Below are 72089 nucleotides of genomic sequence, written 5' to 3'. Positions count from 1 at the left end.
CATCAGACATTAGAACTGTTTTCTTTTTTTTTCAAGATGGAGTCTTGCTCTGTCACCCAGGCTGGAGTGCGGTGGTGCAATCTCGGGTCACTGCAACCTCCACCTTCCAAATTCAAGCAATTCTCCTGCCTCAGACTCTTGAGTCGCTGGGATTATAGACACCCACCACCACACCTGGCTAATTTTTGTATTTTTAGCAGAGAAGGGGTTTCACAATGTTGGCCAGGCTGGTCTTGAACTCCTGACCTCACGATCTGCCCGCCTTGGCCTCCCAAAGTGGTGGGATTACAGGCGTGAGCCACTGTGCCTGGGCAGGTATTAGATTCGCGTAAGGAGCATGAAACCTAGATCCCTCATGTGTGCAGTTCACAGTAGGGTTTGTGCTCCTATGAGAATCTAATGCTGCCACTGATCTCACAGGAGGCGGAGCTCAGGTGGCAATATGAGTGATGGGGAGAGGCTGTAAATACAGATGAAGCTTCACTTGCTCACCTGCTGTTCAACTCCTGCTGTGTGGCCTGGTTCCTAATAGGCCACAGACTGGTACTGATCCAAGGCCAGCGGTTTGGGGATCCCCGCTTTGTAGTGTATAAAATACTTTTGTGTTTTTTCTTTCATTCACCAAATATTTATTCAGTATGTACTACACTGTCCTAGGCTTTAAAGTAGACGTTGGAAATGCAAAGATGAATATGGCCCCATACCTCCCCAATTTTTATTTTGATTATTATCATGACTCTGAGAGGTTGCTAAGGCAACAATTTTAATTGTCCCTTTTTTTTTTCTTTTTTTTTTTTTAGGAAAGAGATTGAGGCTCAGGGAAGCTCTTGCAATGTCATCATGTTTAAAAAGTATTAATGCCCGAACTTCAACTCAGGTTTTCTGCCTCTAAATCCCATTTTTTAAACCCAATCTTTTCTTTTCTTTTTTTGAGATGGAGTTTCACTCTTGCCCAGGCTGGCACGCAATGGCGTGATCTGGGCTCACTGCAACCTCCACCTCCCAGGTTCAAGTGATTCTCTTGCCTCAGCCTCCTGAGTAGCTGGGATTACAGTCGCATGCCACCACGCCCAGCTAATTTTCTGTACTTTCAGTAGAGACAGTGTTTCACCATGTTAGCCAGGCTGGTCTCAAACTCCTGACCTCAGGTGCTCCACCCACCTCAGCCTCCCAAAGTGCTGTGATTACAGGCATAAGCCGCTGTGACTGTGCCTGGCCTCTAAACCCAATCTTTAATGCCATAAACAAATACTCAGAGGCAAGCAATTAAAGAAAATAAAAATGTATGCAAATCACAGTCGAATAAAAATGCTAGACCCAGTTCTAAAGAATCTTATAGGGACACAGTTTTCTCAGTACTCATATTAAATCTCTTGTGTTTAAGTGACAAGAACTAAACATGTATTAACTTAGGTAAAATATATTAGTTATGGGCTTATACCTGGTGTGGTTTGTGTACTAGTACTAGGGGAAAAGTAGAGGTGAATTCAACCAAGAATGCAACCAAGAAATCTAATGCCTTTGGAATCCTTCACCATCTCTTATCTTTACTTCTCTTGGCACATCAACTTCACAGTCTGTTATTATGGATTGACCTCTTCTACCTAAAGTGTCTTCTGTTACTACAAAGAGGACTGACTGTTTTTTTCTAGTTATAGTTTAAAAAAAAATTCTAGGGAAGGATTTTGATTGATCGCCTTGGGTTAGATACCATCTCATGAACCAATCAACTCTGACTGGGGAAGTGCAATAGTGGGAAGTCACAGCGGCCACGCAACTTTGGAATGGAGGAAGAGTGGGCCTCATGATGAGACTAAAAGCAGATGTCGACTCTGTCTCCTATACTTAATTCACACAAATGTTTTTTTCATGAAATATCCTATTAAATTTCTGGAGATGAAAGGTTCGCTGAACTCCATTACACTGTTGTGCTGTGTTTAACGGAGGCAGCACAAGGTCAAAGGTAGAAACAGGAAAAAGCCATGTAGAAAATTAAGGAATCCTCATTACTTTTAGTGACAGCCTGCCCAAAAAGTGAAAAAGGAAGGCAGGATTTGCATATGGCCCAAAGCAGTGAAAGCAAAATAGTGAATGTTGGAGAGATGATGACTACGAAGAAGAGCTAGGCATACAGCATCGCAGCAACAAACGACACGAATTTTCAGCCACGGCTGAAGTCATCTTGGAAAAGACAGGAGGAAGAGTACAGAAACTCCTGGAGCTTGAGAGGTTATTAATCTTCTGGTCTACTCCCTTCATTTTTCATGTGAGTAGACAGATCCAGGGAGGAGAAGTAATCTTCCCAAGACTGTCATAAAGCCTTAGTTATTTCATTGGCAAAAATGGGAAAAATAATGAGACCAACCCTTACATATGTCAGGAGGTTTTTCTTCAGAGAGAAATTGGAATAAAGTTACCAGAAGTTGAATAGTGCATCTTCCTCCCACTAGGCAAGGGAGCCGGAATAAATATGCAGATGGCTGAAGAAGGTAAGGCAGTTAACAAAAATAGGAGATGCCAGAGAAGGGGAAAAGGGAGGATCTGCAGTCACATGGGTCTTCAAAGTAGACAATCTGTATCATGCTAGACCCTCGACTGGCTTACCCAGGATACTCCTAATCCTGTGGGTTCTCTCTTAGTTATGTGCCTGGGCTGGTCACCACCTGAGGGTTTTCTCATTTACCTGTCCCTTCTTTCAGATATCTTAAATTGGTGAAGCGACTTTCCCAACATCCATTCTATCCCATAAGCAGCAGCCATGTGGTTTGGGAAACTGGTCTCAATTTAAGGGATAGGCCTGATCAGCCAAAATGATATCTTATCCTCTTTGCCAGTATTGGTTCAAAAGTAAGCATGTGACCTAATTCTGGCCAAAGAGATAAGAGGAGAGGTTTGCTGGCTTCTGGGAAAGTTACTTTCTCTTAAGAGCATTCCAGGAGAATTTATTCTATTCTCTTCACCTGAGTTGAAGGAGGAGGGTCTTCCCCTGGCAGTCATTCTACAACCACAAATGGAACTAGATTTAGGATGAAACTTACACAATGCAGAACAGAGTAAAGGGAAGGAAAACACTCAATGCTAAATGGTTGAATTGGAAATAAATGACTCTGAAGGCTGATCTATCTTTGGATTTCCTCATAGGTTAACCATATTAGTTATCTATTGTTGTGCAACAAACTTTTCCCAAACAGTGGCTCAAAACAACAGCATTTTATCGTTATTTAGTTTATGAATCCGCAATGTGGGCAGGGCTGAGTGGGAAAGGCTTGGATCTACTCGACAAGGGGTGAGGTGGCGCAGCTTAGCCAGGACCAGGGGGAATCCACTTCCAAGACGGCTCCCTCACAAACTGGAAAGTCAATGCTGGCTCAGTCAGATGTGAAGGTCATGGGCCTCATTCCTTTCTACGTGGCCCTCTTCATGTGGGTCTCCACAAACTGCGCGGGCTTCCTCACAGCATGGTGACTGAATTCCAAGAGTAAGCACACAAAGATAACTATGTAGAAACTGCATCACCTTTTATGACCTAGCGTCAGCCATCATATAGTATCATTTTCACTGTACTTTGCTGGTTGATCAGTCACTATGGTTAGCCTAGATGCAGTTCAGAGGACACAGTTTCCAGCTTTTGTTGAAAGGAGTTTCAAAGAATTGTGGACAATTTAAACCATTACAGAAACTAAAACATTTCCTTTTTTTTTTTTTTTTTTTTGAGATGGAGTCTTGCTCTGTTGCCTAGGCTGGAGTGCAGTAGCATGATCTCGGCTCACTGCAACCTCCGCCTCCCGGGTTCAAGCAATTCTCTGGCCTCAGCCTCCTGAGTAGCTGGGATTACAGGTGCCCACCCCCATGCCCGGATAATTTTCATATTTTTTAGTAGAGATGGGGTTTCACCATGTTGCCAGGCTGGTCTTGAACTCCTGATCTCAGGTGATCCACCTGCCTTGGCCTCCCAAAGAGTTGGGGTTATAGGCCTGAGCCACCACACCCAGCCTCCTTTTTTTTAGACGGAGTCTTGCTCTGTCACCCAGGCTGGAGTGCAGTGGCATGATCTTGGCTCACTGCAAGCTCTGCCTCCTGGGTTCACGCCATTCTCTTGCCTCAGCCTCCCGAGTAGCTGGGACTACAGGCGCCTGCCACCATGCCCGGCTAATTTTTTGTATTTTTGTAGAGATGGAGTTTCACCGTGTTAGCCAGGATGGTCTCGATCTCCTGACGTCATGATCCACCCACCTCGGCCTCCCAAAGTGCTGGGATTACAGGCATGGGTCGCCACGCCCAGCCTTCCTTGTGTTTATGAACATTGGAATTGGATTTTCTGTTATTTGGGGCTGAAAGCATCCTTTTTGAATTGGGTTTTCTGTTTATTTGGGGCTGAAAACATCCTTATTGATACAGTTAGTGTCACCTCAGCTGCGGGCAGCAGAATATCCTTAACTAACAGCTCTCAGTCACAATGCCAATTGTAACAAAGTTACCGGTAATTTGTTACCAGTAATTTAACACAAAGGTTTTGCAATTGTTCATTTTTTGTTCTTTTCTAATCACAGCAGAATCAAGCTTACCACAATAATAGCAGAAGAGTCATTTACTTAAATTCAAATAGAATTCTCTGAATGGGAGTAAAGGGATGGAATCAAAGCGAGGATGCTCCACCTGGCACGTGGGAGCTTTACTCCAGGTTGAGAGCTGTTGGGCTGGATGCCTCTTTTGGTAAGAGAGCTGGAAACAACTTTAGGGTTTCGTTGCTCTGGCTCAAATTCTTTTTCTTCTCCACATAAGCTCTTGTGAAGCCAGTGCAGCTGAAGACTTGTCACCAGGCATTTGATATTCTCTCTCTAGTTTTGATGATCTTTTGGTGGACAAGGGAAGATATCTAAAAATATATATATATATATAGATCTTCTGTCTTGGTCCTCTCCACGATGAACTCTACCTAAATACAATAAATCATTTTTTTAGGGTCCACTGTGTTTTTAGCACTCTGATAAGGCATTGCAGATAGAACCACAATAAGATGTTACTGCAAGAATCTAGAAAACAAATAGAAGGCAGTTGGAGAGCAATGGGAGGCTACTTAAAATTCAGTCCTAATGCAGGTGTGACAGTCTTACAAAAGAAAGGAGAGAAAGAGCTGAACATCTATCTGCTGGATTTCAGGGTACTTCCCTGCCCAGAGGTGCAGCAGCAGATCCCTTCACCCTCTCCTCCCCAGCTACCTCTGAGTGGACCAGGGTGAACATCTGACCAACGGGTGCCCAACTATAGACCAGCCAGCAATTTGTACTTTGTGTGTGGCCTGGTCGGAAAATATGAGCTGAGCCAATCAGATTCCTCTCCCAGAAAACTGGGAAGGGAGAAGCACTTACTTCTAAGATGGTGGGTCCTGAGCCCAAAGGCTGGACAGATATCCCATCGAGGAAGTAATTAGAGAATCAGGTGTAGACTGCAGCTTTGAGAGAATGGTGACTCAGATAAGCTGATTGGGATGTGCAGGTGTGCAAAAAGAAGCAGTCTCCATGAAATGCGTGGCTGAAGGGTGTCTGGGCTACCTTAGCTTCTGCCCTTTCTGATACCTGCTTGTTCAGTTTTCTGAATATGTTCCCATTGTTTTCTTACCCAAAGTAAGGGTAGGAGTAGAATACCATTCCCTGACTTTTACTTGAGCTAATTGGAGAGGTTTTCTGTTATTTGTAACCATCAGAATTTTGTCCAGAACAAGGCAAGGACCCACAGAAGAGATAATTTCATTGGACTTTGAGTAAGGAAGCAACCCTAAGTCTGGGCTTTACAATTTACCAACTAAATCTGTGACTTAACAAAAGGAGCTTGAGCTTTAGAGTCACATCTAGCTTTGGGTTCAAGTCCAATCTGTACCATTACTTCTTTGTGATCTTGGAAAAGTTACTTATCTGTAACCTCTAGATAATGCCTACTAATTCTTAAATGGTTGTTGCAAGAATTAAACTAGATGTATAAACATGTTTGTTTTGAGATGGAGTTTCACTCACTCTGCTGCCCAGGCTGGAGTGCAGTGGCACCGTCTCTGCTTACTGCAACCTCCACCTCCCGGGTTCAAGTGATATTCCTGCTTCAGCCTCCCGAGTATGTGGGATTACAGGTGTGCGCCATGTCACTAATTTTTTGTGGAGACGGGGTTTTGCCATGTTGGCCAGGCTGGTCTCGAACTCCTGACCTCAAGTGATCCAACCCCTCCTCAGCCTCCCAAAGTGCTGGGATTACAGGCATGAGCCACCACACCCAGCCAATGTATATACACTTACTTATATGGACCATTAACACAGTGTTTGGCACGTAGTAGGTCCATGAAGAATGACAGCTATTATCATCTCCAAGTATGTCGATGTACTATTTGGATGGGAGAAAGGAAGTAATCTTCAACCCTGGTCCCTCCCAGTAACATAAGATGGCTTCTTTTTTTTTTTTGAGACATAGTCTTGCTCTGTCGCCCAGGCTGGAATGCAGTGGTGCAATATCGGCTCACTGCAACCTCCGCCTCCTGGGTTCAAACGATTCTCCTGCCTCACCCTCTCGAGTAGCTGGGACTACAGGCATGTGCCACTGCGCCCAGCTAATTTTTGTGTTTTTAGTAGAGACGGGGTTTCACCACGTTGGCCAGAATGGTCTCGATCTCTTGACCTCACGATCTGCCCACCTCGGCCTCCCACAATGCTGAGATGACAGGCATGAGCCACCACATTGGGCCCATAATATGGTTTTGATGGAAGCATTTTTATATTTCCCAACATTTAAAGAGTGGCTTTATATATTGGGGTGTGTGAGTCTGTGGGCATGTGCGCATGCGTGTTTGTTTGATGAGGGTGTTATTTGGCTCTTCCTCCCCTCTTTCCCACTGAAGTTGTATTCACTATGTCATTGTTATTAATCAGGCATGCAATATGAGATGAACAGGGGTGATGAGTTGGTCAGGCTGCCAAACAAGTTCATGTTTTGTAGGAAATGCCAAATCGTTTCCTGAGGGGATGTTTCTCAGGAATGGAAGGGTATGCCTCTCTGGCCCCCACAGACCCTGTCCCCTCCCTGAAGTGCTGTCAACTCGCGGGGCAGTGGGATAGCTCTTTAAAAGCCACTTTATGGAGCTGCCGCCCAGCTGTGCTGGAAATATATTTGCATTGTTTTCCTTTTTCCTTTCTTCTGGTAAAAATGTAACCCACGTCAAGTAGGAAATGTATTACAGACCTCCCACATTTCCTCAAAAACTATCCCAACATCATTAGTCCTGTCATAAGCTAGAAGGGTGGAGGAAGATAGTGAAGGGCTGGGAGTGGTGGAGAAAGAAGGAATGTCTGGAAAAAATAGGATTATAAAGCATTTTGGGCCCTCCCTCCACTTCTAATTCATAGAGAGACTAACGTGTAAACTAACAAACGAAAGGTCTTAACTAAAGGCTTAAAAAAGATGTCCTTGAATATTTGGTTCATCTGCCAACCACATTTATTCATGAATTATCTTTATGGATGTGGAGCGGGTTTAAAGACAGATGAAGAAAGCTCTGGCGTCCTAAAACTGCCTGGGGTTTTTGCTGGGCATAGGTATTTTCCTAAAACTCTGATGAAAGCAGAAGTTACAAATGATAGGCTTCGAATGTTATTTCATACAGTGATTTTGAGTGGCATGTACAATCACTAATATTCAGAAGTAACTTTATGAAAAGCTGTTAAATCTTTCTTATCTCTGCTATTAACAAATATTTAGATTTTGTATCTAACCCAAAGGACAGAAAATTCCAAGTAGAATTGTATTGAGGGTGAGAAACTGAATCTTTTAACTTACCATTGGCTAAATTGGTGCTGCCTAGTGACTTGGGAGAGGAGTCCTGGGAACATTGGTCTGGAACTCTGGGGCCATGACGGGGTTAGATTTTCCCCATTCCAGAAAATCATGGTGGGAGGATATGTCAGGTCACTATTTCTGTGTAACAAATATCCCCAAAATGCCATGGTACAAAAAAAAAAAAAAATCATCTTTTATTTCTCATGCTTGCTGGGCAGCTGGGGATTAGCTGTTCTAAGCTGGGTTTACCTGGCATGACTCTGCTTTAGGGTGTCTTACCCTCCTTGGACCAGCTGGCTGGCCCAGGGAAGTCTTCTAGCATTCGTAGAAGTACAAGAAGGCAAGCAGAAACACATGAAGTCTCTTAAGGCCTAAGTGCAGAACTTGAACACAATTACTTCCATTTCATTCTATTGACCAAAGCAAGTCACATGGCTGAACCCAAAATCAAGGGGTAGGGAAATAAACTCCACTCCTTCAGTGGAAGGAACTTCGAAGTCATAGGCTTTGGATATGGGCATGGATACAGTACACGATGAAGTCCTGGGGCCAATACTGTAACCTACTAAAAAGAAGGAATATGACTAGGACTGTGGCTCCAGTAAGTGGAACCACATAGCTTATCTGCAACTTTGACAGGTTAGTCCCTTCTGTAGTATTGATGGTAGCTATCATAACTCAATGCTAACATTCAATATTACTCCCAACTCTCCTAATTTTCATTCCATTTCCCTGATCAGGCAACCTTTTGGTTATCATTTAGCTTCCTGGATAGCTATTTCTTCAGGGCATAGTGTTTGGCAAAAAAATACACATGTTTGGGCCTTGCAACAATCCTATTTCTCATTCTATATTAATAGACAGACATACTGTTGTCTACTTCTGGTGAGCCTGACCAAACTTCCTTCTTCAAGAGAGATTTACACAGTATGCTAAAAGAGAAAAGGAGCAAGTTTCTAAGCTTGAAAAACTGAAAGTCAGTTCTTCTGTTACATAAATTCAATGTGAAGGCAGTGGGCAACCAGTCACCCTCTTATGGGGAGACCACTACTAGGGCATAATTGTTACCCAAATTTCTGTAGTTCCTATATATAAATAACTTCAGCACTTGGCCTTTAATAGTGTAGGAGAAGGAGGTCGGGCATGGAGGCTCATGCCTGTAATCTCAGCACTTTGAGAGGCCAAGGTGGGCAGATGGCTTGAGCTCAGGAGTTTGAGACCAGCCTGGGCAACATGGTGAAACCTTGTCTCTGGGCAACATGGTAAAACCCTGTCTCTACAAAAAAAAAAAAAAAAAAAAAAAAAAACAACAAAAAATTAGCCGGGTGTGTTGGCATATCTATACTCCCAGCTACTCAGGAGGCTGAGATGGGAGGACCAGCTGAGCCTGGGAGGTGGAGGCTGCAGTGACCCATGATCATGCCACTGCACTCCAGACCCTGTCTAAAAAACAAAACAAAACAAAAAAAGGTGGAAGGGAATGGTAGTACAATCCACATAATCTTATTGCTAGGTAGCCAAGAACATGAATGGTGTATTAGAGGGGTTTAATCAGGGAAGCAGAACCCCTAGAGTCTTACTGATAAGAGACTAATCTCTTGCAGAATTATGTGAGAAACTGGTGAAGTAAAGGTCTGAAAGCAGAATTGAAGGATTAGAGAAAAGTGACTAACCAGCCATCCTGAAGTCCTGTACAGGTGGACTTGTAAGGCCAGAACTTGTAATGATTCTAGGAAGCCGCACATGTCTAACTGCTGGAGTGGTACCCAGGAGAGGAGCTGTGGAAAAGTCCATAGATAGCTGACACTTCTGGAGGTCTCCCACCAAGCTCTGGAGTCATCTTGGGTCCTCTGGCCAGCAGGGACTGGAGTTGGAAAGAAGAGCTAGACATGGGGAGGAGGACGAGCTGGAACCTGCCAGAATCTCTGTGTGTCTGCCACCATGTGTAGTCACAAGGATCTTCAGAGGGAGTGGCTCTGCTCCACTTTCACCTTCCAAATCTTGCCTCAATTCTTCTTTTTGGCCAACCTAACTTGTAACCATGTAGGGAAATAAATTTGGGGAAATGGAGTTCCAATTTAAGCAAGTTGACATGGGTCCAGAAGAATGCAGGGTCATTTGCTTCAGGTTTGAGTCATTTCTTCCAGTCCATACAGAGGTCACAGAAGTAGGGGTTTAGATGTTTCTCTGCTCTTCTCAGTGAGTTTGGGGCCTTTGTTCTTGAATCCTGATCAGTTTCATGTGCTCTCATCCTCTTTGGACCAGTTGCTCAGCCTGGGTGAGCCAATCATGTGGTTGGTGGAAAACCTTTTGTTTTTGGATTCTCTCTTTGTTTCCTCCTTCATAGATTTCCTTTGACCCCACTGGTGCTATTGCCTCCTGCTCTAGGTGCTGAATATTTTTCATTTAGACCTCTAATACAACTGTGTCAGCCTTTTAGTGCTATGAAGTTTCATTGATTAGTGGGGTTTGGAGGAGGCAGATGGGTGTTTTGAGGAAGGGCTTTGTGGGAGGGCACTGAGAAATGAGACTTTCATGATTAGTTCTCTTGGTGGAGCATCTGTGACCAGGCATTATCCCATTGTTACCTTAGTTTGGTGGGTAACAGTTATCCAGGTAAGAAGATGATGAGGGAGGGAATGAAAAAAGAAAAAAGCAACTCATCTCACTACAAATAGTTCCTAGCTTATTCGACTATGTATCCTGTGGATTAATGGGCAAATTCCTCAGTAAGATATTCAAGACCCTTTAGAGCCTAGCCTTTTTATTTCTCTCTTCTCCCAAATATGTACTAGACTTTGAGTAACACTGGATCTCCTGAAGCCCACTCAGGGAAACCCTTCGAAGTGCTCGAAAGAGAGAGAGAAGTGCAGATAAAGATGATGAAGAAGGCATGATGGTGACTCTGTGCTTGTTTTCAGGTGAAGATGTCAGCATTCTCATAAGGTGGCCACCTGAAAGATAGAGAGCTATGTATCCACAAAGATTTTTCTTTATCTACTTGGGACAAACTTAAATTTTCTATGACTTTAATACACTCCTTGATAAATTTTCATGTTCTATGTCTCCCGTAGAATGCCGATAGCACGAGAAACATTTTTTTGATATGTTTAATGTAATCTATATGTCATCATCCATGACAGTGCCTATCAGAGTAGGTAAAGCTAGATGTTGGAAAAAAAAAAAAAACCCAAATACTAGTGGCTTAACACAATAAAGTATATTTTTCACTCACATCACCATCCAATCAAAGTTAGTGGGCAGTGGGAAGAGCTTTGTTCCATGAAGCCAATCAAGGACACAGATATTTCTCCCATCTTGTCATATTGTGAGCTTTAGCAATGGTTACCATGGTTTAGTCCAAGGTTGTCATGGAATGGAAAGAGGGAGAGAGTAGGGTGAAGGCTCACCTGTTCTTAGTTGCCTAGATGCAAAAGTAAAACTCTATTTCTGCTCAAATTCCATTGGTCAGAACTGGCCACATGACCTTATCTAGATGCAAGGGGAGTGAATGGGCAAAGCAGTTTAGCTTCATGCCCGGGGAGAAGAATTGAGGTTTGGTGAGCATCCATGATATTTCTAAAATGTCACTTTCTCTCTGAAGCAAGTGCCTAGGACTGCATCTGTTATATGGTAGGCACTCAGAAATATTTTTTGAACAAATACATGAAATGAATGAATATGTATAGGCTTCTGCTGTTATGTTCTAAGGCAGAAAATAGGAATGAAATAATTTTGAGAGAAGCAAACATCTGTCTGCTACCCACTATATTCATGACCATTTATTTGTAAAATTATTTCACAAGCACTCTAGGAATTCATACTCTTTTGAAGCTATGTTTTCATTTATTCAACAAATTGTTGGGTGCCTTCTATGTTAAGTGCTATGCTGTGTGGTCAGGAAATAGAGGTTGAAGTCATTATTCCTGCCCATTGGTAACTCACTTGGAATGTATCTAGAGGGAAGTGGGAAAAGAAGCCAGTAATTGCAGCTATTACATAGGCACCATGATAGACATACACATGGATTGTGGTGGTTATGCTGGGAAATGGCACCTAATTGAGTCAGGAATGGGAGTTGTGGGGCTTCATTGTCTAGAAGAGGTGGTATTTTGGTTGGATGAACATGAGTTTGCTAGTTGATACTCATAAGAGAAAGGTAGAGGGAATGGTATGTGCAAATTTGACAGTTTAGGGAACTGCAATTCCTTCAGTAGGTCAAAAAAGTGTGATGGAAATACTGGGAGATAAGGCTGGAGAGGTAGGCTTGGGCTGAGTCACAAAGCACTTCTAAACTGCATTAAATAAAGAATGAATAGGGGTTTAGAGTAGGAATTATGTGATTTTCTCTATCAAATGAAAGAATTGATACACACAGTATATCTAAGCAGCCGCGTTATCCATATTGACCAGTCTATTTTTCTCCTTAGATCAGCTTCAAATAATATAAAATTGCTAAATTAAAAAACAAGCAAAAACCTGTTCATAATATTTTGAGGACAATCCTTTTGTGGGAAGAGATTAGAAATTAGAGCACAAAGAAAGGTGTACAATACCCTCCATTCATGTAGCCTTGCCTCAGATAGAACAGGAAGGAGGCCCATTTCAAGGAAAACAAAGGAATTGGCTTCATGATTTTACAAGAAAAACTGTATCTGTCAATAGAGAGGATTCTTCTAGGAAAGTGTTTTAAGATGGACTAGGGAAGAAAACTGGGAACAATTAGGGAAGCTCCTGCTCTTGGTACTTCTGCATCAGCAAAGAGGTTGTTAAAGGTGTTCATTTAAGGAACCAAGTAACAGCTCACTTCAATTAGTAGTTATCGAGCATTCATTCCTCCTTCATTCATTCAGTACATTTCAATGACACTTTTGTGCCCTGCACTAAGTCAGGTGCTGTAAGGAAGTAAAATATAGGTAAACTTATGGTCTTGCCCTTGAGAAGATTCAACTAACACATGAATCCAGTAATTTCTAACCAAGGATGTGCTCTCCTTAGGTAGCAAGGGAAGCTGGGCACCGTGGCTCATGCCTGTAATTCCAGCACTTTGGGAGGCTGAGGCGCGAGGATTGCTTGAAGCCAGGAGTTTCAGATCAGCCTGGGCAGCAAAGCATGACCCTGTCTCTATAAAAAAATTAAAAAATGTAGCCAGGCATGGTGGCATGTGCCTGTAGTCCAAGCACACTTGGGAGGCTGAGGTGGGAGGATGGCTGGAGCCCAGGAGTTTGAGACAGCAGTGAGCTATGATTGTGCCACTGCAATCCAGTCTGGGCAACAGTGAGAGCCTGTCCAAAAAAAAAAAAAAAGGAACAAATGAGAGAGAGAGCAGAGAGAGAGAGAGAAAGAATATTAGTCTAAAATGCCTTGGAGTTCAAAGTTCAGATTCAAATCTTGACTGTATGTTTGGGCAACCACTAACAGGTTGTCTAACCTTTAAATATTTTCAAAAGCAAAATGAAGATAATAACAGCTACATTGCAATTTCCAGGATTAAATGAAATGACTCATGAAACCTTTGTGTAAACAGTGCAGAACTTTGCAAACAGTGGTGATATATTATTAAAGGTGAACTTACTAGGACTTGAAAGCAGTGGTTTTCAAAGTATTTGTTGAAACACTAATGCCCAAGATTGGAAATAGGCATTTCTCAAGAAAAGAGTTCTATGGTCAAACACATTTGGGAGATGCAGGATCAAAGAAAGTAAAACATGGTTCTTAGGTCTGTAAAATGCTAGTATGCATTGTGAATCTCAAGGAAAACAAGTATTGTGTGTCTCTTTCCCCCAGATTAATGTGATCTGGGGATCTACCCCTACCCCCACTCCAGCATCTCTAGGACCTTGAGATGGACAGAACTCACTCTGGGAAAGACTGCTCTCCAGGAAGAAAAGTATGAATCTTTCTTTCGATTTTACAGTCCCACCACCCAGGCCGGCACCGTGGCTCAATGCCTGTAAACCCAGCACTTTGGGAGGCAGAGGTGAGAAGATCACGTGAGTCCAGGAGTTCGAGACTAGCCTGGGCCACATAATGAGACCTCATCTCTACCAAAAAATTAAAAAATTAGCCTGGCATGCTGGCTCGCGCCTGTATTCCCAGTTGCTTGGGGGAGGGGCTGAGGCAGGAGGATCACTTCAGACCTGAAGGTCGAGGCTGCACTGAGCCATGAGCGGCCACTGCACTCCAGCCTGGGCGACAGACCCTCTGTCAAAACAAAACAAACAAAAAATGCTGAGCCATTCTTCATCATACAATCTAGGAAACTCATTCAACAACTTTCCAAGCAGTGCTGAGATTTCCACCAAGGAAGCCCAGAGAAAAGGGCCAGGCCCCCGCTTTGCCAGGGTTTAGAGGGGATTCCCTCAGAATCGGGGGTGCGAGGTGCTGTGGTGGATACATTTAATATTCTTTCCAAGACACCCATGATGGCAAGGCAGTAGCAGATAGAAAGCAACAAAAGCGAAGAGAGCAGGGCTGATCCTCAAAGACTTTATAAATTAGACTTTTTATAAAAACTCTAAAAGTCAAGTAATAACATGCCTACTCCGCTTCTAAGAAAAGTGTGCAGAAACATCTCCAGCCAGAAAGACTGCTCCTGCCTACCCAAGTCAGAGAAGTTTCATCAGGCCAATAACTTCCCCTCTGTCCCCCTCCTACCGCTTGTCTCCCTTCTTCTCCCACAACACACCCCATACCTGGCGGCATTTTACACCTTCCCAGAAGGGGCTGCCAAGCGCGGAGTCGCGGAGGACGCAGGCGCAGCTCGTCTCAGGTACGCGGGAGGCCCCGCCCCTCTGCGCCCAGCCGCTCCGCGCCCAGCCCCTCGCGCCACTCCACTTCCCGCCCTGCCCCGCCCCGCCTTGCCTCGCCCCTTCGCGCCCGTCCCAAGGGGCAGGGCGGCCCTGGTGGGTGGTGTTGGAGTGGGGATGGGGAGGGAAGTGGAGGGGAGGGGGTAAATGACAGGGCAGGGGAGGCCCTGGGGAGGGTGGGCACTCGAGGCGCGGCCGCGCGAGGTGACCAGAGTCACAGTTCCCGCGGGCGGCGACAGCAGAGCGCCCACTGCCTCCAGCAGGTAACCAGCCGCGGTCGCGCTGCGCCGCCTCAGCGCGAGCGTGGGACGTGGAGACCCTGAGGAGGGCGGCGGGACCCGGGCGGGGAAGGGCGCGGCGTGGCTCAGGTGCGCTTCTCCCAGCTGGCTGCTCGCTCAGGGCTGTGGGGGGCGCCTGTCGGGGCGGCCCGGCCTTGCGGGCTGGCGTGAGCGCCCGTTCTGTCTCTTTTGTCCTTAACTTTCTCTAAAATGGGGCCGTGGTCGGGCCCCGGGGATGTTTCCACGTCTCCTCAGCGACGCCTGTGTCGCGGGGGTCTGAGGGAGCTTTAGGCCCCGCGACAGCTGCAAGCGCGGTGGTCTGGAGGGCACCGGGCTGGGCGACGAGGCGAGGGTGGGTCCCTCGCTGCCCAAGTGGGCGGCTCTGCCTAGGGGGACCCGTGACCAGGGACGGTCGAGACCCCAGCCCCGGCGGGGACGGCCGCGCGCCCCGCTCCCTGCTGCGTGCTCGGGCTTCCGACGGCGCGTCCAGGTGGGCTGTGGGCTTTGCGGAAAGAGAGAAGCGAATTTCCTTTCCCTGGCGGGGTGTGATGAGAACTTCGCAGAGAATTTTTACCTGTGATGTTTCTGAAACTTTGTGAAGTGGCGAAAGGGTGTTAAAAGTGTCACTTTACTGTGGTGTCTGCAAACCACAATCTACCCAGCTAGGTTTTAGATTTGGCTTCTGTTTCTTCTAGGTTTTCCTTTGCTATGCTTTTCTTTACGGGAGGATACTGTGGATGAACTGTGGGCTATAGTGCACACCGATAGACGTCTGTGTAGAGACAAGATAGATGCCAAACCAAGAGCACTGATTTCTTTAGAACATTTAAAATGAAGCATATAAAAAGATTGCCTTTGTTATTAAAATATTATTCTAGTTCTCCCTTTAGGTAGGCAGTTAATCACTTAATGCTGGGTAGAGACAGCCAAGGAGTCTGAGGAGGAGCATCAGGAAAGGAGGAAATCTAGGAGGCAGTGGTCTCATAGAAGCCAGGAGAGGAGAGTTTTAAAAAGGAGAGAAGTCTATCTGGGAGTCAAGAACTGATTACACCTATTGGCTTTGGAAGTTAGGAGGGGGGCTTTAACCTCAGCAGACATAATTTAAGTACAGCATAAGGGTAGAAGCCAAGTTTGAATGAATCTGAGGAGAGAATAGTGATTCTGCACTCACAAGTAAATGTGAGTTTAGAATCTGTATTTTGAGAAATAAAGGTTAGAAGGAGAGGCGATCCATTGATTAGGGAGATGATTAAAAAAAAAAAAAGAAAGAAAAGAAAAAGACAAATAAGGACGATAGACTACCTTTATGTTATCCATAATAGTTACAAATTTTAAAAATGAAGTGCATCATTTCATAACATTGTTCCTGTCTCATGGTTAAGTAGCAGAAGCTGAGAGCAAGAAGCTGAACATATTAAAAAGAACTATTCGTGATAAAGTAGTTATGCCCTGCCCATCCAAATTATGAACACGATTTTAGTGGTATTTTGTTTGGTGTGTTGGGTTCAGGTGTTACAGGTGTTTAAGTCACACATATAAACTGTGTTGGACTCTATTTTACCTGAGTTCCAGTACGTTGATGTTCCCAACTTGCTTTTAAGTTATGCGGTTCTTTTATGTATGTCCCAATGGTTCTTCTAAAGATCTTGTGTAGAAATCAGGTGTTGGGACTCAATCAGAATCTGTGAGGCATATATCATTTAGGGCCTTTGCTTCAATTATTATTATGCATTCAGGGGAAATGGCTCTTAGATTAAAATTTCTGTGTAATGAGTTTCACTTCAGTTCTTCGTTGAAAGTTTGATTTTTTTGTTGCTCAACAGTTCAGACAAATCATTTTATGAGTATTTTCCTTAGGAATATGAAAAGAATGGTTAAAATGGAAAAGGCTGGCAACCAAGTGCTGATTAGGATGTGGAGCAACTGGAAGTCTCATAATCTGCTGGTGGAAATGTAAATTGCTGTAATCATTTTGGAAAACTTTTTGGCATTGTCTGCGAAAGTAAAACATACGCATAAGCTATGCCAAAACATATACCAAACAAAATTCTAGAAAATGCAAACTAATGTGATGGAAAACACATCAATGGTTACTTGGGGGTAGGGGAAAGAGAAAGTAAGGAGGGATGGATTCAAAAGAGGTGTGAAGAAACTTTAGGGGATGATGGATATATTCATTTTCTTGATGAGATGATGCTTCCACCAATGTGTGTGTATGTATTTATTTGTATATATATCACTCATTTAATTATACATTTTAAATATGTGAAATTTATTGTAGGTAAATTATACCTCAATAAAGCTTTAAAACAGATTAAATAAAAATAAAGAAGAAAGACACATCATTTAAGTATATTTACCTCCTTCAAATAGAATAGTTATTTCAGGGTAATGTAATTATGGATAATTTTTATTTTATTCATATAGTTTTCTAAATTTTTGATGTTTTGTACCACAACCATTTATTTACTTCTTAAGTGAGAAATTATTTCATATGTGCAAAATAAGTACTTTTGACACATCTACAGATTCAGAGAATACAAATAAAATAAATACCCTTGTGCCTATGTATTGCTTAAGAGATAATACATAACCAACATTTTTTGAAGCCAACCTGTGTATTCTGCCTGATTATATCTTTTTCTTTCCACTCTCCTTGATTTTCTATATGGTTTTACCACATGTCTATGCATTCCAAACACTGTGTTGTTTAGTCTACTTTGGAATGCTGTATAAATGATATTCTACTATGTGATTCCTATGGCTTTGCTTTTTGCACATTCTATCTGTGAGATTTCTTCATGCTGATGTGTTATAGTTTGTTCACTTTTTATTGCTGTACATAATTTCATTGTGTGACTTTACCACTCTTTATCCATTATCCTGTGGATGGATATTTAGGATGTTTTCAGTCTTTTAAACATTTTTTTGCTTTTAAATTTAATTTTTATTTTTTTCCACTAAAATCTGTTTTTAAGTGACCCTTCTAATTCATGTCTCTTTGTGTTCATAATTTTAAGAACCCTCAGTTTTTCTGGAAAATACTGGATTGTTTTATAAAGTGGCTGTACCAGTTTATACCCTCACAAGCAGGATGTAAGTGTTCACTTTGTTCCCTTTTTAAGCAACGAGTAAGACGTTTCTACATTCATAATTACCTGAAATTTTTTTCTTTTTGACAATCGGGTGAGTGAGAAATGGTATCCCATTGGGGGTTTAATTTAAATCTCCTTAATTACTGGTGATGTTGAAACTTTCATAGTTTATGTTCTGTGGGTGTTTATGTCTTTTGCCATTTTTTTGGTTTGTTTTTGTTTTTTACTTTAAAGCCTGGATTTTTTTGTTTTTGTTTTTTGTTTGTTTTTTTTTTTTTGAGATGGAGTTTTGCTCTTGTTGCCCAGGCTGGAGTGCAATGGCATGATCTTGGCTCACTGCAATCTCTGCCTCCTGGGTTCAAGCGATTCTTCAGCCTCAGCCTCCTGACTAGCTGGGATTATAGGTGCGTGCCACCATGTCTGGCTACTTTTTTGTATTTTTAATGGAGACAGGTTTTTACCATGTTGGCCAGGCTGGTCTCGAACTCCTGACCTCAGGTGATCCACCCGCTTCGGTCTCCCAAAGTGCTGGGATTACAGGCGTGAGCACTCTATTTTTAGGTCTAAAAAATGGATTTCTGTAATAGAAGCTCTATATATTCTGGATATGTATATAATCCCTTGTCAGTTATGCATGTGGCACATTTCTTTTTCTCCAAGTGAGCAGCCTTTTACTTTCTTTATAGTGTCTTTTGATTAACACATTTTATAATTGAATATAGTTGACTATGTCAACTTTTTCTTTTATGGTTTGTGCTTTTGGCATCTTGTTTAACAAATCTTTACCTGCCCTGAGATTATAAAAATATAGTCTGATATTTTCTACTAAAAGCAAGGGAGTATATGGGAAATCTCTGTACCTTCTCAATTTTACTGTGATTCTAAAACTACTCTAAAAAAGAAAGTTTATTTAAAAAGTTGTCTTTCATATTTGTGTCCTTAATCCTTGTAGAACTGATTTTTGTGTGGTGTGAAGTGGGGGTCCAATTTCTTTTTTTCCCATATGGCTAATCAGTTTTTCCCAGCATTATAGAACTGAATATTCTGTTTTTCATTCCAGTGATCTACAAGTATCATAGATCAAATTTCCATATATGTGTAGTTGTTTCCAGGCTACTCTTTCTAAAACAGATCTGTTTGTGTATCCTTACCACAGTCTTATTTACTTTAGCTGTTTAAAGAACCTTGATACTTGAAAGTGAGAACAAGTTATCCACCCATGCTTCTTTTAAATTAGACTGCTCCTCAAATTAATGTTTAATTTTTTTCTTTTTAAAAGGAATAAAATGTGTTATTTAATTCTTAAATGTCTACTGTAATCACCTGAAGTCATAAATAATACCGAGGCTACTCTAAGGTAGACTGTATCGGACTGCAAATCCTTTCCTTACTCACTAGAATTAATTTTAACTTGAAAAGTAAATACAGGATTTGCATTTTGGGAACAGTGTAAGTTGAGGTATTGGACAGCCTTACCTGAAAACAGCTAAGAATGCTGTATTTAAAAAACAATTCAAAAGATAGGAATTAACATGCCAAAATCTAAGAGAAAGCTGAACGTATGAGAGACTAAAGGAGGCTTTAAGTCTTGTTTGCCCTGAGGGCATTTGCTAAACTGGGGAAACTTGATGGATTTGAATAGGAACTTGGTAGATTTGCATGTCACCAAGGATAGTTGGAAGTCAGCCCAGGGCTCATTCAATGTAGGCTAACAGACTAATTCTGGGACCACAAAGAGCTGTGATGTCACTAAAAGGGTGAAAAACTCACTCTGCCTCCTTCAAGGGAATGCAAGAAAAGTTGCCTTGATGCCAGGTAAAACAAGGAAGAAAAAAAAGCCTGTCCTTGGGAAGTTGTGACCACTAAACAGACCATGGGGAGAAGTTTTATATTACCTTGATGGTCTAAAAGTATTTCAAGATGTAAATTTTAAAGATCATTTCGTTTTTGAGATACTGACATACCATAAAATTCACCCCTTTAAAGTGTACAATTCAGTGGGTTTTATTTTTGTATATTCATGAAGCTGTGCAACTATCATCACTATATAATTCCAGAACATTCTTTTCACCTTCCCAAAAAACCTCGTACCCATTAGCAGCCATTCCCCATTTGCCTCTTCCTTCTCAGTCACTGGCAACCACTAATCTATTTTCCATGTCTGTGGATTTGCCTATTCTGGACATTTCATGTGAATGGAATCACACAATATGTGGTCTTTTATGTCTCACTTCTTTCTTAGCATAATGTTTTCAAGATTTATCTGTGTTATAGTGTGAATCATTACTTCATTTGTTTTTATGGTTGAATAGTATTCCATCATATGGCTATATACCACATTTTGTTTTCTCATTCATCAGTTGATGGACATTTGGATTGTTTCTACTTTTTGGCTATTATGAATAATGCTGCTGTGAACATCTGTGTAAAAAGTTTTTGTGTGGAAATATGTTTTCTATTCTCATAGGTATATTTACCTAGGATTGGAATTCCTGGGTCATATGGTAACTCTGTGTGAAGTGTTTGAGGAGTTGCCAAAGTGTTTTCCAAAACAGCTGCACCATTTTACATTCTCATAAGCAATTTATGAGGGTTCCAGTTTCTCTACAGCCACACCAACAGTTATTTTTTTGTCTGTCTTTTTGATTAGTGTGTGTGAAGTGGTATCTCATTATGGTTTTGATTTGCATTTTCCTAATGATCAGTGGCATTGAGCACTTCTTAATGTGTTTATTGGCCATTTGTCTATCTTCTTTGCAGGAATGTCTAATTCCTTTGTCCATTTTAGAATTGGGTTATTTGTCAACGCATGAATTGAAAATGGTCTGGTAAACAAATGCAGATATTCTCTGGAGTACACTTTCATTTTTAGCTTAAAAAGTTCTACCAGTAAAGTTTCATGGTCAATGAATAATTCATTGTCAAAGATAACCAGCTGTACAAGGAAGTAGGACATCCTGAGCGAGAATTGGCAGAATGATAGAAACTCGAAATAAACCTACAAAAACTTGAAAAACCAGTCGTAGATCATCACGATAACTATACTGGACTGAGTTTAAGTATATAAAAGACAGATTTAAAGATATGTTCAGGGATCAGGAGTCTAAAAAGTAACAGAGCTACACAGCAGGTTGAAAAAATAACTAAATGTAATTTCTACTAATGAAAAATGCAGTAATAAAAACTCAAAACTCATCTTTCAGCTTAACTACTAATTAGGAAAAATTTCTGCAAGAAAAGAAAGAGAAAATAAATGGGCAAAAATAATATTTAAAGAGATAATGAATGAGAATTTTTCAGTACTGAGGAAAGACACCAATCCATATATTCAAGAATCTCAATGAATTTCAATCAAGAAAAAGTATATACTTAGAAACATCACAGTGAAATGAAGAAAACCAAAGGCAAAGAGAAAAATCTTACATTGCTTTAGGGCCTAGACAAAAGATTTTTTTTTCCCCCCAAAAAAACAGTGATTATGCTGGCAGCTGACTTCTTTATAACAATGGTGGGACAGAAGACAATGGAATAAGATATTTTTGTCTTGAAGAAAATAGCTTATAATTTAGAATTCATAACCAGAGGAAATATCTTTAAGATTGAGAGTAATATAGGGTGATGATCAATGGTTGCTAACACTGTTAAAAAATAAAAGTTGAACATTATGTACCTACAACCTATGGAGTAGTCTTGATAAAAATAAAAAGTCAAACCTAAAAATCCATATTACATTAAGTTATAGATTGAACTATAATTTTATAGAAAAATAAGCAGAGATTTGCTGAATGACACCATGGGAATGCAATCAGCAAAATCCTATTATGATACACTCTATTGGATAAGAGACCTGGTTTCGGCATCAGAATACTTACAAGGATACTTGTAGATTAAAGGAGATTTAAGAAATATTTAAACCTATTTCACTCAAATAAGCTATAAAAAATTATAGGAAAATTGGGGAAATGTGAATACTAATAATATGAAGAAATTATAGATTTTTCTGAAAGTGTGATGGTACTGTAGTTGCATTAAAAAGAGATATACAATATAAGTATAAATATATAAATATAAGTTATATTTGGTATTAGATGTTCTTCAATATTGTCTTTTAGAGATACATACTGAAATATTAGAGATACATACTGAAATATTTATAGATAAATTTATATCTTGATTTTTTTTTTTCAAAATTTCTGGAAGTGGGAGGATATTGTGGAAAAAAGTTTAACTATGAATTGATAATAATTAAAGCTAAGTAATGGGTCCATGTGGATTTATTTTATATTTGCTATACTTTTGTATGTTATTGATATTTTTCACAAAAAAATATAAAAATCAGGGACATTTTCAGATCAGCAACAACTGAGAGGATTTTCTACCAACATACCTTCACTGAAGTAAATCATAAAGGATATTAGCAAAAATAATATGATCATACATGAATAGTTGGTGATGCAAGAAAGAATGAAATGGAAGGAATGTAAGAAGGAATGAAGTGGAAAGTAATTGGTGAAATATGTTTGTAAATACAAATGAACACTAACTTTACAAAAGAATAATAATGTTTTCTGGGGTTTTAACAAGATAGAATCAAAATATGTGCAATGGTGACGTCATGCCTAAGTCACACATGGGTTGGCATGTAAAGGAGCTAAAAATCTTTAATAGTGCTTTTACTATGCAACAGGAGAATATAAAAGGACTAACTTTAGACTTTGACATGTTAAGTGTGCATATTAAAACAACCAAAGTAACTAAAGAAAAGGAAATTGAGTGTATAAAATTTATAGTATACAGAATAATGGCCTCCCAAAGATTACCATGTCCTAATTCCCAGAACCTGTGAATGTTACCTTGCATGGAAAAAGTGACTTTGCAGATGTGATTTAGGATTTTGAGATGGGGAGATTATCTTGGATTATGGAGTATCCAGGTTGGCCTAATGTAATTACAAGAATCTTATTAAATGAAATAGAGATTGTAGGAGATTCAGAGTTAGAGAAGACGTGACAATGGTAGCAGGGGTCAGAGAGACTGGAAGATGCTGTCTTGTTGGCTTTGAAGTGGAGGAAGGGGCCATGAGGCAAGGAATACGCGTTTCTTCTAGAAACTGAAAAAGACAAAGGAATGGAATTTCCCATAGAGCCTCCAGAAGTAATGCAGCCCTGCCAACACCTCTACTTTAGCTCAATGAAACCCATTTCAGACTTCAAACTTCCAGAACTGTAAGACAGTAAGTTTATTAAAGCCATTAAATTTGTGGTAATTTGTTGCAACAGCAGTAGGAAACTAATACAATATCCAATCTATTGGAGGGAAAACAATGAAGATCATAAACACTCAGTCAATCCAAGGAAGGATGAAAGGAAAGAAAAAGAAACAGAGAACAAGTAGGACAAAAAGAAATCCCAGGATAAAATATAGGTTTAAATTAAAATATATATCAGCCAGTTATCTTAAATATAAATGGAATAAATATTACAGTCAAAAGACAAAGAGTGTTTATCTGGACTAAAACACTTCAACTAAATGCTGTTTATAAGAGACATATCTAAAATATGAGGAGACAGAAAGGTTGATAAACAAATGGAAACAGTAAACAGAAAAGGATATTCCATACAAATGCTATCTAAAAGAAAGCTACATAGCTATATTGCTATCAGACAAAATTGTTTTTAGGGTAAACACATTTTTAGAAATTAAAAAGTTACCATAATGATAAGAGATTTAAATCACCAATATGTTAAAACAGCTTTAAATCTTTATGACTGGACTAAATACAGTTAAAATACAAATAAATACAAAGATTGTCAGAGTGGATAATATAACACAATCTAACTACATACTACTTATAAAAGTAACCTTGAACATAACACAGAATGATTGAAAAGAAAGTGATGGAAAGAAGATATAACATGCAAATATTAACTGAAAGAAATTCTAGTTATATCAGACAAAGCCAACATTAAGGGACGTATTACTAGAGATCGAAAGGGAGATTAATAAATTTGTATGCACCTCATAAATTAGAATCAAAATATGTGAAACAAATCTGATAGAACTAACAGAAGAAATAGATATATCCACAGTCATAGTTGGAGTTTTCTTTTTAGATGCTAATTCTTTTTTTTTTTTTTTTTTGAGATGGAGTCTCGCTCTGTTGCCCAGGCTGGAGTGCAGTGGCCGGATCTCAGCTCACTGCAAGCTCTGCCTCCCGGGTTTACGCCATTCTCTTGCCTCAGCCTCCCGAGTAGCTGGGACTACAGGCGCCTGCCACCATGCCCGGCTAATTTTTTGTATTTTTTACTAGAGACGGAGTTTCACTGTGTTAGCCAGGATGGTCTCAATCTCCTGACCTCGTGATCCGCCCGTCTTGGCCTCCCAAAGTGCTGGGATTACAGGCTTGAGCCACCGTGCCCGGCCTAATTCTTTAATTTTTTGTAGAGATGGGGGTCTCCCTATATTGCCCAGGTTGGTCTTGAACTCCTGGACTCAAATGATCCTCCTGCCTTGGCCCCCACAAAATACTGGGATTACAGGCATGAGGCACTATGCCCTGCCAAGATACAAGATTTTAACATGACTAACAAATTTGATTTAGTGATGTACATGGAGCATTGCACCTCAAAGTTGCAAATGTACATGGAACATTTATTAAAATTGATCATATACTATGCCTATCATTGATCATATACAATTTCCCTGATCACAGTGGAATTCAGCTATAAATCAATATCAATAAGATAGCCAGAAAATCTAAATTAAAGAAAAACAAAAGAATAAGGCAGATGGAGAACTGAAATAGGGCTTTGTTATTAATAAAGCTAATATAGAAGAGTATGGCATGTATCTGCAGGCAAGTAGTTTTTCTAATACAGACAAATCTGTCTCAAAGAAACTAGAGACATTCCCACCCTAACATAGTTCAAAGGAGCAGAAGTAAAAAAGAGAAATGGTGTGTTTCTAGCACATCAGGTAGTTATGTTTTGAAGCTTGGTATTTGCAGAAGGAAGTAGTGGAAGATGAGCAAGAGAAGGGTCACATATTGTATTTAGCAGAATAAATTTTATCCTGAAAGTGACAGAGAGACATAGCATTATTTAAAGCAGATGAAGGACCTTAGCAGCACAGTGGGGGGATAAAAAGAATTTGAAAGGCAGACCTATTAGCTGGCTCTCTGTAATTTGGGATATCATAACATCTGAATCAAAACAGTCAAATTGAGAATAGAAAGGAAGGTGTGAAAATCACTAGGATAGCTGGGCGCGGTGGCTCACACCTGTAATCCCAGCACTTTGGGAGGCCGAGGTGGGTGGATCATGAGGTCAGGAGTTCAAGACCAACCTGGCCAAGATGGTGAAACCCCGTCTCTACTAAAAATACAAAAATTAGCCGGGCATGGTGGCGGGTGCCTATAATCCTAGCTACTCGGGAGGCTGAGGCAGGGAATTGCTTGAATCCGGGAGGCAGAGATTGCAGTGAGCCGAGATTGCACCACTGTACTCCAGCCTGGAGGACAAAGCGAGACTCCGTGTCCCCCCCCCCCCCCCCAAAAAAAAAATTACAAGGATTAAGGCACTCTACTCAACAGAATTCTAGCCGTTGCCTATTTCACAGTTCACCTTCTAACCACTCTTTCTGTTGCTTGGTACCTTGCAAAATAATGCAAAGTGGGTACAACTCAAAATCTTTGCAATTTCTGGAATGCTCCACCATCAAGAACTTTGCTAGCTGATCCTTTCTTGTGTTTATGTTCCAGCTGGATTGTTAACCTCCTCAGAGAAGTCTTTTCTGATTATACAAAGTTAACATTAGTTCCTCTTGAATCCTGGTTAATTTTCCTCATTGGATTGAATGTATCATATGTTTGTCTATTTTTCTGTTTGTCTCCCTCCTCTGTGGTAAGCTCTTCAGAAGCTTGTCTGTCTTGTTCACTATTTTGTCTTCAGTGCCTAGCACATTGCCTAGTACATAGTAGATGCTCAATAAATGCTTGTAAGTAAGTGAATGGATGAATTGGATGTGTGGATTATGGGAGCAGAAGGACTCAAGAATGGCACTCATATTTCTGGCTTAGTTATTAGCTGGATAGTGGTACTGTAGTAGGAAATTCCAGAGGAAAAGCAGATTTGCAGGGGAAAGTCATGATGATGTACTGCCCTTCATTTGTGAGAATACCATAGGCAGGGCTGTTCCTAGACTGTGTCAGGCCAGCATAGGCAAATAAGCCCTTTGGGAACCCCAAACAGAGAGTGATGTTAAAAGTATTTTAACAACTTGTCCTGCATGACCACTGACCATAGTACTGGAGCAGAGTCATGGAGGCCCCTGCTTTCTCAGACATTTACCTCAGGGGTACATAGTGGGGAGTTAAAGTGACTAGGGTGCTTATAGCTTTTATCTATTGATATGGAAGTATTTAAGTCTTTTTACAGTCTGTCCTCATACTAGAATGTTCTAGCTAAATGTCCTCATATCATTCCTGGCATTGGGTAAAGTGCCTAGCATGAATCAGATCAGTTGTAAGTAGGATCTGATAATAATAAATATAATAATGATGCTGCTGATGGCAGCAAACATTTATTCTTAAAACAGCCCTGCCACTAGTTTTATACTTTATGTGCATTACTTTGGTTGATCATCACAATAACCCTAAGAATTGTTTTTGTTGTTGTTGTTGTTGTTTTTGTTTTTTAATTGATGAAGAAGTTGAAGGTTAGATTAAGTAACAGATTTAAGGTCATATAGCTAATAAGTGAAAGTTACAGGATTGGAACCTAGGCAGTATACTTTTAACCATTTATATTTGCTTTTCCTTGTTGCTAAAAAAGCAAACATGTGGCTATATAGATAGCCAGCACATAGTCTGTTAACCTGACTGGTCCTGCCCTTCTACCCATATCCTACCTAAAGCAATGTGGTATGATAGAAAAAGTTGTGAAGCTTAGGGTTTGGTTCTAAACCTAACATTATCTAGTTGCTTGACTCATTATTTTCTTGGGTAGAATTAGAAGGACTTTGATAAAATGATTTCTTCTTTTTTTTTTTTTTTGAGATGGAATTCTGCTCTTGTTGCCTAGGCTGGAGTGCAATGGCATGATCTCAGCTCACTGCAACCTCTGCCTCCCGAGTTCAAATGATTCTCCTGCCTCAGCCTCCCGAGTAGCTGGGATTACAGGCATGTGCCACCACGCCCGACTAATTTTATATTTTTAGTAGAGATGGGGTTTCTCCATGTTGGTCAGACTGGTCTCCAACTCCCAACCTTAGATGATCCCCCCGCCTCAGCCTCCCAAAGTGCTGGGACTGCAGGCATGAGCCACCATGCCTGGCCCTGATAAAATGATTTCTAAGCCTTCTGCTCTGTTAATGTTTTTGAGGCTTCTTTTTCTGTTAATGTTGCATAATTCTGTTTATGTATTATTTTGTTTCAGGTTTATTGAGGTATAATTGATATGTAGTAAGTTACATATACTTGAAATCTACAATTTGATGTTTTCATTTATGTATGTACCTATGAAACCATCACCACAAATCAAGATAATGAGTATAGGCTGGGTGCGGTGGCTCACGCCTGTAATCTCAGCATTTTGGGAGGCCGAAGCGGGCAGATCACAAGGTCAGGAGATCGAGACCATCCTGACTAACACGGTGAAACCCCGTCTCTACTAAAAAATACAAAAAATTAGCTATGTGTGGTGGTGGGCGCCTGTAGTCTCAGCTACATGGAAGGCTGAGGCAGGAGAATGGCATGAACCCAGAAGGCGAAGCTTGCAGTGAACCGAGATCGTGCCACTGCACTCCAGCCTGGGTGACATAGAGAGACACCGTCTCAAAAAAAAAAAAAAAAGGATAATGAGTGTATCACCCCCACAAAGTTTCCTCCTGCCCCACCAAGTCCTTCCTTTCTGTCCTTCTCTGCCCTTTGTCTCCCCACTCCTCACTCTCCCGAGGCAGCCTCTGATCTACTTTTTGTTCCTATTGATTAATTTCCATTTTCTACAATTTTATGTAATTTGAATCACACAGTGGAGTTCAGCTACAAATCGGTATTAATAAGATAGCTAGAAAAGCCAAGCTGGAAGGGATTTTGGTAGAGATTGTGTTGAATCTCTAGACCAATTTGGGGAGTGTTGCCACCTTAGCAATATTAATAATATTAACATTTTAATGATATTACATCTTCCAATCCATGAACATGGGATATCTTCACAATTATTGAGCTGTTCTTTAATATCTTTCAGTAATGTCTTGTGGTTTGCAGTGTGTAAGTCTTTTACTTCGTTTCTTAAAAGTATTTGTATTTTAGTTTTTTAAAAATGTTATTATGAATGGAATTGTTTTCTTAATTTCATTTTTGGACTGTTCATGGTTAGTATATAGAAATATAATTAACTTTTATATATTCCTCTTATATCTTGTAACCTTAGTGATCTTCTGATAAGTTTGTTAGTGAATTTCTCAGGTTGTTTTTTTTTTTTATTTACAAGATCTTGTTGTCTGTGAATGAAGAGTGTTTTACTTCTTGATTTCCCAGATGAATGCCTTTTACAAAATATTTTTAGCCTAATTGCCCTAGCTAGAATCTCAAATACAGTGTTGAATAAAGATAGAGAGAGTAGAAATTTTTTTTTTCATGGCTTTAGAGGGAGACTTTCAATCTTTCAGCAGTTCCTGTGATGTTAACTATAGATTTTTCATAGATGCTGTTTATTATGTTGAAAGATTCTCTTCTATTCTCAGTGTTTTTATCACGAATATTGGATTTTGTCAAATTTTTTATCTATTGAGATTATCCCATAGTTTTTGTCCTTTATTCTGTTAATATGATGCATTACATGAATTGATTTTCAGATGTTAAACTAATCTTACTATCCTGGGATAAATCCTGCTTGGTTATGATATATAAATCTTTTTATATGTTTCTGGATTTGACTTGCCAGTATTTTGTTGAGGATTTTGTGTGTATATTCTTGAGGGGTATCCATCCTTTTATTTTTAACTTATCTGTATTTAAAGTGTTTCTTGTGTAGGCAGCATATACTTGGATGATACTTCTTTATCCAGTCTGGCAATCTCTGCCTTTTAATTGGCCTATTTTAGAGCATTTACACTTGTGATTCTTGATATAATGAAGTTCAAATCTATCATCTTGCTATTTGTTTTCTACTCCTCCTATCTGTTCTTTGTTCCCCCTTTCTTTTTCTGCTTTCTTTTATTAAGTGAGTATTTTTAGATTATTCCATTTTATCTCCTTTGTTGGCTTATAAGCTGTAACTCTGTTTTCTTATTTTAGTGGTTGCGTTAGGGTTTATAGTACATATCTTTAACTTTCTACAGTCAGTCCTCAAATGATATGATACCACATCACATATACTATAAAAACCTTGTAATTATTTACTGTTATTTCTCCCCCTGGGCTTGGCGCTTCAGAGAGAATTTTGGCAGTACAAACAAAATTACATATATACACCTTTTGACTCCATAGTCTTATCTCTAGGAATCCATCTTACAGATGTATACTGAGAAATATCTGAGAAATATGTTTGCACAAAGCTACTGTGGCACTATTTCTAATAACAAAAGATGAAACAATTTAAAATTTGATCTTAATTTCAACAGAACAGCTATACAAATTGAGACCATAGGGGAAATTTGAACAGTGAACAAGTAGTTGATGGCATTATTTTACACACGATAATACTATTATGGTTATGTTTAAAAAGAGCAATGTTTTAGAAATATTTGATATGTTACCATTCATTACAGTTACTGTTTGTATTAATACTTGAAATGATTCACCTTCAGCCAGTGAGAGCCCCTTGAAGTTAACTCCTAAGTCCTTTGCCACATCTTTTAGAGATCATTATTTATGTATTTATGGATGAAATTATATGATTAGAATTTATTTCAAAATAATCCAAAGGACAGGGTAAATGGGGAGGCAGAGATGAAATAAGATTTGCCATGAGTTGATAATTATTTTAATCTGAGTGATTAAGGTTTTGTTATACTTCGCATATGTTTAAAACCTCCTGTGAAAAACGTATGGAGTTTTTTTAAGTAGGCATAAATGAAGAGAGTGCAAATAGAACAAAGGCACTGAGACCAAGGACAATAGGAAATTGGACATGAAGTTCTTACACATTTAATTTCCTGGTAAATATAAAATAGACTTCCTTTATTTGCACTATGTCTTATTTGTAGTGTCTTTTTGTATGTATGTGATGTAGTGCTTAAGGTATACTTTTCTATTAGTGTAACTCTAAAGATTAAAATAATTCATGAAGTATGCAGTTTATTTGTTTATTGGTGCCCGTTATAGGGCCTTTGAATTACCAGAATAATTGATCTGGAGGAAGTGAATGTTTTCTCACACTTTTTATGCAGTGCCATGTTTTCTTTTAACTTTTGCTTGGACATAGATTTAGATAGATTAGGTGAAAGAGAAAAATTGTTTTAGTTATACTGTATGTGTATTTATTAGAATATAATAATGAATAAACTTTCCTTTAAGATACTTAGTTTCTTTCCCTATCAGCTTTTTAATTTCGTCTCCATTTCTCCTAGTCTGTTTTTATTTATCCCTGTATTCTCCTACCTCTCTAACCCTATCTCCTTTACCACGCTCTCTTTACATTTTTTAAATATACTTTTTCTTTACTTTTCAAATTGACCAAATTGTATGTATTTATTGTATACAATGTGATGTTTTGAAGTGCCTATCCATTGTGAAATGATTAAATCTAGCTAACATCTGCATTACCTGGCGTAGTTATTTTTGTGGAGAGAACATTAAACATCCAGCCTTAGCATCTCTCAGGAGTACCACAAATCTTCATTAGCTGTATTCACATGGAGTACAATAGAGCTATTCAACCTATTTCTCCTATCAAAACTAATTTTGTGTTCTTTGACCAGTGCTCCTAAATTTACTCTGCTTCTCTATCTCAATCTTTTTCCCCTTTTCTCATCTTTCATCCTTTTTTCAGTTTATAACTTTCACTGTTTCTTTGAACATTTTTTCATCTCTTTTCTTTTACATTTTGTGTTTTTCCCCTCTCCTTTTCTTACCTCTTTCTCCATCCTTCTTTTTCTTCTTTGATTTCCCTGCCCTTTTGTACCTCTCATCTTGCTCTCATCTGCATTTCTCCTTCCCTCTCTCTCCGCTTCATTCTACTCTTGCCCTCTTTATTTCTTATCTCTCTCTCTCTGCCTCAGTTCACTCTCTCCTGCTGTCTAGTCTCCACTCTCTATTTCTAGGTTTGCCCCTGACTTTTTTTTTTTTTTTTTGATTTTTCCCTTTTCATCTCCCTTCCCAAACATTTCTTCCTAATTCTGTGTGCTCTTGTCTTAGGTTCTTGCTGTTTTATCAGCAAATGTCCGAGTTTACCGCTTTCTTTTTTCTTATTTCTCTCTTTTTTTCTTTGTTTTTCTGTGTTTCTTCCATGTTGCTGTTCTTTTTCCACACTGTCCCTTCTCTATCTCTCTCTCTCCCTCTCTCTCTCTCATAAACACACCCCCCCCTTGTTACTCTGTCTCTCCACTCAATCTTCCATCTTATTTTTCATGAAAGAAAATTGAGAATGGAATTTTTCTTTTTTTCAGATTTTAATATTGAGATTGTTCATTTAGTAATTTTTAAACATATAATTTTAATAACTTATAAATAAGTTATACAAGATTTCATATGGTTAGAAAAATCTGTCTTCCTCTTAAGTATTTTTGTTTCAGAATCCTCATTATGTCTTAAAAAGACGGATAATGTGGTTTATTTAGTAATATCTAATGGTATTAAGCATGACAAGCAGGTTAACTTGTTTTCTATTCTACCAACAGATTAATATTAAGATTGGAAGTTTGTATCTTTTGCTGGATATTGGAAATTGAAGTAATGGCAACAGAATTTATAAAGAGTTGCTGTGGAGGATGTTTCTATGGTGAAACAGAAAAACACAACTGTGAGTTTTGTTTTGACTTCAGTAACATTTATGTAGCACCTCCTTCATTTGTGGCATTTTGTAATACAAAGAATTAGGCATGTTTTCCAACTTCTTGGGGGAGGCAGAAACATAAGGCACACTAAGTAAATATTCCATAACTTCAAGTAGTCTGGAGCATAGGGGAGAGAGAGATTAATTCAACCCAGGGCATATGTAAGATATTACCATAAAGAAGATTGCATTTGCCATGGAAATCTGAATAGGAATTTAGGAAGCTGGTTGGGAAGAAGGAAGAGAAGCTGAAAATTGGACATGGGCATTACAGGTGGATGAAATAGTACAGGCAAAGGCAGGGAGGGAAGAGAAGTGTGTTTGGGAGACAACATATTCTGACCAATGTTTTGATTTAAATAGAGACAATCTTCAGTATTTATATAACATTAAAAGTGTCTTGAATGAATGAATGACCAATGGGGAAGAGACCCATAACTATGAAGACTCAAATTTATTAAGGACCCCTGGAGAGTTCTTTTTCTATTGCATGGCTTCCTTAACTCTTCTCTGGCACTTTTATTTCCTAATCTGTAGCAGAGCTTCATAGTATATTTGAGTATGAAGGCTTCTTTTTTACATTAAAACATTTCATAAATTTCTACAGAATAATACTTGTACTTTCAGTCTACAGATAGCATTATATATATATATATATCTATATATATATAGAATAACTTACCTCCCATCTTAAATCATGTAGCTTAGGAATCACATATGATTCTAAAGAATGAATAAAATGGGTCATAGAAGCTATGACTGGGGTAGCTGCTATTATGAAGTATATCTAGGGTCAGAGTGCATTTTATTTTGTGATTTGGTTGTGATTTTTATAGGCTTGGGAACCTTTAGCTTCCTTGTAGTGTTGCTCTATGTAATTAAGACTGATGTTAACCGGTAGTACTGACAAGAATTGCTTTTGTTGGCAGTAGTTTTAAATGACTAGATTTTTACTCGAAAGCACTGCTGACTACAAAATAAAATTGTTTTCCGTCTATGAATTCTTGTGGGAATAAGACTTGAAAGCAGCTTTTACCATTATGATAAGTTAATGCACTTTAACAATAGTGTATTAATTGCTCAAATACTGTCTGGACAAAATTAATGTAGATTCCATAAGTGTTTGGTAAGAACCAAGAGTAGTTTATATGTCAGGAATTTTTTCTAAAATGGTTAAATAAATATTGAAGTATGCTAGGTTTAGATTATTATATGTAACCTATATTCATATTTGTGACTTTTTTCTTTTCTTTTTTCTTTTATGTGCAGTTTCTGTGGAAAGAGATTTTAAAGCAACAGTCCCACATAGTCAAAATGCTGCTATCTCTGTACCTCCATTGACTTCTGTTTCTGTAAAGCCTCAGGTTGGCTGTACTGAGGATTATTTGCTTTCCAAATTACCATCTGATGGCAAAGAAGTACCATTTGTGGTGCCCAAGTTTAAGTTATCTTATATTCAACCCAGGACACAAGAAACTCCTTCACATATGGAAGAACTTGAAGGTAAACAATAAAATAGCAGGATTTAAAAATCTATATGTAACATATAAGTGCTGTTATTTTGCTTTTATATATTTTTTTGAGGTGGAGTCTCGCTCTGTCGCCCAGGCTGGAGTGCAGTGGCCGGATCTCAGCTCACTGCAAGCTCCGCCTCCCGGGTTTTACGCCATTCTCCTGCCTCAGCCTCCCCAGTAGCTGGGACTACAGGCGCCCGCCACCTCGCCCGGATAGTTTTTTGTACTTTTTAGTAGAGACGGGGTTTCACCGTGTTAGCCAGGATGGTCTCGATCACCTGACCTCGTGATCCGCCCGTCTCGGCCTCCCAAAGTGCTGGGATTACAGGCTTGAGCCACCGTGCCCGGCCGCTTTTATATTTTTAATACAAAATTCATATAAAATTTTTTTATTTTACTTTTTATATTTTACTCTTTCTGTAGAAGAACTTAATGTGCAGTAGTTTTAAGGTCCCTTTTTGAAATCTGATCATAATACAATAATTTGTATGTAGATTTGGCCTTTTTTCAAGAAATAGTATATAATTGGCCCTCCATATCTGTGGGGTCCACATCTGTGGATTTAACCAACTGCAGACCAAAAATATTCAGAAAAAAAAAGAATGATTATGTCTGTACTGAAAATGTGCAGACTTTTTTCTTGTCATTTTTTTCCCTGAATAATACAGTATGACAACTATCTCAACAGCCTTTACATTAGGTATTATAAGTAATTAAGAGATGATTTAAAACATATGGGAGGATGTGCATAGGTTGTGTGCAAATACTACACCATTTATATAAGGGACTTGAGCATCCATGGATTTTGGTATACATGGAGGGCTGGAACCAATCCCCCACATATACTGAGGGATGACTGTAATTAGAATACCTCAGTTATCCGTCACATGTCTAGAATGAAAAAGTAAAGGAGTTATTTTGTATTGGTTAGTAAACATAGAAAACATGTTTCTTATTTATTTAATTTTCTAATATTTGGTTAATAGTCACTTTTCCTTCCCTTCTTTCTTCACCAGTCTTTACTTCCCAGTCTAAATAGTTACTTGAATAAGATAGATCCATTGGCTGAATGTGGCTGATGTAGAAGCCAAATTATTAGAGAGAAGATGAAACAACATGTAGCTCTTGTCTTGTTTTTTTAAAAACAATTTGTGTTAGTCCATTGAAATACCGTAAGTCACAATGGCTTTTTTACACTCAAAATTTTATTAGAAAAATTTCAAACATATAGGAAAATTAAAAAAAAAAAACTTAATAGTGAATACCTGTATGTCCACCACATAAATTCTGCCATTAACGTTACTTACTATACTTGCTTTATCAAATATCTGTCTACCTATCCATTCTTCTATCCATTAGTAATCCACTTTTTGGAGAGGAATGAATTTCAGAGTGAATTGAAGACACCAATATATTTCCTTGCAAGCGCTTAAACATATATATCATTTACTGGGTCCAACGATCTCTTTACAGTTTTCTTCTTTTGGCATAAATTTTACACACAACAAGCTGCCCAAGTGAATGTCTGTAGAATTTTGTGTGTATTTGTTGAATTTTAAGTGTATATTTGTTGAATATTGACGAAAGTATCTGTCAGTGTAATCCAAATCTCTATCAAGATCTACAATATTTGTCCAAATATTTTTTGTCTTGTCTTCTCTCTTTTCTTCTTCTGGGATTCCAATTATACCTATGTTGAACCTTTTGATATTGTTCTATGTGTCTCTGAGACTTTTTTTTTTCCAAGTATCTTTTTTTCTCTGTTCTTTAGATTCAATAATACTGATCTTTTTTTCAAGTTCACTGTCTCTTCTGTTATCTTTAGTCTGCTGTTAAGCCTATTCATGAATTTTTTATTTTAGACATTGCAATTTTTAGTTCTAGAGTTTACATTTGGTTCTTTGTTATAGTTTTCCTCTACTGCAATTTCTTATTTTTACATTATTGCAAACCTATTTTCTTTTATGTTTTTAAGCTTTAAAATCTTTATCTGCTAATTTCAGCATCTTGGTCATCTAGGTTTGGATTCTGTGGATTGCCCTTTTTCTTGAAAATAGATCACATTTTCCTGTTTCTTTGTATATGGACTAATTTGGGGTTGTATTCTTGATATCAATATCAAAAATATTGAATGTTACGTGGTGGAGACTCTAGATTCAGTTATATTCCTCTGAAAAGGTTCCTTCTTTCCTCCCTTTCTCCCTTCTTCTCTTCTTCTCTTCTTTCATCCCTCCCTTCCTCCTTCCCTTTCTCCTTTCCCTCCTGATATGGTTTGGATGTTTGGCCCCACCAAATTCATGTGATTCCCAGTGTTGGAGATGGTGCCTGGTGGGAGGTGTTTGGATCATGGGGGCAGATCCCTCATGAATGGTGTAGCACCATCCCCTTGGTGGTAAGTGAGTTCTAGCTCTGAGTTCATGTGAGATCTGGTTGTTTAAAAGAGCCTGGCACCTCCACTGCCCATCTCTTGCTCCTGCTGTTGCCATGTGATGTGCCTATTCTCTTTTTGCCTTCTGCCATGATTGTAAGCTTTCTGAGGCCCTGATTAGAAGCAGATGCTTGCACCATGCTTCCTGTAAACCCTGCAAAGCAGCGAGCAAAGGAAACCTCTTTTCTTTATAAATTACCCAGCCTCAGATATTCCTTTATAGTGACACAAACAGACTAACACACCTTCCTTCCCTTCCTTCCTTTCTTTCTTCCTCCCTTCTACCAGACAAGTAAACTGATTGGACTTAAACTACAAATCTTGTCTTGGGTGGCAGCTCTTGGGTGGTAGTTCAGAGATGAGACAGATATTTGAAAAGGCTTTATTTACAGAATTTTGGAATCTCTCCTTTCCAGGATTCCCATCTTACTTTCCTGCAGCTCCGATTTCCTTGAACTCTACTTTGTGCCATTACCTTTTTCCCCAGAGTCATCTCCTGTCCAGATTTGTATTATTTTCTTTACTCTTCATTGCTTTCAGGGTTTTTATTTTCTTGCTTTGTTTTAGTTTCGATCTAGAGTTTATTGTTACCTACAAGAGAGTTGGGTCTGGTTGGAGTGATTTTTTAATTTAAATTAGACTTTAAATTAAAATTTGTTTTTTTTGAGACAGAGTCTCACTGTGTTGCAGGCTGGAGTGCAGTGGCGTGGTCTTGGCTTACTGCAACCTCCACCTCCTGTGTTCAAACAATTCTCATGCCTCAGCCTCCTGAATAACTAGGACTACAGGTGCATGCCACCACACCCAGCTAATTTTTGTATTTATAGAGATGAGGTTTCATCATGTTGAGCAGGCTGGTCTCGAACTCGTATTCTCAAGCATTCCACCCACCTTGGCCTCTCAAATTGCTGGGATTACAGACGTGAGCCACCATGCCTGGACCAGTTTTAATTTTTTAAAGAAGAGAAAAGATGAACCCAGTGCCTGGCCTATCATCTTACTTTGCGCATATCAGTAGTGTTTCTCAAAAATAATTTTAAAAAGTTCTGGCTTACAGAATACGTAATCAATTGATCTTTCTCTTTTTTTCATACTTGTTAACAACATTGGGATTAAACCACACAGTCTTATAAGTTGTTTTATCCACATAATATATTGTGAACGTTTCATATTTGTGGCTTTTTGATGAATACATAGTATTTCTTCATATGGATATACGATAATTTGTTTAATGAATTTTCTATTATTAAATAATTTTGAGTTTTTACTCTATTATTTTCATAATCAGAAAAAAGATAAGAAATATCCACCTGGCAGTATGTGATGGTTTTTCTTATGTTCTTGACATTGTGCTCACTAGAAAACATTGCTTTTTGAGTTGAATGAGGAAGAAATTGGTTAACCCCTAAATTATAGGTCCACTGAAGAAGTGGTAAAACCATCTGATTTTTATATATTAGAGAGAAAATTACTTTTATTAGAGTCAAGAAAGTAAGGTGGTACCTAATTATAGAAGTTAAATATGTTTATGTGTGTATGCATATGTGAATGATGGGTTGAGAAAAGAGAAGATTTTGAGTGAATAGGGCAGACTGCTATCAATAATGATTAAAATTGTGTTGCAAGCACAGTCATGAATCATTTAACAATGGGGATATGTTCTGAGAAATGTTGTTAAGCTATCTTATAATTGCATGGACAATGTAGAGGCACTTACACAAACCTAGATGGTGTAGCCTACTAAACACTTAGGCTATATGGATACCTTATTTCTCCTAGGCTACAAACCTATACAGTATGTTACTATGCTGTATACTATACTGAATACAGTATTCAGTACAGTAAAAATATGGTATAAAAGATAAAAGATGATACACCTTGTATTAGTCTGTTTTCACGCTGCTGATGAGTAACATACCTGAGACTGGGTAATTTATGATGAAAAAGAGGTTTAATGGACTCACAGTTCCATGTGGCTGGGAAGGCCTGACAATCATGGCAGAAGGTGAAAGGCATGTCTTACATGGCAGCAGGTAAGAGAGAATGAGAGCCAAGCGAAAGGGGAAACCCCTTATAAAACCATCAGATCTGAGACTTATTCACTACCACGAGAACAGTATGGGAGAAACCACCCCTATGATTCAATTGTCTCCTACCAGGTGTCTCCCACAACATGTGGGAATTAGGGGAGCTACTATTCAAGATGAGATTTGGATGGGGACACAGCCAAACCATATCACTCGGCCCCTGGCCCCTCCCAAGTCTCATGTCCTCACATTTCAAAACAATTATGCCTTCCCAACAATCCTCCAAAGTCTTAACTCATTTCAGCATTAACTCAAAAGTCCACAGTTCGAAGTCTCATCTGAGACAAAGCAAGTCCCTTCCGCTTATGAGCCTGCAAAATCAAAAGTTAATTACTTCCCAGATACAATAGTAGTATAGACACTGGATAAATACACCCCTTCCAAATGGGAGAAATTGGCTGAAATGAAGGGCTAAGGGCCCCATGTTAAGTCCACAATCCAGCAGGGCAGTCAAATCTTAAAGCTCCAGAATGATCACTTTTGACTCCATGTCTCACATCCCGGTCATGCTAATGCAAGAGGTGGGTTCCCATAGTCTTGGGCAACTACACCCCTGTGGCTTGGCAAGGTGCAGCCTCCCTCCCAACTGCTTTCACGGGCTGCCATTGAATGTCTGTGGCTTTTCCAGGTGCACAATGCAAGCCGTTGGTGGATCTACCATTCTGGGGTCTGAAGGACGGTGGTCCACTTCTTACAGCTCTACTAGGCAGTGCCCCAGTGGGGACTCTATGTGGGGGCTTCAACTCCACATTTCCTTTCCATACTGCCCTAGCAGAGGTTCTCCATGAGGGCCCTACCCCTGCAGCAAACGTCTGCCTGGCATCCAGGCATTTCCTTACATCCTCTAGGTGGAGGTTCCCAAACCTTAATTCTTGACTTCTATGCACCTGCAGGCTCAACCACATGGAAGCTGCCAAGGCTTGGGGCTTCCACCCTCTGAAGCCATGGCCCGAGCTGTACCTCAGCTCCTTTAGCCATTGCTAGAGCAACTGGGATGCAAGGCACCAAGTCCCTAGGCTGCACACAGCAGGGGGGCCCTGGCCCTGGCCTATGAAACCACTTTTTCCTCCTGGGCCTCTGGGTCTGTGATGGGAGGGGTTGCTGCAAAGGTCTCTGACATAGCCTAAAGACATTTTCCCCATTGTCTTGATGATTAACATTTGGCTCATTGTCACCTATGCAAATTTCTGCAGGTGGCTTGAATTTCTCCTCAGAAAAATGTGTTTTTTTCTATTGCGTTGACAGTCTGCACATTTTTCGAACTTTTATGCTCTCTTTTAAAACTGAATGCTTTTAACAGAAGCCAAGTCACCTCTTGAATGCTGTGCTGCTTAGAAGTTTCTTCCACCAGATACCCTAAATCATCTCCCTCAAGTTCAAAGTTTCGCAAATCTCTACAGCAGGGGCAAAATGCCACCAGTGTCTTTGCTGAAACATAGCAAGAGCCACTTTTTCTCCAGTTCCCAACAAGTTCCTCATCTCCATCTGAGACCACCTTGGCCTGAATTTCATTGTCTATGTCATTATCAGCATTTTGGTCAAAGCCATTCAACAAGTCTCTATGCAGTTCCTAACTTTCCCACATCTTCCTGTCTTCTTCTGAGCCCTCCAAACTGTTCCAACCTCTGCCTGTTACTCAGTTCCAAAGTTGCTTCCACATTTTTGGGTATCTTTACAGCAGCACCCCACTCCTGGTACCAATTTACTATATTAGTCCATTTTCATGCTGCTGATAAAGACATACCCAAGATTAGGTAATTTATAAAGAAAAAAAGGTTTAATGAACTCACAGTTCCACGTGGCTGAGGAGGCCTCACAATCATGGTGGAAGGAGAAAGACACATCTTACATGGTAGCAGGCAAGAGAGAATGAGAGCCAAGCAAAGGGGGAAACCCCTTAAAAAAATAAAACTGTCAGATCTCTTGAGACTTATTCACTACCACAAGTACAGTATGGGGGGAACTGTCCCCATGATTCAGTTATCTCCCACCAGGTCTCTCCCACAACATATGAGAATTATAGGAGCTCAATTAAAGATAAGATTTGGATGGGGACACAGCCAAGCCATATCACACCTTATAGGGCATTTACCATGAATGGAGCTTGCAGGGCTGTAAGTCATTTTGGGTGAGTCAGTGTGTGAGTAGTGAGTGAATGTGAAGACTAGAACATTACTGTATACTACTGTGGATTTTATAAATGCTGTATGCTTAGGATATACTAAGTTTATTAAATATGTTTTTATTTCTTCAATAATAAATCACCCTTAGCTTACTGTAACTTTTTTACTTTATAAACTTTTTTTGTTTTGTTTTGTTTTGAGACAGAGTCTCACTCTGTCACCAGGCTGGAGTGCAGTGGCATGATCCTGGCTCACTGCAACCTCTGCCTCCCAGGTTCAAGCGATTCTCCTGCCTCAGCCTCCCAAGTAGCTGGGATTACAGGCATGGGCCACCATGCACAGCTAATTTGTATTTTTACTGGAGACGGGATTTCACCATGTTGGCCAGGATGGTCTCGATCTCTTAACCTCATGATCTGCCTACCTCGGCCTCCTAAAGTGCTGGGATTATAGGCGTGAGCCACTGTGCCCAGCCTAAACTTTTAAATATTTTGAAACTTTTGACTTTTTTGTAATAACACTTGGCTTAAATACAAACACAGTGTGCAGCTATACAAAAATATTTATATCCTTACTCTATAAGCATTTTTCTATTAAAAACTTTTTTTTTACTTCTTAAACGTTTTTGTTAAAAACATAGACACAAACATCCACATTAGCCTAGGCCTACACATCTTGATGACAATCATTGCCATGTCACTAGACCATAGGAACTTTTCAACTTCATTATAATCTTATGGAACCACTGTCGTATATGTGGTCCATAGTTGATCACAGTGTTGTTATATGGAGAATTACTGTAATTTTAACCTTTGAAGATATTACCTTTATGTCTACGTATTATTCCCAACATGATTATTAACCTTGAAAGGAATTTGACTTATATTTTATCCTTTTAAAATTATGAAATACTATACACATAGAAAAATGCACAAAACAGAAATGTATAGCTCAGTGATTTATTACAAAGCAGAAGACCCATATAGGTACAACCTAGGTAAAGAAATAGAGTAGCACTAGTAACCCCAAAGCTTCTCTCCATTTTTTTTGCCTTTCAGTCACCCTAGAGTGTTCAGTGTCACAACTGTTACAATCGTGACTCTCTTGCCTTTCTTCTTACCACCTAAGCTCATATCCCTGAATATTGTAGTTTAATTTTTTCTGTTTTCTGAACTTTATATAAAATAAACAATTTATTCAGTCTGTATTCTTTTGTTTATGGTTTTCTCATTCAACATTATGTTTTTGAGATTCATTCAAGTAATTGTCAGTAGTTTTAGTTTGTTTTTATATCTGTACAGTAAGTGTATATTATAATTTGTTCTGTATTCTAAATGGCATAGTGTACAGTAGTGTTTCTGTGTAGCATACTATAAGGTATTTTTATGTAGTAAGTATATACTATATCCATTTTACTGTTGATGGGATTTTGAGTTTTCCAATTTTTTGGCTATTATGGGTAATAATACTTATGAACATTCTTTTTTTTTTTTTTTTCTTTTTTTTGAGACGGAGTCTTGCTCTCTCTCCCGAGCTGGAGTGCAGTGGCCAGATCTCAGCTCACTGCAAGCTCTGCCTCCCGGGTTCACGCCATTCTCCTGCCTCAGCCTCCCGAGTAGCTGGGACTACAGGCACCCGCCACCTTGCCCGGCTAGTTTTTTGTATTTTTTTTTTTTTTTTTTTTAGTAGAGACGGGGTTTCACCATGTTCGCCAGGATGGTCTCGATCTCCTGACCTCGTGATCCGCCCGTCTCGGCCTCCCAAAGTGCTGGGATTACAGGCTTGAGCCACCGCGCCCGGCCAATACTTATGAACATTCTTATACCTATCTCTTGGTGCACATGTACAAGCATTTCAGTTGTGTATATGTTCAGAATGGCTTGTTGGGTCATAGACTATCAATATCTTCAGCTTTAGAAGAAATTGTCAAACTCTTTTTCCATAGTGATTATATCAATTTACATTTCCACTAGCAGAGTATGATTGTTTACATTCCTCTACTTTCTTGTCAACACGTGCTATTGTCAGTCTTTTTACTTTTAACCATTCTGGTGAGTGTGTAGTGGTATTTCTTTGGGTTTTCAGCTTATTTTTTCCTCATGACTAATGAGATTGATAGTCTGTCTTCTGAAGTGCCTATTAATGTCTTAAGCCAATTTATATATAGTCTCTTCTCTCTTTTTCTTAAATTGATTTGTAGGCGTTCCTCATGTATTCTGGATATGAGCCCTTTATGGCCATACCACCCTGAATGCTCCTGATCTCATCTGATCTCCGAAGCTAAGCAGGGTCGGGCCTGGTTAGTACTTGGATGGATATGAGCCCTTTGCCAGTTATGCTTGTTGCATATATCGTCTTGCACTCTGTGGGTTACCTTAAATAGTCTTTGACAAATGGGAATTTTAAATTTTAATGCAGTTCAGTTTATTAAAGTATGTCTATGATTAGGCTGGGTGTGGTGGTTCATGCCTGTAATCCCAGCACTTTGGGAGGCTGAGGCAGTGGATGACTTGAACCTGGGAGTTCAAGACCAGCCTGGCCAACATGGTGAAACCCCATCTCTACTAAAAATACAAAAAATTAGGCAGCATGGTGGTGGGTGCCTGTAATCCCAGCTACTTGGGAGGCTGAGGCAGGAGAATAGCTTTAACCCAGAAGGTAGAGGTTACAGTGAGCCAAGATTGTGCCACTGTATTCCAGCCTGGGCAACAGAGTGAGAATCAACTTCAATAAATAAATAAATGAAATTATGTATATGATTGATGCTCTTTATGTTCCATTTAAGAAGTATTTCCCTGTCCTAAGGTCATGATAACTTTCTTATACGTTAACCTGCATATAGAAGCTTTATTGGTTTGCCTGTAACATTTAATTTAGATCTACAGTCCCCGTGGAACTAATTTTTTGTGAATATGTTTAGTTGAATGCAGGCTTATTTTTTCCCTATTGATATCCAGTTGTCTTATCACCTTTTAGTGAAAAGATCATTCTTTCTTGTGCTGTGCCACCTTAATGATAAATTAAGTGTTCATGAAATGGGTATCTGTTTCTGGGCCTTCTCTTCTTTGCCATTGATCTCTTTTTCTATCACTTACCAATATTATATTCCTAATTCCCAGTAGAGCAAATCTTTCAGTCTTGTTTTTCTTCTTAAAGATTTAGTTTTTGGTTATTCTTGGTCTTTAGTGTTTCCATATAAATATTTTTAATTTTTATTTTTGCTATTTGATTTCCAACTTAATTGCATTGTAGTAAGAAAATGTACTTTGTATGATTTCAATCCTTCCAAATTTGAGAGTTTCTTAGTGTATCTCAGCATGTGGTCAATTTTAATAAATGTTCTACGTCTTCTTGAAAAGGATATATCCCGCCTCCCCACCCGATATTGTAATTTAAAACATGTTCTATATGCAAGTAGAAAAATAAGAGGAAACTCAGATCACAAAATACAGAATTGTCTATGGGGCAAAGAAAAATGCCAGAAATATACCAAACTGTCTTAAGTGCAGGCTTCATGGCTGATCCTTGGCATAATACTTCACACAGAACTTCCTAAATATGTGCTGATATTTTTAGCTATCAAAGGCATGTGATTTAGTATTACTTGAGACAAAATATTTTTTCTTTTGCCCTGGGTGTACCAGCTGTTGGCTAATAACTCCAAGAAAAGGATGTTATAAACTTTTAGAAACATTTGCTTTCAGCATCTGCCAGAGCATCTTTTGGAGATCGAAAGGTAGAACTTTCCAGTTCATCCCAGCACGGACCCAGCTATGATGTGTATAACCCATTCTATATGTATCAGCACATTTCACCTGATTTGAGTCGACGCTTTCCTCCCCGTTCAGAAGTGACGAGACTGTATGGATCAGGTATGAAAATTTTTTCTGCTTTTCCTCTTTGTGTTTCTCTTTAAGAAATTTAGAAATCAAATCTAAGATCTGGGAATAAATGGTTCTTACTATTAAAAGCAATTTAAAAATAAGAAAAAAGCAAGCTTCATAAATGTGATAAACATTATGACATCTCTGTAGTATTATATCTAATATGAAAATTGAAAGGTTAATGAGTTACATCTGTTGGTAGTTCTACATTCCATTTAATTTTCCTTTTTTTGAAAGAAGCTTTGGTTCAAGAGCTCTTTTGTACAACATGGAGACTATAGTTAATTATGATATATTCTTGAAAAGTGCTAAGAGAGTGGATATTAGGTTTTCTCAAAACACTTTTTGTTATCACTCAAAAGTGATAACTGTGAGGTAATACATTTGTAAATTAGCTAGACTTAATCATTCTGCAATGTATATATACTTTAAAACATTAGGTTGTTCATGATAAATACATACAACAAAAGAGAAGGGAGTTAGCTGCATACCAGGTACAAGGGAAGAAAACACGAAAAAGCAAGAAGTTTAGTTTTCAGATTATTTTGTCTTTTTGTTGTTGTTGTTGTTTTGAGACAGAGTCTCACTTTGTTGCCCAGGCTGGAACACAGTGGTGCAATCTCAGCTCACTGCAGCATCAACCTCCCAGGCTCAAGTGATTCTCACACCTCAGCTCCTCATCACCCCTGCCCCCCACCCCAGAAGCTGGGACTACAGGCACGTGCCACAACACCTGATTAATTTTTTTTGTATTTTTTGTAGAGACGAGGTTTTGCCATGTAGCTGAGGTTGGGCTTGAACTCCTGGGCTGAAGCAATCCTCCTGCCTTGGCCTCCCAAATTGCTGGGATTACAGGCATGAACCGCTGCACCAGCCCAGATTATTTTGTGTGCATTTCACTTGTCATCTGTATATTCATAAACTCTATAACAGCTATTTGTACATAGATATTTGTACTAAATACGGTAATATTTTTTCATTTTCTGTATTCAGTGAAAACGATGAATTTAGAAACTCATAGTGTGATGGGAAATATAAACAAAGAAACTGCTTAAGTGATTATAGAGCTTTTGTAGTTTCATATTTGAGACTGTGTGAATTAGAGTCTACCATGTTCATCTGTGATTCACAAAATTCTCAATTTTTCAGGGGATATATCTATATCTATATCTATATATCTCAACCACTGAATTTAGGGTGAGGTACTGAAAATAAAGAAGAAATACTTATTTAAGGGCCTGCCTTGCGTTCACTACTGTGCTTGAATATATAATTGGCATACAAAGTTCCTTTCTTCACAGATCTTACAGTGTAGGAGGGAAACTAAAAATACAGACTAGAAATATAGGAGCACATGGGATTGAGTATTGATTTTTAAAAGTAATACGTGCTTATTAATAATAAATAATTGCCTTACACTTAATACAGAGTATTTACTCTTAGATTATTTTTATTGGATCAAGGAATGGGGAATGTAAAGAAAAAAGTGAATTTTCCCTGTTTGATATTTGATGTGGATATGAAAATGTGTTGTTTGATTTATGTTGATTTCTGTTTCGAACAAAAATAAAATAACTGAAAAAAATTTTTAAGTTAAAAAATATTTTATTAGAAGGCTTTATCTCTTCTGTAGATTTACACATAATATTCATGATGTATTGCTACAGAGATTTATTCATGGTAATTAAGTAGAATTCCAGTGTTTCTTAAAAATATATACTTTTCTCATATCCCTTTGTAGTTTGTGATTTAAGGACCAACAAACTTCCCGGTTCCCCTGGGCTAAGCAAATCTATGTTTGATCTTACAAGCTCATCTCAGCGATTCATCCAGGTGAATTAGCTACATAAATTTAATTATATGTGATAATTTCCTTTCAAATTAAAAATTCAGAAATGTGTGAATTACATTAGGAATATGTTGTATATTTTTTGTAGATGTATCTGTTCTGATATCTGAAGAATAAATAATTGATATTTCCCATGTGCATTATTTTAGAAAGCTGTTGTTATTTGATTGCTAAAAGGCAGTAGTTTTTCTTTTTTCAATAAATTTTCTATCTCAGTTGGTATGCTCTCAGGGAACCTTGAAACAGTTGGTATTTAAAATGGTATAATTAAAAGTGCTTATTAATTTAGCTTTTCTTACCGAATAAATCAGCTAGTTATTAAAAATTATATTTCTTTTGAGATGTAGGACTTTATTCACTAATATTAACACTGCATCCTCTTGGTTTTGAAAAGGAATTAAGAATTATTTTGATGTTTTAAAAAATGTTTCTTTTTTATTACAAGTAAGCTGTAATTATTTAAATTAGGAAATAGAAGTAAGCAAAGTAGAAAGACAAATTCCTGTATTTCCTATAACTCAGAGTAAATGCAATGTGAAAATACTGTTATATGTACTCATGGTCTTGTTTCCATGTGAATACATATACATATATTTTATAAAATGGAAATATGTTCTAGATAATCCTTAATCCTCAACTGAGTTAACTTTTTATAGATTTAAATTTTTATAGCAACAGTTGTTTAACATGCATCAGAATTGTTTGGAGAGCTTGTTAAAACACAGGATGACAGGCTTCATCCCCAGAGTTCTTAATTCAGTAGCTCTGCAGTAGGGCCTGAGTTTGTATTCCTACCAAGTTCCAAATGATACTGATGCTGCAGGTTCAGATTGACTATGCTTTGATAATTGCAGCTTTACAAGTTTTTCCATAGCAGGCTATTTCTAAATAAATTCTCATTTTCATTAATACTCTCAGGTATGAAACCTAAGCAGTAACATCTTTCTCCTTATTACAAAACCAAATAAAAAACTGCAAAGACTTTCCAGTATATTATCTTGTAAGATGTTTAAGATATTCCTAACAAATGCCAAAACCTTTTTTTCTTTTTCACTACCTGTAAGTGGGAAATTCTGACCTGTAACACTGTCAAAATAGCATGCAGTTTGTTATGAGAATGGATATTGAGGCATATGTATCAGAATCCTTAAGGTTTCATATGCAATTTCTGACTAAAGAATAATTTTATTTATAGAGACATGATTCATTGTCCAGTGTACCCAGTAGTTCTTCTTCAAGGAAAAATTCTCAGGGGAGTAACAGAAGCCTGGGTAAGGAATAAAGTATCCTATTTTTATACTCTGAAGATAATTATTTCTAGTAGCTTGAAATTGTATATAAGGTGAAAAACTCTAGATGATTATATCTACTATGTTGATATAATAAATTAAGTCTAAATAAAACTATGTTGGTAGTGTTATCAGCATATGGATACTCAGGTCACATGGTACATTTCTCAGTGTTCAGGTACAAGTGTGGCTTTTTAAAAAGTGAGGCAGCTGAGTATCTTTTGTTTGTATTAAAGTGTGCTGGTGAAGGAGCCTCCAGAAGAATACAGTATTAAGGCCATATATATATTATTTGGAAAGATTTCTCTTAGTTTTAATGTAAATCCCTTACTGCAATTGGGTTAAGTTTTTAAACCCATGAGACCTTTTTATAGTATATATCTTCCCTCTAGTGCATCAATGAAAACATTAAGGTGTGATTTTTGTCTTCTTAGATTGTGAACTTTAAAAAATAATTGTAGCATTTAAAAATTGTGCTCTTAAAATTGGATTGTATCAAAGCTTAATTGGGTTAGAAGGATTGCATGGCATTTGAAACATCTTTGTCCTTTTATAATTCAGATACAATTACTCTATCAGGAGATGAAAGGGACTTTGGGAGACTGAATGTGAAATTGTTTTATAATTCTTCAGTAGAACAGATCTGGATCACAGTTTTACAGGTAAATTAGTATAGTTAATACCAGCTTTTATTACAAAATTGAATATTTAGACATTGTAAACATTTACTGTTGCCCTTTTCTGGGGAATGGGCCAGTGACACCTTTGAAATTTGGAATTCTTTAATATTTTTACAGAAAATAGTATTTAATAAAGCATCTAAGAAAAAAAAATCTGTAGTATGATGGAAGTTTGTGTGCTTTTAAGCTCAAGAGGAAAATTGACATGACATCTAGAATATTATATGTCAAAATTTGCTTAATGTGGATGCAACATGAGGTCTCAGTAGACAAGTTTATTTTTACAGTTTTTATCTAAAGTCAGTACCTCAAGAAATACGTCAAATGTTTGTATTGTTGGATCCTTTGTAAAATTCAAACTGTATTTTTAATTTTTTTAGTGCAGAGATTTAAGTTGGCCCTCTAGTTATGGAGACACTCCTACTGTTTCTATAAAAGGAATACTTACATTGCCCAAACCAGTGCATTTCAAATCTTCAGCCAAGGAAGGTTCCAACGTAAGTGGCTGTTTGTGTTTGAATTTCTTTTCTGTTTTTCTTATGTCACTTTTACCCATGTAAACAAATCAGAATAAGAAAGTCTTTTATCTCAGGGAAACTACAACTATGTATTGTTGCTTTTTCAAGACAACTTTGAGTCTCTAAAATATTTGATATTTCATTGTCTAGTATTAAGATGCATTTAAAAAGAACATCTTATTCACTAGAATATACAGAAGATGAATAATATCTAAGAAACCTATTTACTTTTCTTGTGTGAAATGAAATAAATCTTGGCTTCTGTTTCCCCCAACCCACTTTGGCCTTGAAAAATAATTTCATGATTGCAATGAATTTCTTTTAAATACTTCCAATTAGTATAACAGAAGGACTTACGATCCTGAGTTTGGTTTTGTAGATTCTAGATTTTACATTAATTTAAATACATGTTCATTTCTGTCGTTTGTTATAGGTTAAAAGACTATTGTTTTTCTATGCAAATGAAAATATATCTTCTAAAAGACATCATTTAAAAATAATATTCAAATGACTAATAAACATATAAAAAGTTTCTTCTCACTATTAATCATAGAAATAGAAATTTAAATTGCGTATTGCTTTCTGTTTCTTCCTCTTTCTTTCTTTCCTTTCTTCTTAGAATTAGGAAAAATTTTACAGGTATTCTAGAACATACAACTTCTTAGAAATTATCTTGACACTACATGTCAAAACCTTAAAATATTTACACTTTTAAACAGTAATTCTGCTTTGAAACTGGAAATTATTTTTGTGGAAATAATCTAAAATACAAACAAAAATATATAAAATATTCTTGGAAGTTTTGTTTGAAGAAAAATTGAAAAAAGTCCAAACGTCATACAGAGGAATGGTTGAAAAACCTAATGGTGTACCTATGTGCATTGGTTTCCTAGGCCTACCATAACACAGTACTGTACCACAAACTGAGTGACTTACAGCAACAGAATTTTCTCTCTTGCAGCTTTGGAGAAAGTCCAAAATTAAAATGTCAGCAGTGTTGATTCCTTCTCTGAGGGAGAATCTGTTCCATGCCTCTCTTCCAGTTACTGTGATGGCCAGCAATCCTTAACATTCCCTGACTTGTAGATCACTCCAGTCTCTGCTTCTGTCTTCACATGGCATTATACCTGTGTTCTGTGTATTCACATGGCCATCTTCTTAAAAGGATACCAGTCAGTAGAGGTCCACCCTACTTCAGTATTACCTCTTCTTAACTTCACTGATCACGTCTACAGTGACCCTCTTTCCAAATGAGTTCACATTCTGAGATGCTGGGGCTCAGGACTTCAACATATCTTTTTTAGAAGGGTGTAATTCAGCCCATAACACCATGTGATAGAAACCTAGGTAGCTATGAAACCTAATGTTTAGGAAGAGTTTTTAAGGAGCTGGAAAAACATTTTTAATAAATGAAAAAGGCAGTGATCAAAATTGGGGTGTGTGTGTATGTGTATACATGTATGAATGTGTATATATGTATGTGTATATGTATACATTAGGATCTCACTTTATGAAAATATGTATCATCGAAAGTCTAGCTAGAAATAAACCTTAACTCATTATAACCTTGACACTCATAGATGACTACTTTCTAAATTAAACAATTTTACTTTTTGATTTTCAAATAAAGCTAATTTAGCTTAGGAAAAGTTAGGAAAAATGTTCCCATATTAAAACTTGTATGGAGTCTTTCATTTTACAATTTTGTTATTATATATAAAGTTGTTTGGGAGACTCCTATTTGGCAAAATATGGAAAGTGTGAAATGAAGCATCACACTTGCTTAATTTGTAAGCTCATTAAACATTTTGTGTTTAATATATAATTGGCTTGATTCTATGGCTTGAGACTCTAAAAGAAAAAGATAGCTCAGTAGTTGTGAGACCCTCAGAAAGACAATTCTGGCTATACAGAGAGACATAAGCTATTATAACAAGAGTAACAATTTGGGCACAGTATAGGCATACTTCGGAGATACTGTAGATTCAGTTCCAGACCACCACACTAAAACGAACATTGCAATAAAGCAGATCACATGAGTTTTTTGGTTTCCCAGTGCATACAAAAGTTATCTTTATACTGTAGTCCATTAAGTGTGCGATAGCATTATGTCTAAAAAAGTAATTTACACACTTCAGTTTAAAATACTTTATTTCTAAAAAATGTTAGTGATCATCTGAGTCTTCAGAAAGTTGTAATCTTTTTGCTGGTGGAAGGTTTTGCCTTGATGTTGATGGTTGCTGAATGATCAGGGTGGTGGCTGGTGAAGGTTGAAGTGGCTGTGGCAATTTCTTGAAATAAGACAACAGTGAAGTTGACCACATCTATTACTCTTCCTTTCACAAAAATGTTCCCTGTAGTATGTGATGCTGTTTGATAGCATTTTATCCACAGTAGAACTTCTTTCAAAATTGGATTCCATCCTCTCAAACCCTACTATTGCTTTTCAGCTAAGTTTATGTAATATTCTGAATCCTCTGAATTCATTTAAACAATGTTCACAGCATCTTTTCCAGGAGTAGATTCCATCTCCAGAAACTACTTTCTTTGCTTATGTGTAAGAAGCAACTTCTTATCTGTTCATATTTTATCATGAGATGGCAGCCATTCAATTGCATCTTCAGGATCCACTTCTAATTCTAGTTCTCTTGCTGTTTCCACCACATCTGCAATTACTTCCTCTGCTGAAATCTTGAATCCCTCAAAGTCAGCCATGAGGGTTAGAATAAACTTCTTCCAGATTCCTGCTAATGTCCTTATTTTGACCTCTTTTCATGCATCATGAATTTTCTTAATGGTACCTAAAATCCTGAATCCTTTCTAAAAAGTTTTCAATTGCTTTTGCCCAGGTCCATCAGAGGAATCACTATCTATGGCAGCAATAGCCTTACAAAATTTACTTTTTAAGTAATAACACTTGAAAGTTGATCCATGGGATGCAGAATGGATGTGTCTGCAGACATGAAAATAAATAACATTCATCTCTGTATATATCTCTGTCAGGGCTCTTGGGTGACGAAGTGCATTGTCAATGAGAAATAGTGTTTTGAAAGGAATCTTTTTTTTTCTTTGAGCAGTAGATCTCAATGGTAGACTTAAAATATTTAGTAAACCATGCTATACTTTAAACAGATATGCTGTTATCCAGGCTTTGTTCCATTTATAGAGCACACGCAGAGTTAATTTAGTGTAATACTTAAGGGCCCTAGGATTTTCAAAACAGTGAGTGAGTGTTGGCTTCAACTCAAAGTGACTGATTGCATTAGCCCCTAACAAGAGAGTCAGCCTGGTCCTTTGAAGCCTTGCAGTCAAGCATTGACTTCTCTGTAACTGTGAAAGTCCTAGATGGCATCTTCCTCCAACAGAAGGCTCTTTTGTCTACATTGAAAATCTGTTGTTGAATGTAGCCACCTTCTTAGCTAGATCTTCTGAATAACTTGCTGCAACTTCTACATTAGCACTTGCTGCTTCACCTTGTACTTTTATGTTTTGGAGACTGTTTCTTTCCTTAAACCTCATGAACCAACCTCTACTAGCTTTTAGTTTTTCTTCTTCAGCTTCTTCACCTCTCTCAGCCTTCATAGAATTGAGGAGAGTTAGGACCTTGCTCTGAATTAGGTTTTGGCTTAAGGGAATGTTGTGGCTGATTTGATTTTCTGTCCAGACAAATAAAACTTTCTCCGCATCAGCAATAAGGCTGTTTCACTTTGTATGTTCACTGGAGTAGTACGTTTAATTTCCTTCAGTAATTTTTTCCTTTGCATTCACAACTTGACTAAGTGATATAAAAGGCCTAGCTTTTGGTCTATCTCGGCTTTCGACGTATTTTCCTCACTAAGCTTAGTCATTTCTAGCTTTTGATTTAAAGTCAGAGATATACGTTTGTTCCTTTCAGTTGAACACGTAGAGGGCGTTTTCGGGTTATTAATTGGCCTAATTTCAATATTGTTGTGTCTTAGGAAACAGGGAGGCCTGAGGAGAGGGAGAGAGATGGAACAGCTGGTTGCCGGAGCCATCAGAACACACACATTTATCGATCAAGTTGCCCATCTTATATAGGTGTGGTTTGTGGCACTCCAAAACAATTGCAATAGTAATATCAAAGATCAGTGAGCACAGGTCACCATAACAGATATAATAATATTGAAAAAGTGTGAACTATTGTGAGAATTACCAAAATGTGACAGAGACATGAAGTGAGCACATGCTATTAGAAAAATGACACTGATAGACTTACTCAACACAGTGTTGCCACGAACGTTCAATTTGCAAAAAATGTAATGTCTGTGAAGCACATTAAAGCAAAGTACAGTAAAATAAGGTATGCCTGTATTCAAAATATTTACGCTAGTTGCCCAGATATCTTGCCTTTTCAAAAGGAGTAAAAGCTCCTTTCTAAATGTATGCATTAAAGATGGAAAGAAGGAAGTGTATGGCAAAGAACAGTCTAGTGTCAAGAACATGTTAGCCCATAGTAAGCCAAGGATTTAAAAATATTAAAAGTAACAAGAGCATTTAAAAATGTTCTGAGGCTGGAAAACACTGACTTGCTGACTGAGATGGGTGATTAGGAGAGAAAGTATAATTTTAAACTCATATTTTCCTTTGTCTTCTCTATCAAGGAGTTAGTTTTTCAGATAGGAAAGGGTGGAATAAATGTCACCAAAAAGGAAACTGAAGTCTAAGATAGATGGGAAGATTCGTTAGACAAAAAATAACTCCTTTAAAGAAATAATTCAAGTCTCTTTATGTGAACTAGTTAGATACTGTGAACAAGAGAGTGCTTGCATATGAGATTCCTGCACCACTCTCCTAAACTGTTGAAGAATGGTGATGATGACAGGAAAGACGCCAGAACCAAAGATGGAAAAACAATTAATTTTCAAAAAGGGAAAAAGCTGTATTGTGGTGAGCATGGTGTTGATATGACCTGAATTCCTAAATAATTTAAAGGATGATTTGTCAAATTAAGAAAGGGAGTATCCAGGATAAACTCTAGAAAAGCAAGTCATTGCCATTCTTATTTTCACTCACATTAAAAAGATGTTTTGTTGTAAAAAGAATTAAATATACCTTTTCTGAATATAAAATAAAATATTATTTTGTACTGGCATATAAGCCTTTTATTTATATATTTTATGTTTTCTTGTTTTTTTTTAAAGGCTATTGAATTTATGGAAACGTTTGTATTTGCTATTAAACTTCAAAGTCTACAAACCATAAGGCTTATATTTAAGATTCAAACCCAGACTCCCAGGAAGAAAACCATTGGAAAATGCTCACTATCACTCAGAACCCTTAGCACACAGGAAATGGATTACTCTCTGGATATAACACCGCCTTCAAAAATTTCTGTAAGTGATAATAGTATGTTAAGAGTATTTCATACTTTTAGAATTATTTGGTGGATGGGTTTTTGTTTGTTAGAAGATAACCTGAATAGAATATTAGAGGATCTAGAAGGCTCTCAAGTAGCAATAATATTATTTCCAAATAATATTTTAGAAATTATTGATAAAATGTTAACAGAACTGTTTTCTTTCTCTGTTGGAAAATAACCTCAAGTTTACCTTCTCCTAGCACATTTCTTATTAATATTTTATACTTCAGGGGAAATAACTTTGAGGTATGAATAACCTTTTTTTAAAAGATTTTTTAGGTAGCTGATAACTTAGGAAAAACAAAAAAGAATCATAAATTCCAAACTCAATCAGAGATTGCCCTGAAATAGATTAGAAAAGTTGTTTTAACCATGAGTAAGCTATACAGCAGCTCATAAATTGATTAGAAGTTTTATAGCTGATTTTTTTTTTTTTTTTTTGTAAAAAGCTTTATTGCCTAATGGTGCTGATTGGGACCTGCTCTTTGCTTCTCTCAGCAAACTGAACACTGTTTTTAAATCATTTAGGAATTTCTAATTAAATTATATAGATCAAATGTTAGGATAAATATTCATAAAAATCAGTCTTAAGCTTTTATAAGGTCAAACCTATATGTGGTTTTAAATTTATATGGGATTTATATTTTACCTTTTTCCAAAAATATTTAAGGTGACTGGAAGTGCTTCTTAACTCTGGGTTAAGAAGCCGAGGCAGGCGGATCACAAAGTCAGGAGATCGAGACCATCGTGGCTAACATGGTGAAACCCCGTCTCTACTAAAAATACAAAAAATTAGCCAGACGTGGTGGCGAGCGCCTGTAGTCCCAGCTACTTGGGAGGCTGGGTACACATTACAGTCATCTGGGAGCTTTAAAAAAATGCCCATACATAAACTAAAAAAAATCAGAATTTTGGGGGATATGGGACAGAAACATGTTTCCTTCCTTCCTTCTTTCCTTTTCCCTCTCCTCCCCTCCTGTCCTCCCCTCCCCTCGTCCCTTCCCCTCCCTTTCCCTTCCCTTCCCTTCCCTTCCTTTTTTTTGAGGAAGAAAGACAGCTCTGTAGCCCAGCATGGAGTGCAGTGCACAATCACAGCTCACTACCTTCTCCATCTTCCAGCCCAAGCAATCCTCCAACCTCAGCCTCCTGAGACGCTAGGACTACAGGCATACCACAATGCCCAGATAATTTTTAAAATTTTTAGTAGAGATGAGGAGTCTCACTATATTGCCCATTCTGGTCTCAAACTCCTGAGTTCAAACAATCCTCTTGCCTCGGCCTCCCAAAGTGCTGGGATTGCAGGCGTGAGCCACTGCGCCCAGCCTTGCCTATTACTCTTTATCTCAACCCCCAATGTGCTGTTCTGTAACTATGACAGGAGTTTGTCACTGGCATATTTGACACTAGCTTAGTAGGTAGTAATCTGCAGCCATAGTTTACAGAAGGCACAAATACACTATTTAAATAGATAATTCATATATTAAAAAGTTAAAAACAGAGTATATAAGAAGAGAACTCGGGGATTTTCTGGGGAATTGAGACATTAGCTGCATTGGAAAATATGAATGAATAATTATGGCTAAATTTCTACTAAATTATATTTCATGTATCAGAGATCTTATAAATATTTGTGTATTTTCTGAATGCCAAGTGCTAGGGTTATAGATTGATACCCTGAAAGAAGAGTGTTTGGGCTATACTGGACCAGTGAGTTTATGTTAGTAAGTGTGACTGTTTCATATTATTGGCTAAAGCAATAATAGTATGCTTTGTTTTAATGTGTTGAAGAGGAAAATAAATATTCTAATTGTGACATTTAAAGAGCCAGACTTGGCCAGGCATGGTGGCTTACACCTGTAATCCCGGCACTTTGGGAGGCCGAGGTGGGCGGATCACAAAGTCAGGAGATCGAGACCATCGTGGCTAACATGGTGAAACCCCGTCTCTACTAAAAATACAAAAAATTAGCCAGACGTGGTGGCGAGCGCCTGTAGTCCCAGCTACTTGGGAGGCTGAGGCAGGAGAATGGCGTGAACCTGGGAGGTGGAGCTTGCGGTGAGCCGAGATCGCGCCACTGCACTCCAGCCTGGGTGACAGAGTGAGGCTCTGTCTCAAAAAAAAGAGCCGGATTTAACCATCCACACTGACAAGTGTTTCACCATGAGCAGCACAACTTTCAGGCTTTTACTCAATAAAGAATTCTTGACCTTGACAAATAGTAATGTAAATAGTTACTTCAGATCTCAAATTTTGGTGTTGAATAATGTGGAAGAAATACGTTTTCCTGAAGAAACAGCTGGCATTTACAGAGATTTTATCTTACGGCTGCCTCAATGCTATGTGACCTAATGATCACACCAAAATTATCACCCTGGTGCTCTTTATCCCTTTTGTGGAGATCAGGGGAACACTTGCCTGAGGTCATACAGCCAGTATTGGGGAGTCAGGATTTGAATGGAGGCAGTCTGATTCCAAAGCCAGCTCTTTTAACTCTACCATGTATTGCCCCCCTAAGAAGATATTCTCAAACATCACCAGATCGTGATGTTCTATAATGATGCTCAACATTTCATTTCAACCCTTCCAGGAAGGCTAACAATATTTTCTTTTCTGAATAAAAGGATACATTATTTAGGAGCAGTTTTGTGCTTATTAAATGCAGTCAATACATACGTGCTAATTGATTGGAATTTTAATTTTTTGGTTACTATGAGATTTAAATAGTTTAAATCTTTGAATAGTTTTTCATGATCTGAAATAAGTGGAACATGAATTGAATTTGTGAAATAACCTTGGCAAGCAGGAAATGGTAAGCCTATTGCCAAATGCTGCTCTTTTGTTTTTTTTTTTGAGACCGAGTTTCGCTCTTGATGCCCAGGCTGGAGTGCAATGGCGCAATCTCAGCTCACCACAACCTCCGCCTCCCGGGTTCAAGCAATTCTCCTGCCTCAGCCTCCCGAGTAGCTGGGATTACAGGCATGCGTCACCACACCTGGCTAATTTTTGTATTTTTAGTAGAGACAAGGTTTCTCCATGTTGGTCAGGCTGGCCTTAAACTCCTGACCTCAGGTGATCCGCCCACCTCGGCCTCCCAAAGTGCTCGGATTACACGCGTGAGCCACTGCGCCTGGCCAATAGTTTAAATCTTTGAATAGTTTTTCACGATCTGAATTAATGTCCTGGAACATGAATTGAATCTGTGAAATAACCTTGGCAAGTGGGAAATGGCAAGCCTATTGCCAAATGCTGCTCTGTTTTATGAGAGTGAACTCTACAATTGTGTAACAGTAAGAGAAGTTTTGCCACCTTTATGTGTTTTCATAAGTGTTATTACATTGTGGGTATAAAACCATAATAAAAAATAATAAAAAAAATTTAACCATGATTTCCCTTGTGTTTTATAAACAGTGTGACTCTATCTTTTAAAATATATTTTTTAAATGCCAAGGGCAGCAATTTTTTTGTATCAGCAAAGGTTTTTTTGTTTTGTTTTATTTTGTTTTGTTTTATGGCTATCAAATTAGTTCATGTGAAAAGTTGTTAGTTCGTTCTCATTCTGATTACAATCAAAAGCAATAAATTAACTTACTTATTAGAAGTCATCATTTGTTGCCAAATAACAAGTTTTATCATCAATTTAGACCTTTTCAAGGGGGAATTAAATTCCAACAGTTGAGTTTGTACTTGTTAAGCAATTCACTTTTCATTTTCTATCTCTTCATTTCTTATGGCATGACTAGTTTAAAATACAGAATCATATTTTAAGAAAACACCAAGCCTCTGTCAATGTTATGTATATGGAAAGGTGTTTTTTTTTTTTTTTTTCCAGTGAGCCATGAGCCAGTTATTGGGGAATACTGAGCAATGTCAAATATAAATGTCCTCATCAAGTATCATTCAGTTGTTCTGTAACTTTATTGGAATCAGTACTAGCAAAGACTTTTGTGTCTGTCTATGCTGAGCCCTAGTATGATCTGTAAACATTATGTTCCTACTTTATTCCTATTCTTACTCTTTTCAACATGTAAACAATAGTGTTTTTGTGTTTGGACTACTGTTCTCCCTTTTATTTTTCAGTCCAAGGACCTTGGAATCCACCTAAGTAGTCTGACTTGTGTTGTATTTCACAGACAAATTACCAACTTTCTTCTGCTGTTGGTCAGCAGTGCTGAAGAACACGTTTTAATTTTTCCTCTTCTTTAAGTCTCCTTCATTTTACTGTTTGCCTCAGGTTTTCTTTGACCTTTTCCTTATTATTTACTGCCTCATCACGTTGACTAGCTTCCTTCTTGCCAGCTTTCTTTAGCTTGCTTCCATTCAGCATAGTAATTCAACTCTTAATCCACAGATCTGTTTATTGCTGCCTTCTGATTTTGGTAGCACATACCCTGCTCTCCACAATTAGAAAAAGATGATGATTTTCATATGTAACTTTTTAATCATATTTCATGTGTTCTCTAAAAATAATTTGGTTACATTTAGTTCTTTTGAAAGTGTATTCCTTTTGTGTTAATTTCACTGGCATTTTCTCCAGTGATACTGCTTATGAATTTAATTTACTTTTAATTTGAATTGGCTCTAGGTGTCACTGATTTTGAAGTTTCAGTACGTAGATAGAACCTGTATTTTCAGAATCCATGCAAATGAGTACTTTAAAGAATTCATGATATTTATCTTCTTAACTTTCTCTTGTAGCTTATAGTTTTGAATATCATTGGAAAGGAATACTTTCAAAATTTCTAACCTTAACTTTTTCTCTTTGAATTTTTTAATTATCCCAAAAACTTTATTCTTAACTACCAAATGACACTTTTTTGATATGCAGGTTTGCCATGCAGAACTTGAATTGGGGACTTGTTTTCAAGCAGTAAATAGCAGAATTCAGTTACAAATTCTTGAGGCACAATACCTTCCAAGCTCCTCAACACCTTTGACTTTGAGTAAGTATATCAATGGTTCAAAGTAGAATCTTCAGAAAGTATTAGTAATAGAAAGTATTTTTTCTACGTTTCTTACAATGGAGATTAAAATCTTAGTAACTTTTATTATTTAACTTATTTACTTTAAAATTATAGGATTTCAAATTTTAGCCATTGTGTCTACCTTAATACAGTGGTCTCTTGAGTGTTATCCAGTTATGACCTCTCTGCCTTTGATACTGTTTTTTATTTAGCTCATCAGTTCATACAGGTTGAATGTCTAGAGGATTCTCAGTTTTATTTTACCCCCTGAAATGATTTATCCTCTCTCTAGGTCTGTGCCCTTTGTGGAATGCCCTGCTAACTAGAAACTTAATTGTAAAAAAATATATATATCAAAAACAAACCTAGAAACACTTTTCCCTCCCTGTGTTTTGTGTACAACCAGGAGTTGTGATACTTTGGTTGTCTAGTCCTAAAGATTTGAGTTGGGGTAGGAGTGCCCCTTTTCCCTACTAAAAGAAGGGAACTATCTGGGGGCAGGCAAAAGCAATGCATGTTCACTGTAACTAGAAAGACTGAAAATAAATGAAACGGAGCATTCAATTCAAGAAGCTAGAAAAACAACAAACACAAAGAAATTAGAAGTAAGGTACTAAAGCTAAAGTTGAAGGTGACAGATATGGAGACAACCACAAAAGGCATAATCAATAAAACTAAAAGCTGTTTCTTTGAAAGAATCATTAAAATAGACAAATCTATAGCAGGTGAGATCAAGTGAAAAAAATAGAGAAAACATGAATGATGTTCTGAGCAATGAAGAGGATATAATTTCAAATTCAGAAGAGATTCTATCATATATAAAGCAATACCATATATAACTATACCCATTTTTTGGGTATCTATGTAAAATAAATGACTTTCTGAGAAATTCAGTGGTTGAAAGTAGAATCTTAAAAAGAGGAAGAAAATCTAAATAAAAGAATAACCATGAAAAGGTAGTTAAAGAACTGCCTCTAATAAAAGCACTAGGCCAAGGTAATTGTACTGGAAGATTCTACCAAATTTTCAAGGAACATGTAATTTTTATTGTATATAAGCTGCTCCAAAGCATGAAAAGAAGATGGAAAAAGTAATTTTGTGAGGTCAGCATATTCTTGATACCAAAACAGAATGGACAGCACACACAAAAAGTAATTATAGACTAATGTCACCTATGTAGATAGATGGAAAATCCTAAAATAAAAATAAGCAAATAAAACCTAACTTGGAATAAATCATCAGGACTATATATAATTAATTCTAGGAAACAAGGACAACAGCTGCGGTTTATAACGGGCTTCCCTTAAAACATCCTTATCAGGATGACCACAGCTCTTCATTCTATCAATCTGATGGTCAGTTCTCAGCCCTCACTTTGTGGCTCCCTCCTTTCTGGGGGTTCTCACTTTCTTGCTTCCCTGGCAGCCCAGCTCTGTCACCTCCAATTAGTCAGACTGTACTTTCTGCTTGAGCTGTAGGCGCTGTGTCGGTCAGATAGGGGAGTATGCTTAGGTGAAAAGCTGTATCAAGCTGAATTTTACCCAGGGAAGTTCCCATCTCTTACCAGTTGACTTCCCTCCGATTTCTTTCTGCTTTTAGTGTTTTTAAATTTTTTTCCAAAGTTTATAATTGTTATTTATGGGAAGGTTAGTTTATACAAACTTTTCTGCCATTACTGGAAGCTCTACATCTCAAATTTATTTAATGTATACATTTTATCTAGTGGGCATATACTTAACTCCTGGAGTATTTTATATTTTACTTATATAAAATTGTGAAATAAATACCTCCAGCTGTCTAAAAAATTGGCACCTCTCTTTAGTGTGATCCTTTTCAGTGTGCACTCTTACTGTGATTGTTGTTTATGCCTCCATTTCCAGTCTTTAATGGTATTCAGCCCCAGAAAGATTAAGTTCATTTAAAGTTATAGTAGTAAAGTATGGCCAAAGTTATAAAGTTGACTAGAGCTGTTTTCTGTTATGGTTGTAGCTCATCGAACATTTAAAAGTGACTTACCTGTATTTTTACAATAAATGTTATATATATAAATTCCAACTTGGATGTGTATATACACACCTTTATATGGTATTTTGAAAAACATTTTATAAACCAGTATTTCTAATTTTTAAGGTTTTTTTGTGAAGGTGGGAATGTTTAGCTCGGGAGAGTTGATTTACAAGAAAAAGACACGCTTACTGAAGGCCTCCAATGGAAGAGTCAAGTGGGGAGAGACTATGATTTTTCCACTTATACAGAGTGAAAGAGACATTGTTTTTCTCATTAAACTTTATAGTCGAAGCTCTATAAGAAGAAAACACTTTGTGGGCCAGGTTAGTAGGATTTTTTATCCTTCCTTGTATTTTTCTATGCATTCAAACAGTCACTTAACAAAGAGAATACAGGAAATATTAAAGTCGAATAGAGTACAGTTCTTTAGCATCATAAATCAAAATTCATTGTTGCTACAAAAATCAAAACTTGTCAGACTTTTTGCTTTAATATAAATAGTTGGAATTTCTGAGCAATCAGGTTTATCTTTAAATATGTTTTTTTCTGAGCTTTTTTACTTTAAAAACGATGAGAATTATCAGTTTTTCAGTACTACTGATTTGTTCCTTGTGGAAGGAGGGAACATTAAGTATTTAAATCAATTTCTTAAGACTTTGAGTATCAAATTTATTTTGTTTAATCTTTGATTTAATGTTTAACATGGGCACTTTTTATATGCTCTTACCTGAGTTATGTTAGTTTTGAATTCCTAGAACATGTCCATTTTAACAGTGGTTGTGATATTATTTAGTTAATACTACTGTCTGAATTATTTTAAAATCTTGGTACAATTTGTGTAAAACAACATAACACTTGCTAACTTGCAAGTCTTCTAGGAACTTGTTTCCTTTCCTTACTCTGAATAGACTAGTGGTAGCTATCCATTATCTTTCACCTTAATTACAATTGTTTGAACCACATTTAAATTCCACAATCTATATTATTGGTTTAAAATCTTCAACTTGATAAGATATTATTGACAGTCTGCATGAAATCCTCAAATTATATATGACTTTTCAAAGATTGATATCAGCTCCTTGATTTACTTTTTAATATATATTTTTACATAAAATATTAATAAAAATGTTGTTTATAATTTACTCTTTGGAAAATAACTTGAATTCAAGAATTCATATAACCAGCACACTTTTGAAAGCCATTAAGCCTATGAAGTCAATTCAGTTAAAGTTTTCGTATATCATCAAGCCTCAACTTAATGGTATGAATGGAATAGGAAATTTACTTGAAATGATTTTCATGATAACATTTGTGGTGATTCCATTCTCTTGGCTAAGATTTTAGTTAGAATAATAAACTAAAGGAAAGTTTCTTGCTGGTCATCTGGAAAGGTTCTTGCTGGTCATCTGCTCCCTATGGCTTATCTGGTGTAGCCTTAGGAGGAACCATGATGGGGCAGCCAAAGGTGAACTCAAGGTCTTCCACCCCTGTATCAACCAAAGTACTCTAACGTCTGTTTTACATACTGGGGTTATTTGTAAGATTTCATTTGAAAGGAAGGTTCTTTAGACCAAGAAAGAAAAGGAAAAAGATTTAAACCAATGACCTGCTCTAATCTCTTAGAAACTGAATCTCAGAGAAGTTAACTCCAAGGTAAAAGCATTTGTTAGTGCTAGAGGTAAGGTGAGAATTCAAGTTTTTTTATTCCTTGTCTTCATAAAGGTTCATAATAATATAATTATTGTGATGTCTTTTGTATAATTTGCATAATACTATGTATGTGTTCACATGTAGTATTTGAGTTACATAAGTGATGGGTACTATGAAATTACTATTGATCAAGAATGACTATTTATTAGATTTTAATTGAGATTATGGTTTATTTCATGTAAAATGTCCTTTAAAATGCACATTCCTTACCAATCTAACTTGAATCATGATTAGCCTCACTTTAATTGATCTTTACAAGAATGTTTTTGAGTGGTCGGCATCAGTTTTAAGTTGAGCTCCTAGATTTCTTGAATAGGAAAGGATACTAATAACTGTTCTACGGGAAATGATTTTGTAATATTTCACCTTGAAATTTTTTTTTTTTTTTGAAATGGAGTCTCGCTCTGTTGCGCAAGCTGGAGTGCAGTGGCACGATCTCGGCTCACTGCAAGCTCCGCCTCCCGGGTTCACAGCATTCTCCTGCCTCAGCCTCCCAAGTAGCCGGGACTACAGGCACCCACCACCACGCCTGGCTAATTTTTTGCATTTTTAGTAGAGACAGGGTTTCACCGTGTTAGCCAGGATGGTCTCGATCTCCTGATCTCGTGGTCTGCCCGCCTCGGCCTCCCAAAGTGCTGGGATTACAGGCGTGAGCCACTGCGCCTGACTGCCTCACCTTGAATTTTTTAATTGAATTGAACCTTATAAACTAGTCTTCAGAATGACTAAAATGGTTAAATGTTTTAGCATTTAAATGTCAAATAGAGAAATCAAACTGACTTTTGAAAAAAAGAAAGATGTTTAATTTCAAATATATGAACCAAACTTCCAAATTTCTTCCATCAGTAAGAGTAACTAACTGTCTGAACTTAGTTATTATTACTGTGTCAAGTTAAATGATTGTACTTACTTTCCTTTACAGATTTGGATAAGTGAAGACAGTAATAACATTGAAGCAGTGAACCAGTGGAAAGAGACAGTAATAAATCCGGAAAAGGTTGTCATCAAGTGGCACAAATTAAATCCATCTTGAAGACTTCACACATTAATTTGGTGAAGAATTTGACATTCTTTTAGAAGACTTATGATTTCAATTTGCTACCAATGAGAAGAGACAAATCAATAAATTTGTCAATTTATGGGGGCTATAATTACAGTATATATTGTATCTGATAGAAAATTTGATAAGAAAATATAATGAATTTTATCAGATATCCAAAGTAAAGGAAATGTTTTAAAACTGTGCAACAAGACACAGATAGTAAAATCAAAGGATAGTATTAAGATGACTAAATAAATTATAAAGTCTATGAGAATATCAACCGCTGATAGTTCTTTCTATATTATGTTTTTGCTTTTGTATTTTAAGCTTTACTTAGATATTCAAAACCTGGTATAGCAAGTCTCTTAGTACTATTGATATTTAGAAGACTTTAACATTACTTCAGTGCTAGACATTATTGATTGGGTCTTGGCTCCACTGTTTACCTCTTGCTATATATTTTCTCCTGGTAAAAATGAATTGAACCATTTCAACTATTTTCTATATTGGGGGAAAGTTTATGCCCTGTGTTTTATAATTTTTTACCCATAAGACATCACATTACCACTTTGTAAGCTACTTATCTCCAAGAAACTTCAGAAATAGAAAACTACATTTTGGCAGGAATAATTGAAAACACCAGAAGGTTGAAGTTTAATTGGAAACCCAGAATACACAGACTTTGCTGTTTTCTTCCCTCAAATATTTTACTATTTGTTTTATTTGGAGTAAAAGTAAGAGTATCATCCATATGGTCCATCCTAATTCACAGAATTAAATGAGCTTAAATAGCAAATTCAGTATTTTATGATAATCAGTTCTTTGTTTTTAGTTTTTAAAATTTAGATTATTCTGTAATTTACAATGTTTGAGTATTTTCCCATGTTTTTTTTTTTTTTATTTATAACCATACCTGATTATACTGTGTAACAAATAAGTATTTTCTATTGTAGTTTTCTTTCCAGTACTTTAATTAGAACTCAGTATTTGGAAATAATTTCAGTTTAATTGACCATAAGAAGTGTGGCCAAAAAGAACAGCTTTTTGAAGGGGCAGATGACATTATACCTGATTTTAGAAAATCTCACTTTATTTTTGCTAATAAGTAGACCAAGTGCTCTGTGTTCTCAGTCTTCCCTTCCCCCCCGCCACATTCTTACTTTGTCACACACATACAGAGATAGATGGTGATATTTTAGGCCAGGAGTATGCCTTGCTATAACCTAAGCATGCCTTGTTTATTCCAGCTCCTATGTTCTATGTATATCATTAACATTTTCCCAAATAAACATTTAATTCTCCTTTCCCTAGGTGCCATCTCCTCAAGCTACAAAATATCCATATCTTATATCCCCTTTGCTTCTACTGCCCTGATTTTGTGGTACCAGTACTCTCTGCCACTGAACATTTTGAAATACTTTTGTTTTAGATTTGTAAAAAATGACGTATAGCTCAATACTGACATGGACTTTTAAGATAAATCACCTGTGTGATACTATTTTGAATCTGAGACAAATACAAATTTTAAAAATTGTTTTTAAAAATAGACTTTTTTTTAGAGCAGTTGTAGGTTAACAGAAAAATTGAGAGGAAGATAGAGTTTCCTTTCTCCCCCAACAGCCTCCCACGCTATCAATATCCTGCACCACAATGGTACATTGATAGAATCGGTGAACCTACTCTCAAATATCATTATCATCCAAAGTTCATGGTTTACATTAGGGTTCCCTCTTGGTGTTATACATTCTATAGGTTTTGATAAATGTATGATGATATGTATCCATCATCATAATATAGAGTAGTTTCACTGCCCTATACATCCTCTGCAAATGCAACTATTTTGATGGATACCAAAGAAGTAAATGTATTTACTGGCTTTCAGATAATAAATAACAGGCTTTATTGTTTATTTTAAAAGCTACAATTTGTTTTAGCTGGTTTCTCTGTTCTATTAATGCTTTCAATTTCCAAATTTAATATATGTAGTCATGCATTTAACTCAATATTTAATTATTTTATTTATTTAATTTTCTATATTCCTTTTTTTTTTTTTTTTGAGATGGAGTCTTGCTCTGTTGCCCAGTCTGGAGTGCAGTGGCGTAATCTCGGCTCACTGCAAGCTCTGCCTTCCAGGTTCATGCCATTCTCCTGCCTCAGCCTCCCAAGTAGCTGGGACTACAGGCACCCGCCACCACGCTGGGCTAATTTTTTGTATTTTTAGTAGAGATGGGGTTTCACCATGGTCTCGATCTCCTGACCTCATGAAGTGCCTGCCTCGGCCTCCCAAAGTGCTGGGATTACAGGCATGAGCCACTGCGCCTGGCCTATATTCTTACAACATATGTATATGTGTAATTTAAGGGAAAGCTATGACTTCTTGGTTTCTTAGAGTCCTAGGTAAATCAAACAGTAAGAAGAAAACCTTTTCATTTAAACGACCTTTCAAGTAGAGAAGTATTGATGCAACTAAGATCCTAAATGTTTTAATTAGTGTTTACTTAAGCCTTTTTCAGGTGAGGAGGTACTAACACTGGTTATTTCCTTGAAGCTTTATGTGGATCTGTAAATAGAAATCCTATCTCCTGCTAATAGGTGCACGTATTGTGAGAAAAACATTAGGAGCTGGTAGTAAAAAATGAGATTCTATGCCAAAATAACTTCTCTTCGTATTTGCCTAGGCATTTCTTGACCTTTACCCACTTACAGCAAGGAGAAGGGAATCATAATGATGCCACGTGACCAAAGGAAACCACAGAAGGGTTCTCATTGATAGCTGATAGCTCCCACAGTGCTTGTTCGTAACAGTGGATTTACTTGTAAGCTTTCAGATCAACACAAATAGCTGCAGCCCGGGTTAAAATATAACATCTGTATTTGGCTTTTTTTTGCATGATTTTTAAAAGCAGTGCTCCTACGGAAATGGCCTCTGAAGTATATCAGTTTCATCTCTTACCAAGACTGTTAAAAAGAAACTAGTGGGATTTTGAACAAGTTATGTAATTGTGGTCTGAAAAGAACCTAAACTGAAGTTCTGTTTAAATATAGTTATATGAATTTCTCTGATACTAATGTACTCAACAACCAGGTGGAAATTATATCTCCTAGTAACATTTTTAATTTTTGTTTAATCAAATATTTGCTTATAAAGGATTTCAGAAATTTGTAATAAATGTCAGCTTTTGATATCATGGCAGTAATCGACATTTCAAAAATATATATTTCCTTTCTTGTGTTTGGTTGGGTGTAATGGGGAAAGTACCTGATAAAATGTCAGAGGGCACTTTCTAATGTCTTGGTGCATAAGCTATAATTTTTATTCAAAATTAAATTTCAAATGTTTGCAGTTTTGGCTAAAACATTGAGTTGAAAGAATTATGAAAAGTGGGCCCATATGAAGTACCATGTTCATTTTGAAATATAGATTTAAGATTTAGAAATATATTAAAAGAGTTAATGGAACCTCCTAAATTGGATTTTATTTTGTGGGTGAAGAATTGTAGGAAGATGAATGTGGCCTGCATTTTTAGTAATCTCCTAGTGGATTTTTTTTAACTTAGTACTTTTTTATTTTTAAGTTTTTTAATCTATAAAAAATGTGATTTCTATAAACAATGATTACAATAAATCATTATATTAAACTGTAGGACTCTGATAATGGCAGTAGATGTCTAGAAAGAAAGTTCTGGGCTGGGCACAGTGGCTCACGCCTATAATCCCAGCACTTTGGGAGGCCGAGGTGGGCGGATCACAAGGTCAGGAAATCGAGATCATCCTGGCTAACATGGTGAAACCCTGTCTCTACTAAAAATTAGCCAGGCGTGGTGGCGGGCGCCTGTAGTCCCAGCTACTCGGGAGGCTGATGCAGGAGAATGGTGTGAACCCGGGAGGTGGAGCTTGCAGTGAGCTGAGATCGTGCCACTGCACCCCCAGCCTGGGGGACAGAGCGAGACTCTTATCCGAAAAAAAAGAAAGAACGGTTTGTATGTCTTTTCAAAGGATAGAAAGCTATCTGATTCTATGCCAAACTAAACCACCAAATGAGAATATGAATTTTAAATGGTGATGATGTTTATTCAGTATTGATTTTCATATTCTGTGCTGTGGGATTTGGTTCTGGGTCACTTTCTTTTTTTTTTTTTTTTTTTTTTGAGATGGAGTCTCACTCTGTCGCCCAGGCTGGAGTGCAGTGGCACGATCTTGGCTCACTGCAACCTCCGCTCCCAGGTTAAAGCAATTATCATGCCTCAGTCTCCTGAGTAGCTGGGATTACAGGCACCCACCACCATGCCTGGCTATTTTTTTCTTTTCTTTCCCTTTTTTTTTTTTTTAGTAGAGATAGGATTTTGCCATGTTTGCCAGGCTGGCCTTGAACTCTTCACCTCAGGTGATCCACCTGCCTCGGCCTCCCAAAGTGCTTGGATTGCAGGCGTGAGCCACTGCTCTGCCTTTAATTTCTGAGGCAGTAGGATGATAAAAATGTCTGCCCTTCATGATAGGATACTTATTTTAGCAGAAATAAATTTGGTTGACTGTGGTTTAAAATTGTCTTTTAATTTCTGCTTCTTTCATCTTTCTTGATTATATAATGTATGAAGTCAATCTTGAAACCACATTTTTTAATGAGCCATTTTATGTGATATATTTAATAATGCAAAAAAATCTAGTACTTCACACAAAGAACCATGCTTTGTGCTTTCAGGGATACAAGAATGAATAAGCCGTCATTGTTTACACTGAGATTTTATATTTAGGTAGGTAAATGAAACAATATAAAGCAAGATTCTAGGAGAAAGCAGGATTGAAGGTGTGAACAAAATGTTTTAGAGGCTCAAATAAAGAATTTAATGCACCTGAAGGAATTAGGAAAGGTTTGGTAGGTCCCTGACCTGAAACACACAAAACCAAGCACTGCTGTTCATGATCACTAACTCTGCCTCCCTAGCCATCTTACTTCATTTGTGTTGTCAGCTGACTCACCGTGAAAAAGTTTATACTTTCTTTCACTCTCTTCTAACCTTTAGCCCACCTGCTGCTTTCTTTGCTCTTAGTAGAAGATCTTATGTCATGATTCGCAAAGAAAATAATGTCGGGTTTTCCTCCAACTTCCTACCACCATATCCACAAACTTGTTTTTACCCATATCCATCCTTTCCCCCATTATGTTAGAAAGCCAGTGCTTCCTCGTGACTTCTGAATCCAGTCCTTTCTGCTTTCTCTGGGATTTCATTCCATTTGTTATGCCCATTCTCTCCTATTTTTGAGCCATTCCCACTCACTCTACTGGATTCTTTGTTTCATCTTTGAAACCTCTGGTGTGTGGCTGTCTCAAAATTGGTTGGTGATGTGTTTGATGCAAAGAACCCTACAGATACAGTTTTGGGGGTTAGGTTTTTGTGTTGATGAAGGAACCTATGTAAACTTCAAAGGACTGAATGTTTATGTCCCCCCAAAATTCATATGTTGAAATGCTAACCCCCAAGATGATAGTATTAGGAGGTGGGACCTTTGGGAAAAGATTAAGTCATTAAGGCATTAGTAATTAGGCTGTTAAGGGATTAGTGTCCTTATAAAAAAGACCCAAAGAAAGCCCTCGCCCCTTCTACCGGCTAAGGTTACAGTGAACAGATGACTTTCTATGAGGAAGCAAGCCTTTACCCAAAACCAAATCTGCCGGCATCTTGATATTAGACTTCCCAACGTCCAGAACTGTGAGGAATAAATGTTCATTGTAAGCTACCCAGTTCATGGTATTTTGTTATATCAGCCTGAATAGACTAAGAAACATTACATAAAGCAGGAGCCAATGCAGCATGCTCCCCTTAGAGGTGTGTCTTCCCAGGTTCCCAAAGCTTTTCCTGGGTCGGACCGCTATGGGTGAGTCTACGCATAGCCAGTGAATATTCTCCTGGGCACCAGAAGCTCTTTTTCATTCTCACAGGAGTTTCTTTCCTCACTTTCCTTCTTCCACCTGACTATTCCCAAGCATAGCCTTCATGTCTGCTTGCTCAACAAGTGTTAGTAACTGGTAGTCTACAATCCCAAAAAATTCTTGAGTAATTATTGGAATTTAAGTATAACTAACTCAATGAATAGGAAGGTTGGTTTCTCAGCATAGCATCCGTTAGGTCACCTTTCTCTGTGGTTTCTTCTTAAAAAATATTCCTAGACCTCCTCTCCTGTTCTAGATTCTGCCTTATCTGTTCTCCCCTTTATAGATAATTTCTTTTTTTTTTTTTTTTTTTTTTGAGACCGAGTCTGGCTCTGTCGCCCAGGCTGGAGTGCAGTGGCGCGATCTCTGCTCACTGCAAGCTCCGCCACCTCCCGGGTTCACGCCATTCTCCTGCCTCAGCCTCCCTAGAAGCTGGGACTACAGGCGCCCGCCAGCACGCCCGGCTAATTTTTTTGTATTTTTAGTAGAGACGGGGCTTCACCGTGTTCGCCAGGATGGTCTCGATCTCCTGACCTCGTGATCCGCCCACCTCGGCCTCCCAAAGTGCTGGGATTACAGGCGTGGGCCACCGCGCCCGGCCTATAGATAATTTCTAACCGCTCTGTCCTTAGTCCATTCTCTTCAATCTTCCATCCTAACTACTCCACCAGAGTTCATATTAAAGTCTTAATAAATGCTTTTCAGCTATTTTTTTTCCCTTTATTCTCATCAACTTTATTAACAATAGCTGTCTGTCTCTCTCTCTCTCTCTATCTGCCTCTCTCCTTGAAACCATCTCTCCCTCTGACTTTCATGTCATTATGCTCTGCTTATTTTTTTAAACACCTTCCTAGTCTATTCTTTTCTTTCTTCTCTGTTTGGCTCATCTTCATGCACTTGACTTTAAAAAGTAGAAGGTTTTTAGGACTCAGTCCTAGGCCATCTTTTCTTGTCATTCCACACTGTTGTCCTGGGCAACCTCATTTGTTTCCATGACTTGAAATGCTATCTACTGTCTAAAGGCTGTCAAATTTACATCTCTACCCAAATCTTGCTGTGAGTTCCACTGTCATATAGCTAATGTGGACATCTTTTCTTGAATGTGTTCTAAGTCAAACTTTTGATTTCCCGTTCCTACCACAAGTGTGATCTTCACTTTTCCCCATCTGAGTAAAAGGCACTATCATTCACCTAGCTGGTCATCCCAGAAACCTATTCATTGAGTTAATTACACTTAAATTCTAATAATTATTTAGGAATTTGTTGGAATCATTTTCTACCAGTTACTAACACATGTAAATGGAAAAACTATTTCTCTTTCTGTATTCTGGATGTGCAGGGGGAAGAATTAAAAGAAGAAAAGCTGTTTCTCTATTCTTACAATACTTCTGACACTAAGTGTGTGGGCTTTTCCCACCAAGCAATTCTTTAATTCCCTGTGGACACCAACTGGGTGTTGTGTAATTTACCTTAATTCCAACACTACCCAGAATTAGCACAGATCCCACAAGTTAAAGTCTCAGTTCCACAGACTGCCCCCCACTTCCTACGCCAATCGTAAGTAGCGGGTCTCCAGGCTACCCACAACTTTGGTCTGACTTGACTACAAATTGGAGGTTCTCATGACACTTCAGGTTTGGTAATTTGCTAAAATTGCTCACAGAACTCAGGGAAACAGTTTATGTACATGTCAGTTTTTTATAAAGGATTCAAGTCAGGAACAGCCAAATGGAAGAGATGCATGGGCAAGCCAGCGGGGAGGGATGTGGAACTTCCCTGCCCGCTCGGGGAGTGCCACCTTGTAGGCTCTTCGATGTGTTTATCAACAATAAGCCCTCTGGACTTCATTTAGGATTTTTATGAAGACGTCATTACATAGACATGGTTGATTAAATAATTAGCCATTGGTGGAACTCAATCTCTACCTACTCTCTCTTCCCTAGAGGCTGAGGGGGCTTGGGAGATGGACCTGAACATTCCAACCCTCTAACTATATTTTTGTTTTCCTGGCAACAAGACCCCTATTCTTAGCGGCTTTCCAAAAGTCACCTCATTAACATAAACTGGGATGTGGTTGAAAGGGGCTTGTTAGGAATGACACAAGATGCTACTTTAAACTTCATTACTCTGGAGCTATTTCAGGAGCCAGGGACAAAAACCAAATATGAGAAAAGATACCTCATCACACTTATTGCTTAGGAAATTCCAAGCATCTTAGGTGTGTTGATGGTACAGTGGTGAGCATAGCTGCCTTCTAAGGGTTTTAGGAGCTCTGTGCCAGGAGTCAATGACAGAGACCACATCTATATTATATCAGTATCACACCTTGGAACTCTTATCTCCCATACTCAGTCACCCTGTTCTGAAATATATATCCTAAATAGATCTTGAATGCACCCACTTCTCCATCTCCACTGAAACTTCTCTAATCAAAGGCAGTATCATCTCCCACCTGTAGTATTGTACTTTCCTTATAATCTGATTGTCACACCTTGGTTCTCGGTACTCTTAGTATGAAGTCCAAAGTCCTTAACACAGCCTACAAGGCCCTTGTTGGGGATGACAGACTTTTCCTCTACCCTCTTATATTCAATGAATGGGGGCCTGTTAATCAAACTAACAAATGACAGGTTAACAGGAGAAAAGACACAATTTTTATTAATGTTTACATGCGTGAATATTCACAGAAAAGTGAAA

General features: G+C 37.8%; 1 protein-coding gene across 2 annotated transcripts; it reads left to right on the top strand.

Annotated features, from left to right (window-relative positions):
• Window positions 1–14732: 14732 nt before the first annotated feature.
• On the top strand, window positions 14733–65384 carry TC2N (tandem C2 domains, nuclear). Of its 2 annotated transcripts, XM_025392883.1 has the most exons (12): window positions 14733–14887; window positions 31837–31958; window positions 33261–33494; window positions 43848–44015; window positions 45769–45860; window positions 47072–47147; window positions 47727–47827; window positions 48226–48342; window positions 53526–53717; window positions 58569–58683; window positions 60835–61034; window positions 63344–65384. In XM_025392883.1, the coding sequence occupies exons 1-12, from the start codon at window positions 14772–14774 to the stop codon at window positions 63452–63454; spliced, it is 1644 nt and encodes a 547-aa protein (XP_025248668.1). In that variant the 5' UTR covers window positions 14733–14771; the 3' UTR covers window positions 63455–65384. The 2 variants fall into 2 exon arrangements, with proteins under 2 accessions (XP_025248668.1, XP_025248670.1); XM_025392885.1 differs by lacking the exon at window positions 53526–53717.
• Window positions 65385–72089: the final 6705 nt, after the last annotated feature.

Source organism: Theropithecus gelada, chromosome 7b, assembly GCF_003255815.1.
Source record: "Theropithecus gelada isolate Dixy chromosome 7b, Tgel_1.0, whole genome shotgun sequence".
Classification (NCBI taxonomy): Eukaryota; Metazoa; Chordata; class Mammalia; order Primates; family Cercopithecidae; genus Theropithecus; species Theropithecus gelada.
Note: the sequence above shows the minus strand (reverse complement) of the source record. Positions and strands in the feature narration are given on the sequence as shown.

Coding starts and splice junctions, on each gene's coding strand:
- TC2N (XM_025392883.1), top strand. CDS start 14,772: ATGACAGGGCAGGGGAGGCCCTGGGGAGGGTGGGCACTCGAGGCGCGG. Junction 44,016..45,768: donor GACGAGACTGTATGGATCAG/GTATGAAAATTT, acceptor ATCCCTTTGTAG/TTTGTGATTTAAGGACCAAC. Junction 53,718..58,568: donor CACCGCCTTCAAAAATTTCT/GTAAGTGATAAT, acceptor TTTGATATGCAG/GTTTGCCATGCAGAACTTGA.